Here is a 70553-nt window from a genome sequence, read left to right as displayed (position 1 = left end):
AAAAGTAAATGTCTGCATCATTTTACCAAATATGCTAAATTTAGATAAAATCTAGAATAATATAATAATGTTAATATCTTTTAGATAAAAAAAACTACAAACACTATGTTGGGAACTGAAGGATTATGTGATTGTTAGCTATGGAACTTAAAGTAATTGCTCTATATGATGATGTAACATCTTATGAATGAAAAATACATCATTTTGCAGCTGTAGAAGATTTTCAAAAGCTTGAAGAAGAACAAAAAAATGAGGCAGGTGACTTTTTGTATATTTGAACTATGTTTTTTTTTTTGTACTGTCCCTTTAATCATCTAAAGATACCCTCCCTTGGCTCGAAACCTCAAGCTGGGAACCACATGGTCAGTGTCATGGTACACGGTGTTGCAACATGATCTGTATGTAAACCGGAGCAGAAAGCTTGTGTCAGTAATGGAGAAAAATTGGAGCTGCTCTTTACAGCTTATGGGACAAATCAATGCGCGTTAGCAGATAACTGATATGACAGTAAAACAGTGCAACTCCAACATCCATAATCAATAAGTAAATTAATCATACTGGGTAAGCATGCATGCAGGTATGGAGGCACACACACAGCAACACACATTTGCACACACTTCAAACAAGCAGCTATAACCACCAAAGTGAAAAATGCTAATATGTCGTGTTACAGTAGTTCCTGTTATAGTAACAACTGGCTGTTCTGTTTCTGTCAGCAGCAGATGGTAGCTTCCTCTCGAGGACACTCTTCACTTATGAAAACTGAAAGTATGACTGCACTCGCGCTCTGTGTCTACACTTGTATTCCCCCTGAGCGTCTAATCCTCGCCATCTATCCATTCTGTCTTTTATAGCTATTGCTCCATATCTGTCTCTCCCCACTTACATAAAAACGATGAATTCCTGATAAAAGGATGAGATTAAGTGACAGAATGAGAGTGTGTGCAGGGAGTGTGTGTGTGTGTCGGTGCATGTGTGCGACAGACTTACCTGCACTTTCTGCTGTCATCCGACGTGAACTCCTGCTGCTCCATGATCCTTCCCCACTGGCTCCTTCCCCTCCAAAAAGGTCTTTTCTCTCTCTATTTCCGTTTCTTTTCCTTTTTTTTCTCCACCTGGTTTTCACCTGCCTCTCTCCCCTCGCAGCACCTGTAGGAGTACGCGTTCAGACTGAGTCTTTGTGTGAGAGGGGAATGTGTTTTCAAGTTATCAGTGACTCTTTGTGTGTATGTGTGTGTTTGGCAGCTTCGGATGTCTGCACTCTCCCACTGGAGGACTTCACAACATGACAGCAAGCATATGTGATCTCCAAAAAAAAAAAAATCTCTCTTTCTAACTCCTCACTTTCTTCACCCTTCTCTCACTTCTCTGTTTTTCTTTTTTTTTGGGAAGGGTGTCACAGAGGAAGCGTTTACAAGTGGTCATGAAGGTGAAGACAGGACATCAAAATGGAAAAGAAGAAGAGAGGGAAAGTGAGGGTGACAGAAGACGAGAGGTGCGGGAGCTCCTAGACAAGCAGGCTGCCTATGTGTGTGTGTGTGTGTGTTATTCTGTGTGTGTGTGCATATGTGCATAAACCCACTGTGTTTAGCTCTCTGTCTGTATCCTTCAGGCTCCCCACTGGTCGGATGAGGAGAGGAGCGAAAGAGGAGGAATGATAAAATACCTCTTCTCTCAGCAGAGGAGAAGCACAAACGCTGGTAACACTTCAACAACAGCAGCAGCAGCAGCAGCAGCAGCAGCAGTGACGCTTCCCCTCCGTTTTCTCCTTTCTCCCCCTCTCTGCCTCCTCTGTCTCCTTCTTTTCCCGCTCCCTGCTCGGGGGTAAGAGACACGACAGATCCATGAGAAGTTAGAAAATCTCACGCACAGATAAGGAAGGGGTCCTGTTGTCTGTGCATCTTTGGGAGCAAAAGTTTTACCCCCCCCCCCCCCCTCCAACTCCTCCTTTTGGTTCCAGTTATCAGCCCCTGTGGTGACGGTACTCCGCAGCGAGGGATCCCCTCCGGTGATGATGCGCCTCCTCGGGTCCCGTGTGATCAAAAAAGGATGAGGGGAAGAAGATAGGATTTGGGTTCTGCGCCCCCACCCCCTCTCCTCGCCCTCCTTCCCATATGGAGCAAGGTGATCCAGATGTTGGTTGATGGTGGGAGCGTCGGGAACACGGAGGGAACAGCGGGACAGATGGCAGGTCTGCGGGGTCGGGCCGGCTGTGCACTAGCAGGTCCTCATCCTGTTGCACTGATTTGTTTTTTCTTTTTTTTACCTCCTCTCCCTCAACCAGAGTTGTTGCTCTCTCTCCCTCAATGTTTCGCTGCCGTTCATCTGCCGGTGCTGTCACACCAGTAATCCTGCTTTCCATTTCCTTTTTAACTCCATCTTTTCTTTATCTCTCTCTATCTGCTCTCACTCCATCACAGGAGGGGCTGCATGTGCGTCCTGATAATAATGGTGTGAGGATTTAGCCTGCCTCCCTTCCTCTCCTCCCTCTCGCTCGTTCACTTCAGCGCAACCCCTCCTCCTCTCCCAGCCCACTTTTGCTCCCGTTTTCTCCATATTATTCACCTTCATCCTGTCACATATCCTGCCTTCTTTTCCTCACATCACCCCAACAGTATTGCTCTACTGTCTCATCAACAATCTCTGACATTTTTTTCTCCCTCCTTCCTTATACTATCAACAGGTCCAGAATGAATCTCATTAATAGTATTGTTTTTCCATTCAGGTCACCCCAGGCTTTGACCATTGGTTATCCACAGCTTGACTACATTTTTACAAAGCCAATAATTAGTTGTATTGTATTTTGTAACCTTGTTTTGAAAGGTGCTCTACAAATAAAATTATTATTGATGATAAACCAGCAGATATTACATTTACCTTGAAGTGCTGACACAAGCCAGCAGTCATTGAACACCTCATAGTGTAAAAACAAGTCTACTTCAGGGATAATACATCAGTTTTTACAGGTAAAGTTACATTTTCTCAGCGTAGTAGGTAACTACTTTCTGAAGACAGTCAAGAAATAGTTCTGCGTAATCTGATTGGACGCAAGGTATTCGGAGACTTTTCACTCCATGTATCACTCCGCCTCACAGGTGTTTTCTATTAATTAATCAACTACACAAAAACGATCACAGACGTCGTAAAGACTAAAACTAAAAAAACAAACAAAACAACAACAACAACAGAACACTTCAATTAAATTATATATGGTTGACAAAAGATGTTGCGTGACCAAATCACAGCACTACTTTTAGTAAGTTATGTCTTCCGTCGTTGCTACGAATGTCTGAGCTTCATAAAGTCCATTAAAAAATCACCGTGAGTCCTGTAACTGCGATTTAAAGAAGCAGAGCCTAAGTTGTGTAGGTAAGTGTTTATACGGAAGTGAATAAGTAAATATTTGATGTGTGTAAACCGTGTACGTAGTAGCAGCTGTTATAGCGACATCATGGTTTGCTAAGCTAGGCTAAACAAAGTTTGTGTGGCAGCTTTAGCCTCACCGAGAAATCCAGTTTTCTCCTTCTTTTCTTCCTCCATACTTCTTTCCTCTTCATAATAGTTTTTTGTGTTCATGAAGCAGATAAATTAATATTAAATAAATACAAATTTAGAGATGTCTGACCGCGTACCGTTAGCGCCGCCTAGCGAATCAGCTATCTTCACGACGTAGCCTAAACAGTCGCTTCTGGACACGGTCGAGTTGCATTATGGGAAATGAAGTCTCCCATGTTTGTAAACATTACTGTAGCTAGCTAGCCCATGCATTAGACACATAATGTAGGCCTTATATTAAACTGGGCCCAGTGCCACATGTGTAAACCTACCCTGTTACTGTGCATTCAGTAAGCTGTTCAAATAATATAAGCAGGTTCATATTTGCATGTTTTTGTTATTTTAAACATGTACAGGATAGTGAGTAGGGTGTCTTACCTTGTTGACTGATACCGGTGCTACTCAGTGTCTGTTGATTGCATGATAATCATGCATACAAGCTATTCAAATAGTGTTTTTTTATTATGAACATAATTGTGGAAATGAAAAAATATTAAGAAAAATTTCTAATCAACCAAAATTTGTCATTGCTTTGCATCCTTTTAATCAATGTATCAACAGGAATAAATACATAGATATTTAACCATCTCGATGACCAGTTAATCATTGTTATTTACCATGAGAAAAAAAATCAAATCAATATTTCACAATTTGATGCTTCTCTCTGTTTGTCTCGTTGCGAGTTTTACACACTAATGAAGTCAACCACTTGCATATGGAGCTGACAATAGTTTAGTTTAAACAGTCATGAGGCTACCAGCAGATGATCGTTTTTTACAGCCTACTCTCTAAATAAAATTTGTTTTGGTAACTTTTTCGTGAGAACTTTTCCGACATTTCATTGACAGTAATCAATAAAGAAAATGATTGGTTTGCAGCTGCAGAATCAACAAACCAACAATCACCACGTTTACTGTCAGACATATATTGACAGGGTAAACACACTAGCCTGTAAAATCAAAAACAGACAAAGCAAATGTGACAAAGAGCTTGGGCATGCTGCATCCATACTAATGTGACTTAGTGTTGCATGTTGCCCAGTTTCATTCATGCATGTTCATTGACAAGTCAGTTATAGAGCAACCTGAAATAATAGAAACAGTCCATCAATTGTAATCATTGCCTTTCAATCTGCAGAGAAAACACATAGTTTTTTAGGTAACATTAACTGCAGTTGCGTTGACATGCATAAGTGTGTGTGAGTAATGCTGAATATGTGTGAGGGAGAGAGAAGTGTCTGATTGCCTCTCACTTTTTTTCCCTTCTTTTCATGGCTTACTTGTGACAGTAATTTCACAGAGGAGAGACAAACAGCTTCTGTTTGCTCTCCTCCCCTTCTCTCACTCACTTTATCGGACAGGCGTTTCATAGTTTTAAAGAGTGCTGTCGTTTGCAGGTTACCATCACTCCTAATAAAAGCAGTTTTCCTCCTTTTTTCCTCGCCAGGCAGCTTGGTCAGGTGACAAGCCTTTTAACACAGCACTATAAATACAGATGAGTGTTAAAATAGAGTGTTTGAGATGTGAGGCGTGTGACTGAGGTGTCTATATCTGTAATGGGTTGCGTGTAGTAGATACAGTGATACCTATGATGAATGGGAACAGACAATAGCAGACAGATGTTTCAAAGGATAGTCTCTCTTTCTCTCTCTCTCTCTCTCTCTCTCTCAGCAGCTGGACAGGGTGTAAAGCAGCCAGTCGAGAACATATGTTCCTCCGGTCAGCAGCCCGATCAGATCCACAGATTAACACAGATTGATTCAGTGAGTAACAAAATTATGTTTACTGGGGGAGAGAGCTTGCTGGCTGACAGGAAAATAATTAATTCTACAATTTTGTGTGTTGTCGAGAAGGATTTATGTTGGGCTGTATGTGTCTTGTAAGATGTGGATTTGTTGAGAACCAATGCCACGTGCTGCTGATAGTATTTGTTCGCTGAGGCCGTCAACAAATCCTGCTCCTCCTAGGAACATCTGCAGCTCTACTCATCACATAGACAAGTTTATTGTATCTGTCATGTGTAATAATGAAACAATTAGTCAATTAAATGATTAGTTGATCAATTGAACGTGATTCAGCAACAATTTTTATAGGTGATTTCCAGGCAAAAAAATGCAAAAAGGCCAAATGTTAGGATTTGCTGTATCTCTCTGTTTTGTTTTGTATCAGTATAAATTGAATGCGTTTTAGACTGTTGGTTTGTCACAAGAGACAATTTGAAGAGGTCGCCTTGGGATCATGGAAGTTGTGATTGGCATTTTTCACTATTTCATGACTGTTTTCCCGAGACAAACAACAGCATGAGTCATTTCAGCGAATCCCCAAAGAGTATATATGTTTTTATTGACTTCTTCTAGCAGTTCGATGAATTATAATTCTGGTCACATGGGACTTTGACTTTGACCTAACCAAACCGTAGCTGATAGATGATCTGTTTGGACAGCAATGACATATTAGATCCTTCTTCTGATAGGGGACAACAGATCAGAAAACACTAATGTGTTGTCTGTAGTGCACAATATTTACAGATTAAACAGTAGGTTAATTAGATAAATCATCAACAGATTATTCCATGATTAAAATAATCTCTAGTTGCAGGTATTGTTCATGTGTAGAAGACCTGGCAGAGGATTCAGCACCACGGACAGCGCTTCACAGTGTGGATGCTCAAAAACACCCGAGGCAGGACAGTGTTCCTCGAGGTCTCGACATGTCTGGTGAATCGTCCTCCTATCTGACAATTCTGTTATTGTGCCGGAGGTCAAGCTATTTTTAGGGTTAGTTGTGCAACTTGTTTTTGAACGGTGTTGTATATATAGTAGAATGGACATTAAGTTAATAGAGCCAAGCCTGCAAGCCAGTTTAGGCAGTTAACACGAGCTGTGGTACCACATTAATACCCCACAACACATGCAATGCACGCTTTACCACTTTGGGGGCATCTTCAACAAGTCTTTCAAACAAAGCAAACAAAACTCTTGTTGTTGCTGTCCAAAAAATCTATGTGTCCCATATTTTTAAGGTATTTGAACACCAATTGTGACACAAGCAGAGAGGAACAGTCAACTTCACCTGTGAAAATATTATAATATAAATTAAGTAGTGTTGTCCTAAATCTATAGCCATGTGGTTTACATGCAAGTTGAAAGAAATGGAAGGTCAGACAAAGAGGAAAGGTGTAGTGGCCAAATCTATAACTCATAATAAATATAGCGGTAACACTTTACAATAAGGGTCCCTTAAATAACGTTAGTTAGTACATTATTAAGCATTAATTAACTGTTTACAGATATATTAACAATCATTATTATTTATTACTTAGGGTTAGGAAACACATTAATTAACGTAGCCTATTAGTAAGCAGTTAATTAATGTTTACTACTCAAAGTTAGTTAATAAATTAAAAGTTGAATAATGTAATTAGTTATCACTATGTATCCATTACTCAGCATTAATTAACACATTAGTTTACATATCAATGCTTAATAATGTACTAACTAACGTTAATTAAGGGACCCTAAAGATGCCATCCAGTACTCCCATTAAGACGGCCTGCTCTCCCTGCCTTTCCGCCCACCTGAAGCTGCCTTCATCAGCTCTTGTTAACATTTCTATGTTTTCCATATTCTGTGTTATAAACTGTTTTCTAGCACATCTGCCCGTCCTGGGTGAGGGATCCCTCCTCTGTCTCTCACCCTGAGGTTTCTCCAATTTTTCCCTGTTAAAAGGGGTTTTCCCGGGAGTTTTTCCTCAGTCGATGTGAGGGTCTAAGGGCAGAGGATGTTGTTATGATGCCATGTAAATCCCTTTGAGACAAACTGTAAAAATGGGCTATACAAATAAAATTGCCTTGCCTTGCTTTATAATTACATACAGATTTTGTTACTGTATCCTTATTAAGTTATTTTAATTCTATAAGGATCGTATCTGTATTTTTTTTTTTATTATTTTCTATTCAAGCTGCTGTGACACAATCATATCCTGCAAAAGGATTAATAAAGTACTATTAAAGTACAATTCTATTCTATTCTAGTTCTTGAACAGTTATATCAACCAGCTGTTCAGAATTAGGTTTCTGGTGATTTGCATGAAAACTGCGCTGCGTCCGAAATCACATTCCCAGAGTCACATTCCCAGCTGAATTATTGTCCCGGTCTGACATTGAATTGCATCATAGTGGAACAACCAGACTGTCAAATTTTGAAGGCTCAAATAGGTGGATTCCTCATGGCCCAACCTGTCCCAAGATTCATTGTGAAATAATATGGCAGCCTGAAGTATTAGGTTTCCCCCTTTACCAATACGATTCATTATAGGAGCATTTTCTGAATCTGACCACACCCAACCACGCCTGTCAGTGACGGTGGGCGTGGCTTCCTCTGATAACCGCAGGTTGTTTTAAGAGCTCGAGCAAACAGCTGATGTTGTTTTTCTCAGGAAAACCGTCCCTAAAATGTTGTGTTCTCATTTTACTCTAAGCGGCTTCTGCTTCATTGCTCTGTGCAAGTATATCTGCCGTCTGCTTAGAATTTAATCAGCCCCACCTCCACCTCAGAGTCGACCCCGTGCACTCATCGGGTTGCGGGGTGGAAGACGTCTGCTATCATCACTTCCCAATCTCTCTCTCTCTCTGTGTAGGTTTGTAGGTTTCAGGGAGCAATGAGGTCAGAGCCAAGATGCCCAGCAGCAACCGTACTGCTGCACTGTATTCTCATATTAATTATCTTTTCTGGCTAAAAGGTGAATAAACAGGCAGAAAAAACCTCAACAGATTTTGTTCAACTGCGAGGGTGGGAGCTGAAAGATGACAGTTTTTCACAATAAAATGCCAAACCCCAGTCAAGTGGTAGAAAGTGTTAAGTGGGTAATGCCGCATATATAAAGGATATAAAGGACTGAAATAAAATACCAATGATAAAAACAGAACTAAAAGATGAGGGACAAATAAACATATGGGTCGTTTAATTTTAAGTAATGTGTTTGTGACAAATGTGACAAACTGATTTTGCAAGACTTGTCCTTTTAAAATGGACAGATCACAATATACAGATAACACCCACCCACTTATGAGTAACGTTAAAGATAAAAACGTAGATAAACTCCTAATTTTAGAGATGTTATAAAGCTACGAAACTGAAGAACCATGTAGATGAATAATAAAAAAACAGCTCGAGACCCAGAATCTTTATTTGTCCTACAGTGGGGAAATTTTCTGCAGCAATTAAAGCAGCAAATTGGATCATGCAAGAAGAAAATTAAAATTGACAAAAGTGTGTTGGAAATATCAAATACCCCAGGCTGAAGTACTACCTAACTACTTGAGATTGAAGTAAAACATAAAAAAATGTAAATAGTAAGTAAAGAATATAAATAAAAACAATAATACAATATCTACTGTATGGTATTTACAGTATAGATAAGATGTGTGAAGTAGACAAATAACAGGAAAGCAGCGTAATAACTGTGATTGTTATATTTAGGCTGTATGATATCACAGATTTTGGTGTTAAAAGCGACAAACTGACCGATCAGTATTTTAACATTACTGAGCAGGGGGAAGCTCTGAGACGACCAGCACTTAGTATCTGAAAAGCAACAGGGCGAAACAGGCTCTAAGATACAAAGGGGCATCGTCCGCATAGCAATTAGAACCAATTTCATGCTTATACATGATCACGCTTACAAATGATATGCCCTAAAGGAAGAATGCAAATGTAAAACCATGTGTTGAGGAAAAACTCCAGCCCTGGGGAACAGAGGCCAGTGAGTAAAGTCAGAGCCGGAGATGAGCCAGCATTTCCAAAACTCAGACCCTCTATTACAGGAGCACGAGAAGTCAGCGTCTGTGTGACCAGCCCATTTTTCCCAGACAGTTGATTAGGATTGTAAGGTCAGCTGTGTCGAAGGCAGAGCTACGGTCTAGTAACATGAAAAAAAAAATCCAATATTCAGCTGTATCAGCAGCAAGCAGGAGATCATTTGAAACCTTAATGAGAGCTGTTTTCAGTCGTGTGGAGAGTTGTCTGCGTCAGCTTTGATAAGTAGCTTATTTTTATTCATGAAAAGAAATGACATTCTCCAAAAAAAAAGAAAAAGTTAGATATGGATAACACTTCTGGAATTAAAATGACTGGGAGTGATGATTGTGTTTTTAAACTACTACATGTTAAAAGCAGAAGGGGGGGGAAGCAAGTAATAAAGCCACTTCTTTTCATTTTAAACCGCCAGAGCAGGAAAAAATGTTGTAATATATCATCTTGTTCTCATGACCTATGTGTTGCCAAACAATATCCTACAAACACGTCCAGCCGGAGCATCTAAATAGCCATCCAGCTGCAGGTTTAGTTTGTTTGAAATTCAATGCCTGTTGCTTGCTTTGGCTCTGGTTTGAGCCACCTGCTCCTGAGAGATCGACCCAGGTTGTAGGTGCAGACTGTGTATGTTTGACTTTTCTTTGTTGTGATATATCAGCTTGTTCTTGTGGGTAATGTTTTACCAAACAACGCCCGACTTGTGCACTTCTAAAGATCTAAATAGCCATCCAAATGCAGGTTGAATTGGATTTGAAATTCAATGTTTATAGTTGTTTTGGCTCCTGGGGAAATGATCCAGGTCGTCCAGGTTGTCGGTGGATATTCATTCTAGTTTATCTAAGCTCTTTGTCTTTTGTGATGTTGATTCTCAGTGGAACCGGTCCTGCTTATAATTCCCATCAGAGGGAGTTTAACCTCACAATTAGATGTGCTGGTAAAAGGGGTGGAGACCTTTGCCAGACCTCGTTTGATTCATCCAGGTAGACTCTGATGTTACCTGCTGTCAGGAATACAACCAGACATGGAGCTGTCTGTGTGTGTATATGTCTGAGTGTTTGTGTGTTGTGTGTGTGTGTGTAGCTGTGTACACTGGTGAGGACAGATGTTTAAACAGGCAATCATCACTCAATGAGTAAACAGCTCTGGAGATTGGACCACTGTGTGAGAGAGTGTGGAGGTGAATACTAAAAGGGGCGGATGGAGAGTGAGAATTAAAAGACAATGGAAGAAGACAAGAGGAGAGGAGAGTAAATAAACTCCCATCAACTCATATTAGAAAGCATCATCAGGGCTGAATGCTGATTTTTGTTTTTGATTAGCCCACATTAGGGATATTTTTATCACCTTATTGCAACACTTTGATCACAGCTAGGGTCAGAGAAGGAAGAATTATCCTAAGAGAAGAGGGGCTGTGGGTTAAAACACCAAATCCTCAGGGCTTCACCAGCTGATCGGTTGGGTCACTGTCCCACACACCTTTGTTCCAGCACTCAGTCAGTCCACATCTTCATCTCCATCCATCCTCCTCCTCCTCCTGCTCCTCCTCCTTCTTCCTCTAAAGACACACTTTGAAAGCAAAAAATAGCTCAAGAGCAGAAAGACATGAGAAGTGTCAGATCCATAAATAAATTGGGTCTTTGTGCACCTTGTTTGAGACTGGCTGACATTTTAAAGCCTGCCAGGTATTAATACCATTTCTCATGAGACAAAGATTGTATGCGTGGGCGTGCATAAATCTGTGTGTGTGTGTGTGTGTGTTTGCACACGTGTGTGCATAATGTGTAAAATGCATGTGCATGTCAGTGCATGCTTTGGTTTTGGTGTGTGTGTTGTGTGTTTGGATGCAGAGGGAGCGACAGGGGCTGGTTGGTTGGTTTGTTATTCTTGGGAAACTTTACCCTAAGGCATAGCTGACAGAGATCTTGCAGTTTTATTCAGCCTGAAATTCACCTGACATCCCGGCGTGGTCATGACCAAATTGCTTTGTCTCTCTCTCACACACTCCAGTTTGAAACTGTCCTCGGGAAACGGGAACAACGGTTGTTTAGAAAAAAGCCATAGAATGACTTGTTTATGCTGAAGTGGCGCAGCCCTCTAGAGGTCATGGTAGTTAAGGCTTGTGTCTGTCTGGAGCAAAAGAAGAAGTGGTGTGTGCTGCATACAGTCTAAATGTCCTGGTAGATGTAAAGACGGTGTGTGTTTACAGTATATGCAGCTGGACTTAAAGGGATACTTCACCCAAAATCGATAATTCACCAATTTTCTACTCACCATCATGCCAAGGAAGGGTTTTGAGAACTTTCGGAGTTATCAAAACACTTTTGGCTGGCAACGGATTTTCATATAATGGCGGCAGATAGAGTTCACTTTTGAATCGTCCAAAACACACACTATGAAACATCCAGATACCTCCATACTGCTCGTCTGTACTGACCCAAGTGTCCTGAAACCGCCACATGAAAAAGTTGTTTGGAAAAAATTAATTTGATCTCTGTTTTTAGCCTTGTTGCTCCCAGTGGCTCTGTTGATGTTTGTGCACATGCAGCGCGAGATTTGCTGCGAGATTTTCGTTTGTCGTTATAAAGGCAAATAATGTATTTGAATAAAAAATATGTGAAAAATGAAAAAGTGGACAAAAATAACCCTATGATCTGTGTTTTCCTTCTAATTAGATTAATAAATCAATAAATTCAAATATATGAAAAGATGATCATTATTGATATTCTAAGATGTATTTGCACATGTGTTAGCGGAAAGACTTCAGACTTCAAGAAAGTCTTAAACAACTTCAATCAAGTCCAGTTACCAGTGTGAAATAACTGAAATACTGATTTTCCAGACTGAATTTATTCCCTTAAAATAATAGTATCACAATAATAATAAACTGAGTCGTCACAGGGTCGGGCCATGCTGACAGGATTACGACTGAGTTGAATTAGCAGAGTATCACAGAGTAATCAAAGACCTTTCAGGTACGGAGGAGGAGTTAAAGGAGGTCATAAGGAAGCATGTGGGTCAAACGGTATCACAGGGCAAAGAGGAGGCCGTAAACGCTGACCTAAATATCGTTGAAGTTTCAAGGTCACTTCTCTTCTTCCTCACTACTCACTTTCACTCCATGGTTGATTTTACAGGGGGTTACCAGTAATTATCTTCTCTTGTCAAACCTACGAGCTCAGCGCGACACCAGGTCACCTGTGTTTCTGATTGAGGTCCTGGGCACGCACACACACACACACACACACACACACACACACACACACACACACACACATGAATACATAAGGAAGCAGCAGCAGGCGAATGTGCAGCGTTTCATTACGCCTCTGATTTGGTCATTCATCATGTCACAGCGAGGTCACACACAGCGGCCGACACATGTTTATGTCTGCAGAGACTACCTGTGTGTGTGTGTGTGTGTGTGTGTGTGTGAGTGTGCGTGCTAGTTGTCACTGTGTGTGTGTGTGTGTGCACACTGCACAGTTTCAATGCATTGTTTTGTTGCATTTTTGATGCATTGTTTTGTTTTCCTGTTTATGCTGCTCTGGTTTCCAGTTCAAGAGGAAGTGGCTCTTAATGCACTCAAGTCAAATGAGTGAAGCATTAAAGGACCAGTCAGCAGCAGCCCCCTCCTTTATCTGCGTTACAGACAGATGTAAATATTGACCTCAAATTCATCATCGGCAACAGGTAAACAAGAACTGTTATCAGGTGTCAGTATGTCAGAGCTGTATCTGTCCGATTGTTGTTGTGTTTTCTTCCCAAACACCAGACTAAAGCTACAATTAGCCACTTAGCTTGGTGAATCTTAACGATTGTAGTCAGCTGAACCATGTTTGGACATTAGTTGTGAGTTAGTTTGCAAACTATGCTAGCACACAAATGTTTTCACTGATTTCCACTAGATAGCAAATTGTTTTTACATTAGTGTTTTTAGCCTGAGCCTAAGTTGAAGAGCGAGAATCTGATATTTATGTATCATATAAGATTTATTTTCTACTGTATAGCTACAAGCAGCCCAGCAGTTTGAGCCACAGGTAAGTGGGAAATCAAAGAGTTCAAGGCAGATAATCAACAAAATGTGCAACTGTCTTGAAACTAAAAGGAAAAAACAAACCATGATAAATATGGTTTCTGAGAAACTCATTCAGGTCTAACACCAAACACTGAGCTTGATTAAAAGATACTTCCACACAAATATATTGTAATATATGCACACCTCAGATGAATGTTAAGTACGCTGCATAAATCTGGTCCTCCTTGGTAAGCTAATGTATGATTGGACTGCGCATGGACGTCCCTGTGTGGGTGTTGTTGAGATAGCGATCGGCTGGTTCTGTTCACAGACACCAAAACCACACAGCCAGATCAAAGCTGCGCTCCAGCCTCAGTTCACTAACCTGAGTGGTCGTGTGTTTCTCCACATCAGTCAGCGAGATCTGCAGTGGCAGAGAATGAGATGCTGTTGACAACAAGTTCAATCGCTTTTCTTTTGTGCACAGAAACCCTGAAGTAACATCTGTATGATATTATGTTGTATTGTATTATATATCTAGGGAGCTGAGCCAGTTTCCCTGTGGCTCTTGTGTAATAACTTCTCCCATAAAGTGAGTAGCAATGAGGGAATTCTTAATTTTAGAAAATCTCACAAATAGTAAATATATCTTGTTTACTTTGATATTTCACAATTCAGTCAGCACCTGGATCTCTTATTCACGCTCACCAGCCTGTGTTACAATATAAACAGCACCCACATCCAGTTGTCATGGCTGTATCGCCACCTAGTGGCCGAGTAGTGTCATCACCCTGACTGACTGCATTAATTTGGTATTCATTGATCTAATAATCTGGTATCAGTGCAACCACCTGGTTAAAAGACAAATATAGACTATTTAATTTGTGTCCAAGCTCTATATCAGTGGTTCTCAAACCTTTTTACATCCAGAACCCCTAAACTGACACAAATTAGACCACGGACCCCCCCACTGGACAAAGTTTTGAAACAAACACCAAAAATACACAATTATTTGTTCTGAGACTAAATAACGGTACTTTTTTTAGTCAATGCACGGTTAAATTACCGCCAGTGGCATGAATTTTTGGAAAAATGTCAAGAAATGTCTGGAAACAAATGTAATATTTCTGGAAAAAAATGTGGTAAAATTTTGAGAAAAAGTTGGGGACCCCCTGGAACCCTCTGAAGGACCCCTGAGGGTCCCCAGACCCCACTTTGAGAACCACTGCTCTATATGATACACTAAACTAAGCGTACTGAATTCAACTGTGTAGACACTAGAAATGAAGTTTTTGTCATGTAAGAGAAAGTATTTTTGTGTTATGTGCTTGTGCATGCTGTACACAGTGTATGGTGGTCAAACAGTCTTAGTAAAATATAAGAAAACTAAAATAGATATTACATTTTTGGGGAAACACACATTGCTTCTTTTTTTAAAATAAATTTATTTGATATTTAAATGAACATGTATCATGAAGGGAGGCGAGCCTTTGTGTTAAGACAGTCATTTATTGAGGCACTTGACACAAGCCATGGAATGTACAAATCAAATACAACAAAGTTAAGGTATTTTTCACATTCTTGCATCTGTAAACATGGTAAAGATAATACATTCTGACAATTGATTCACATTGTACTGTCGTGTCAAAGCAGAGAGACACGGAAAATATCAACACCTCGCTCAGGGTTGTTGTGCACAGTACACAACAGCTACACAAAGAGTACAAAACAGCTGTGGAGCCAGATACAAAACTATTACTCCACCCACCCATTACAATAGTTCTTCAATCATGAAGAGTGCACATCTGCAGATACAGCAACATGTGGACAAGCTGCTCGTGCGCTCCCACTGGATCTGAAATGCATCCTATCGGTCATTTCACATCATGTGTGTAAGAGGTAAGTAAATTAGGGATTAGGCATCTAAGTCTATTAGCAGCACAATAACACTTCTCTACTTCAGAAAACTGGTCATTATTCAGTAAATATACAAATACATCATCTATGTTTTTAGCAGGCATGTGCACAGGCAGTCTATGTGTGTCCTTTCTGCTTTGGCTCTCTAGGATGTAAACATTTATATATATATATATTATATTTATATATACATAACTTGATGATCATCAGTTTTATTCTTTGCAAATCAGAAAATAATTTTAGTTCATCAATAGTTGGCGCTGGTCCCCAAACACGTCTGTGTATATGCCTGCTCTGTAGAAACTTTAAAGGCCAAAGAAAGAAAAACAAAACAGGTGGATAAGGCTGCTGTTCGGCTACTGTTCGTAAAGATACATGAGGTGTTGAATGTGAAAGCTACGGCTCAGTTTTTTAAGCTCTTGGTTGCTTATACACCATGTTTGTCCTAAACAGCTGGCTCAGCTGGTGCTCACATCAGTAAAGGTTGGTGACAGTAAGGCTGTAGTTTAGGAAAAAAACATGTTCTGAGTATCAAACGCTCAACTTCCTGTTGGCTGAAGTTCGTTCAGACGATTGTACTACGTTTCAGTAGTTTCCTGGGAACCTGAGGAGAAGTTTGCATTAAAACAAATACATGCAAATTACTCACTCGTAGTTGGTTCTTCTTTCCTGGCAGACAGATTTCAGGCAATATCAACCTATATAAATGCCCTGCCAAATATAAAATGTCAAATGAATGAATGAAAATTAATGGTGGTTGGTTTAGGGGAAAACTCGTCACAGCCTTTGTGTTTTTAAAATTTTAAAAAAGCACTGGCTCTACGAGAGGAGGATTAACCTGCACCAGAAAGTTCCTTCAATGGAGCTATTTGTTGAGAGGACGACTGTGATTGTCACTTGATGAGAGCTTCAGCCATCACTAACCTTGTTTACATGGGCACAAATAATCGGAATAAAATAGGAATAAATGCCGATCCGAATAAAATTGCGTCTTTTAACAAGTCGATTGAAAATTTTAATCCGAACGGGGTCATTCTTAAAGAATCTTTAGATCTTTCCGATCATGCTGGTCAATTTTTGGATCAAGATCCATGTAAACAGTTAATCTGATCAAAGTAGTCTCTGTAGGCCACACGGCTGTAAAACGTCAGTTCTGGACAAATGCAATGTGGCTCATGTAAACATCCGATCGGATTAGATCATATCACATGTAAACAATTAACCCGAAAGACTCATTTGGAACAAATTCAATCAGAAAGAGGAAACAGTGTCCATGCATGTAAACCGACCAATTGTGTTCATAAGAACAGAGGTCAACGATCCTCTGAGCAGCACCAGTCTTCTTTAGGGGCAGATTGGAGGCTACACTGAGTCGCTATCAGAAAGTGAAGAGACCGACTCAACCAGGCTGGGGCTAGCTAGCTGCTAGCAGGCTGACTTAAGTATGTGAAAGGAATAGAGAGAAGAGAAGAGTTGCTTTCCATTCATGGAGCTCTTAGGAAGATAGGAAATGGCGTTTGATTCAAAAATTGCAATTGCAAAAGGTGCTAATGCTAATGTAAGCTACGTAACGATAGCAAAAACTTTCACATAGCTCCTTTAAAAGCTATAGGTAGTGACTGTTTGATACTCAAAACATAGGTTTCCTTTAAGGAGTGTGGACAGAGGAAGTTGTTGCAGAGTCTATCATAGACCAACAGCCATCTTCTCCACAGCGTCTCAGATTGACAGGTGTGTGTCAGTCCTCATGTTGTTTGGTTTTTATGTTGGTGGCCTGGTGGTGAGAGTGTGACCACGTTTACACAGGGACAATGAACACAGAGATTTTACACCGTCATGCACTGTGTGAGATCTCTCTTCTTTTTTTTTTTTATCTCTGTCAGAACATGGGGAAAATCTGCCGCCAGCCTGTTTACACAGACACGCTGCGTCTGCTCCACACAGATTTTTAAAAAACCAGGTTTGTTTGTTTTTTATACCTGTGTTAATCCCTCCTATTAACCCGTCCCGTTCTGTGGAGTGAGGCTCTCCCAGGGGCAGATGATCTCTTTAGCTCCCACGCCTCCCCGAGAGGCAGCCCGGTGCTCCTCATCCTCATCCTCCGACTCTATGGGGTAGATACGGCACTCCGGAGGAATATCCACTTTAATCTGGAAGAAACTGTTCAAGGTTGAAGAAAAGGCTCGATGTGAGACACATTTTATACAGATTGAATCCAAATGGGCAGGTCAACGTTAGACAAAATAGTCACATTTTAAAAGTATTAGTTCATCTATTGATTCACTGCACACTTGGGGATAGGGAAATAAGGTACGATAATACATCAATTGTCTATTAAGTTGTTGTGGTCGATGTAAACTCTTTATTTACAGTTAAGTTTCCGGTCACACGCTCAATTTATACTGAATAATCAATTTTGGTTTTGTTTTGGTCTCCACCACCTCTTTGTCTCCACTGTCTGTTATGTACGATGCCACTTTGTGCTGAAAATATTTGGTTGAACAGAACCTGAGGTTAAGGGCATGGCGTGCTCACAAATCACAGTTTTTGACCTTGTGAGTTAAATGTTTCCATGAAGCCTTGAGGGAACTTCTTTTAATTTGGTACTCAAGGATGAACTGATTAGATTATGGTGGTCACAGGTCAAAAGTCAAGGGTCAAGGTTGTGGTGATTTTCATGAGCATCATCAATAACTCCTTTAAATCAATTTCCATTTACACCCAAGGACAAACTGATTAGACTTTGGCAGTCGAAGGTCTTCACTCAGCAATTATGATTTATTTTCACACAGATTGTTCATATTTTATCTGACTGGAACAACAGGGATGTGACTTGAAAGTAGTTTGAACTAAGAAGCCATATTCACTTTTTTATGTATTATGTAACGGAAATCTGTTACTGTAACCATAATTCCTGCACTTTATTTGTCTAATCGCTTGCACTTTGTCTTTTATATTCCAAAGTTTGTTTTGTTATGTATCTGTCTTTATTCACTATGATGTGTGCTGCTGCCTTTCTTGGCCCGATCACCCTTGTGAAAGAGGTCTTTATCTCAATGGGTCTTTTATCTGGTTAAATAAAAAAAATATTGGAGCCATATTGCCTGTAGTTAGACTGAGGTCACAGGACTTTACTCTAGTCTCTAATGTTCACCTAATAGGGACAGTAAAATATCAAAATGATCAAACTCATCACTTGGAAGTTCAAGTCTGTCTGATTTCCAACCTCCACCTACGAAATGAAAACATGGAGTTATTGGCGGTTTTACAGACAGGACTCACTTTCCGATCCGTCGGGGCGGGGCCTGACTGGGTTGATCGGGGCTGATCGGCTGAATGCGGCTGCTGGTCCCGGCGGCTGAGTGGCATTTAGGCGACAAGCTGGCGAACATGGTGGAGGGGGTGCAGCCCCGCTTCAGCAGGCGGCGCAGCGACAGAGCCATGCGGGATTTGGACACACTCCCACCCGCCATGGGTGCTGCTCGGGCCTCGGGGTTGTTCCCGTCTCCGTCTCCTCCTTCGCCGGCCTCCACCCGGCGCTCGGACACCGAGGTGCTGTCCAAGGCCACGCTGATGGGGGAGGGACAGGCCGGGGTGTGGGCCAGGAAAGGCAGAGAGGGCGAGGCGTTGGCAGAGGGGGGGTCGGTGAAGCCGGAGTAGACGGCGAGGTGGGGGACAGGGGTGGTGAAGCGGCACAGCTGTGAGGTCAAAGGTCAAAAGATTCAAGTTAGAGAGAATCATAAGAGGGAGTTTGTTCAAAGTGATGAGTGGAAATGTTCAGCAGAAGGTTTTACGAGCAAAATACCAAGAATTTATAATTGTTAATCAACTGAAACATCATAACAAACCCAAGAGTGAGCAAAGCATAACAACTGACTCCAAAACATCCCAAAATACTCTGATAACCGACTCAAAACACCTGTCAGTTTAAAAAAAAAGCAACTTAAATTTGTTTCTGTCCATCAATAAGCTCATTGATCTGACTATGATACAAACCTATTAAGGCAAGGAGGAACCTTAGATATAGTAACACATGTTATTGTATTTGATAGTAATACTGGAGGGAAACAAAAGTAAAAAAAAAAAAAAAAAAAGGAGAAATATGTTTTTAAAAAATGAAGTGAAAAAGGAGAAATGCATTTGAAAGCAAAACAAAATGCACGAGAGAAAGAAATAAATGAAAAAGACAGAAAGTAAGAAATGGGAGAAAGTAGAGATAGAGAGAAAAGCATGAAAACACAGAGAGAACAAAAGAAATCCACCAAAAAAAAGGAGAGAAAGTGTGAAAAACAAAGTCAGAAAGAAAGAAACCCATGAAGAAAGAAAGCAGCAAACATTAAGAATGAAAGAGAAAATGAAGAATGACAACAGGAAGTTCCACAGGAAGAGAAACAGAGATAAACTGTGTCTGGTCTCATTACCAGTAATCAGGACCATCATCATCATCATCATCATCATCATCATCATCATCATCATCAGATATGGCGGACAGCTGTGGGAACGTGACGTTCAGATGAGATGAAACAGTGAGTGAAAGACGAGTCAAGACAAAGACACATGAGAGTGAGAGTTTGTGGTTCGAGGATGTTTTATTGTGGCTGATGAGAAAACAAACACTAATAGTACAGAGTGTGTGTATGAATGAGTGGCGATGGACGGTACGACACACACCATGACAAACAACACAACACACACACACCAGTTGCTGGTCGTATGAACAGAAACACAACAGATGGAAACAGATGGTGGTCGTTTGTCCTCTCTGTAGTTTACCCTGTGTTTAAAGGCTCAGTTCACTTTATTTTGTTGCTGTTGTTAGCCCAGGTTTTGCTCTATTCAAATTCAGTAAAATGTAACTAGTGGATGAGAAAAAATCTCAGTGGTAAACAGTTCAAAACCTGGAAAATACTTGACAAACCAAAACTATGAACCACAAAGGAGAAGTGGTTACAGGTTGTTGTTTTTTTCTCGTTGTACTTGACATCTTTTTTTTTTTTTACCTAATGTGCAAGTGGCTTTGTTTTCAGGATCACATGTTCCACATTTCCATGTCACTTTCTTATATTTGCTTCTTTGTAGGACCAAAAAAAAAGATTTTTTCTTTCTCTTTCTGTAGCACCAACATGACAGTGAGGACGTTCACCTGTGTGATTCTTTGACATGAGCATGGATGGATTTTACATGTGGAGGTTTGAATGTGAAAACAACCTGCTACGGCTTAGTTTTTATCCACTTGTGGGCGATGGAAACAAACTGACAGCTATTAACCAATAACTATGTGTGTTTGCCTTTTTTTCTTTACTTATTACTGCCAAAAAAAGAAGAAAGAAACAAAAAAAGAAAGCGCTTAGAGTGAAGCAAACAGTAAGGCTGTGGGATGTAAATCCAAGACAATGAGCTAAAAGACACTAAAAAGCTCCATATAACTGGAGGGAACTACATTTGTCCGATATCTCTGTGAGTTAATGAGTACGAGCAACCCCTCTTATATTACTTATACTTATCGCAGCTTTTAAACTGAGGCTACATGGCATTAAAATATTATCATTAACAAATAAATAAAGCTTTTTTTTTAAATAAATGAATAATAATAAATCACTGTAGATCATGTGTTTATCTCTTAGGAGGAGGAGGGGGAGGAGGGGCGTCCTTGCCCTGCTTGCTAAGTTTGCTCATGACCTGTGTGATGTCAACAGGCGCACTGGCGGCCATCTTGGCTTTGAACTCCTGCTCCTGCTGCCGGAGGATGATCGGGCTCGGACTGGGCCGTCTGTTCCTCGCATTCTGCTCCAACTGGGCGTCACTGGGAGACGGGAGGGATGTGATCCATGAAGTGTGGGATGGATAGGAGTAGGAGGAGGAGAAGAGAAGAGAAGAGAAGTGAAGAGGAGGAAGGGAAAGACAAGGTGAGAGTTAAGTCTTGTAGAGTGATAAATGTGGTGGTTTTAGGAAGCAAAACATCAGCCAGAGAGATTAGAGAACTTTAGTTCCTCAGACCAGCGTCACTCTTACGTCTTTGTGGGGAATAGTTGATGTTTCCATTTCCTCATTTGACTCTGCAGCTGTTTCTGTCTCAGGCTGAAGTTGCCAAATTACTGCCACTTCTAAATCCCTTCTTAAAACACATGTCTTTCCTTTACCCTTTGTGTTATTTTATTGTTTGATCCCCATTATTGTTTCGAAATGTCACCTGAATTCTTCTTTTCTCTTATCTTACCAATAAAGCACCTTGTAATTCTATAAAACGTTTTAAAAGTTTGTGTGTGATGGCTGAAGATTTACTTTTCTTGGACTACTGTGATTTTCAGGACTCATGATGTTGTATCTAGGGACCACAATGGAAATAAGCCCTGTGGCTTTATTGTGTTATCCCGACCTTCTGTTTTAACTATAGTGCAGAAATGTATCATGTTTTATAACAAAGTGTCAAATAAAATCAATCAATCAATCAGTTATGGAGATATTGTTTTCATAAAGCTAAATCCGAGCATTGTGAGGACACCATGCCTTTGACCCCTCAAATCAAAATCAGTTTATCCTTGAGTCCAAGCGAAGATCTGTTATAGATTTGACAGATTCCCTTAATATGACATTAATGCGGCCAACGCATGTTTGTTAAGGGCCAGAGTGAACTTGACCTTTGAATTTTGACCTTTAATCACTTTTTTCAATTTCAATTTCCAATTCTGATCAGTTTGTTCTTGAGTCCAGATGAAAGCTTTTAGCAAACCTGAGAAAATTTGTTCAAGATATCACGTTCTCAAGGCCAAAACCCATGTTTTATGAGGTCACCACTTGCATGACCTTTGACCTTTGACCCCCAAAATCAAACCGATTCATCTTTGAGTCCTTGTGAATGTTTTGTGTCTTTGAGTCAAGAAAAGAGAAATAAAAGTTTCCTCTTACCTGAACTTGTGCTCCTCAGGACCGATGGCCTTTTTCATCTGGTCCTTGAAGACCGGAGATTTTATGTAGCGTCCGTATTTGTCCTGAAACACCAACACATTATGAATTATAAATGGGTGAGTTAATGAGTTAATTTAAACAATCTTATCCTGTGGTCAAACCCCACGTATGGGTGCGTTCACTGACCTTCTTCATGAGCATGTAGATGTGAGTCTGGGCTGGGTCCAGAACGTATCTGTGTGGGTGTTTCAGGCCTCTGACTGTGACTTCCATTGTCTTTCCGTCGATGTTGATCCAGCGTGGAGCGCCGCGGGCCAGGAAGGTCCTGGGATCGAGAGATTTGGAGAAACACATGGGAAACAGTTCAACACGCAGCTGAATGACGTGACTCTGAGCAGCTGCTGCAGCAGGTTTTCAATTAATGACAAAAACATCCCACAGCTAAACAGAGTCAAGTCTTTATATTAGTATTTTATTTATCATTTACTTGTCAATCAACTTTCCTATTTTCACATAATCTGCAGCTATTTTTTTTTCAGTAGTTGATGAAATATCAAAAATCCTCCGGTCAGAGAAACTGCAGGCACTGAAACAATAATCATTTAAGCCATTATCAAATCAGCCTCTGATTTATTTTCTATCACAGGCTAATGGGCAAATCAATAATATTGACCATTCTTTTCAGCTACAGTATAGAGGAGAAGACGTTACTTGTAGATCGCCTCTGCTTTCTCTTTCATGGTCGCAGCTGTGCCCCACTTCAGATCCTCACAGGCTTCCCAGAATGCCACGTTCTCACCTGAAACAGGTCAAGACGGAAAAGAAAACACAGCTAGCACGCTGCTCATCTTACAGCATCTCAATGTAAAGGCACCACAAATGAATCTCCAGAGTCGACCATCCTACTGCTGAATTCTTTCTTCAGGAAGAGTCTGAAATCTTCTAGTCCTCGAGGGTCTGCGAGCAGCTCGCCGAAGCTGAAGGTCCACCTCTCCACACGCATCTTGGTCGGTATCTCCACACTGATGACGTATACACACAAACAGCCACAGAGGAAGAAAACCATTAACGTAGAAGAGATGGCACATTATCTTAAATGAGTGTAATTCAACCTGACGCACTTGGGCATGTTCAGAGTCCAGTATGTGACGTCATCAGTGAGCCAGGGGTTGCTGGGAAGACACTTGGAGAGGAACGGGTCGTGGCCCTGGTAGGTGGTGCAGTATTTCACCAGGCTGTGAGAAGAAGAGGGGAAAATTAGGCTAAACTTAAACTTTGACGTGTAAAATGTGTTTCGTTTGTTTGTTAGAGTCATCAGAAGTGAATTTACAGCACGTCTGTGACTTTGCATTTGTGTTTTGCAGTGCAATCACCTCTCAGGGCCACCGTACTAATGTGATACACTGCAAAAACTCAAAATCTTTCCAAGAATATTTGTCTTACTTCTTTTCCAAATGTCTCAATTTTAGTAAAAACGAATCTCTTTCCACTTAAAATAGGACTCACCTAAAAATTAACTTGTTTTTAGACAGTTGTCACTTGTTTCAAACTAATTTTCAATTGAATTAAGTAGAAAAATCTGCCAGTGAAAGCAAGTTTTTTGTGCTTAATAAGAAAGAAAAACTTGATCCACTATCAGATTTTTCAACTTATTTCAAGTGAAAATATGCTTGAAAAAATTAAAAAATATATAAATAAAGTGTCTAAAAACAAGTTATTTTTTTAAGATGAGTCTTATTTTATGTATAATTAGATTTGTTTTGACTAGAAATGACATTTTGACTAGAAATAAGACAAATATTCTGAGTAAGATTTTGAGTTTTTGCAGTGTATAAGTATCCAAAAAAAAAAAAAAAAGTCAGGATTTTTTTTAAAGGTTTTGTTTACATTTTTTGCACAACATGATAATACGTTACTGAGGAGTTCTGAAAAAGTGACCTGCATAGTTTCTGCTACATAGAAGTAATATGAACTGACAGCAGATGTGTCAAATTTCTCCTGTGCGTGACTTTCACCTGTCCTCCTTTTGTTGGTGACTCAGGTAAAGATATTGTGTACAGTATTTGCTATTTTTAAACACACTCTTTGTGCTACAAACAGCGTGAACCACCTGTCCTGTCACGGATACAGTATGAGAAGAAGTGAAAACGCAATCTTACGCGCCAATGGACACAGATGACTTCACTCTGGGCCTCATGATTGACTGCTGTGTAAAGATCATCTGCAGGGAGCAGAGCAGAGATGACAGCTATAAAACTGTGAGGAAAACAGGTCAGTCCCTGTGGATCGGCGCTAACAGTTAGCGCAGCTGCTTGGTTCAGATGAAACGCAGTGAGAGAAAAATGTTGGAAAAGTCAAAAGGAAGAGAGGAGGATAAAATCTCACTTACAATTCTCTCGTAGAAGTCCGGGGTTTTTGTCTTGGGGGGGAAACAAAGTAAACATTAAATGGTGCTTTACATTTATTATGTGTCAAATGACTGACAAATACAATAATCAAAGGCACAGTGGAGTGTTAGGTGGATTTGATTCTCTAATGGATGGTAATTTACTTGTTTAGATTGCACACAAAAAAATAGTTTTGTTGTATGTTGCAGTGAATATCTATTATAGTAATATAGTTGTCTACAAATCTAATTCTATGATGTTTATCTTTCCCTTCCTGTACTGACTTTTTCTATGATTGGTGTTGCAGGGACTGTGAAATGCAAATGCAGATACGACTGTTTAAAATGCATAACAATAAACTGTATTTGTTTGTGCATATAAAATATGAGAGTCTTTCTAAAAAATAGACTTCCGAGGAGAAAAAAATCCCAGCGTTATCGCCTTGTTTACAATATCCCAAGATATAGGAATATATCCTATCATCAACCCCTTCAAGTTTAAGTTCAGGCTATGATGTAGAAGTCATTTTAAGATGTAAGAGAAACATAATGATAAGGATAAATATGCATTGATGTGTTTAAGTGTCCGTAAGGAGTTTGAAAATCTGGATACGAAAACAGAGCCACAGGAAATGCCTGCAGAAGAGGAGAGGAGAGGAGAGGAGAGGAGAGGAGAGGAGAGGAGAGGAGAGGAGAGGAGAGGAGACAAAAGAAGAGAAGAGATTAATTTCTGTAAGAGATAGTTTCATGTTTGAAACAGCAGACAGGGAGAGGACAGGGAGGATAAGACGCCTCGACTGCACACACATGGATCCATGCATCAAAGCCTCTTATGCAAAATAAGCTGATTGGACAGGAATTATCTTCATACAGGTCATACACAGACTCACCTGTTACCTCGCCTGAGTTAGGATCTGTTCGTCGCTCCAGCCCAAAGTCCATGCCGCTGACCGTCCTAGGCTACACACACACACAGCAAACAAACAAACAAACAAGATTTCACAATATGTGCTCATTATGGAGGTCATTAACTAAAGCAGACAGCAATGAGGTGTGAAAAACTGGACTCCCATGTTGAAGTGTCCAACTGTTGGTCCCTCCAGAGACCAATAGGTGCTCCAGCTGCATCAATTAACTCATATCTGGGTCAATATAAAGCTGACCTTTTTTTATTTCAGTTATACCGGAGCACATTTTTGCTTCATTAAACTACCACAATCCACTTGACACAGAGTGAACCGGGGTCATTTGGGAGCTCTGGATGTCTGGGTCGGCGGTCAGCGATCCAGCCTGAAGACATCCGAGTTAGACCGAGACTCACAAGGTGGAAAACCCCACGGCATCCCACTCCTATACCCAGTCTGAAATATTAATCACTCATCATGCCCTTTTCCTCTGACTGGACATGTAATGGTAATGAGGCATCATGGGTAGAGATAATGAGATACCCTGGGAAGTATAGACAGACACAGAGTGTAATTTATTTTCAGACCTCTCTGTCTGCTAAGCAATCCTCCGTTATCTACAGTACATGAAGCTGCATCCTGTGTGCGCAGAACAAGTCTGATAGCTATCTGAGTGTGTGCATGTGTGTGTGTGTGTGTCAGTGTATTCTCACCGGAGGCCTGTGAACCACCCAGTAGGCTCTCTCCTGGCAGTCAAAAACCACACGGTCTGGTTTCTTCCTCTCCTTTGCAGCTCTATAAACACACACACACACACACACACACACACACACACACACACACACACACACACACACACACACACACACACACACACACACACACACACACACACAGGATCGTCACAGCTGTGTGATCTTCAATTCAAGTGTCGTCTTTGAGTTCCTCACACACCTACCTGTACTGTTCCTTAGCTTGCATCACTATAAAATCCCATTTATGATTCATCCACTTGTGCAGACGGTTATACTGCTCCTGAGGACATAAAACGATTTAGCGTCACTAAACGCCGAGAACAAACAAAGACAAATTCATTTCTCCTGGGACTCTCCTCGGTCTCGCTCTCACCTGCTCGTACAGCTCCAGGATTCCTTTCTTCCGTATGTTTCTTTTCGCCAGGTAGATTGCTTTCGGTAGTGAAACAAAAAGGGAAGTGTTAGCTGAGCAGTGATGAGAGTGACCTGAGATTGAAATGTAAAACTGAACTACTACTACTACTAACCATAATCTGTATCCTCAACAGGCCACTGCTGTGCGGGCCAGAAGTACGGTGTCTGGAAAGGACCAAACCAAAAACCTTATTTTTAAATTAATTCTTTGCCTTAATTCTGAGAAGGAGAGAGGGACAGAGGATGATGTGGCACCTTTATGTTGTCTAATTCATCATATTTTCTCAATTTTGTGTCGTGGCTCTATATGTCAGTTTATGAACTTGTGTCAAACGATTATTTACTAACATAATCCTCAAGTGTGTCGCTACATACGATTTCTAACTGTTCCAGATCGAGTATAGGACCTTAATCCCAATCTCTATTCCAGATCGAGTTACTGTATATCTGACAGAAATACCCACAACAAGAGAGCGAGCAAACTGGTAAACGACACCAACCGGATGTTGCGTGGCCTACTCACCTGTTGCTCGCACTGCAAAGTTTACAAACCTCACCTAAAGTAGTTAACGTCGATATTTATTTTTCTTCTGAAGTCATGTTTAATCTCGGGAGTTTCCGCAAGATGTCGTGTCGGCTGTGTGAAACCGTCACTATGAACAGAAGCTGTGTGGTCCAGGTCTGGCTAGCATGCGTGTTTGTCAGATTATATAGTTAGAAATTGGTTGAAACTGTCCTCATGTCTGTATTTTCTTACACTTTTAAAGTCAGTAAAGATAAAAAATAAAAATAAAAACTTTGAGTGTGTATCAGTCTGTTTTGACTAGTTCACTCCAACATGAATATCAGGGATGATCATCACACAGAGATCCAAAAATCTTGTAAACCTAATAATGCCACACCGTTTGTCCACATATAAGACCACAAATACACTTTTGACATCTTATGACACATTGATACATTGTTCAACCTTAATCAACTCAAAACTGTATAGAATATATTGAAATTAGAAAAAAGAAAGCTTCAACAAAATGATATCTACATTTAATGATGTAAAATTTACTGCTGTATCTTAATAACAATTATACATCAATAAAATTGTAAAAAAAAATTATGAAAATGACCTTTATTTTGACAGTCATCTGTGAAATCAGTCAAGAAAAAAAACCTAATGAAACATTGAAAAGGATGTTTCTTGTTCTGTTTGAGTGAGACCACAGAATAACTTTAACTTTACAACTAGAATAGTTCCTTTGGGTTTCAAATGTTTGTGGTGCAAAAAAATAAAATGTGATGTGTGGTGTGATTTACCTGGAAGCGATAGAGGGATGCATCTGGTTTGATCACTAAACGTTTGTGGTCTTGTAGAGGGTAGATGTAACCTAACGCCACCAGTTTAGAGCCAAAACTCCTCGCCTCTGAACACAGAAGACAGAGAGAGAGAGAGAGAGAGAGATGAGCAGGAATATAACAGCTGCCGTTGCAATGATAATTTAGTTCAAACTGGATTATTATAAAATGATTTCAAAAAATAGACTTGTATCCTCACCTAGTGCGTCAATCTGAAATTTGTCTACTAACCACGCAATTATGTCTTCACCTGAGGGAAGCAGACAGGATGCAAATGATAAGTCAGAGGTAAAAAAAAAAGAAAGAAAATTATGCATAACCCGTTATAAAACCATCTCTAAGAGGAAATAAGTGCTGAGAGTGTGTCGTGTTGATGGGTAGATGGGTAGGTGGGTGGGTGTACGCCTGTAAATGCCAAACCCCTCCACTGCTGCTGGCTGTGTCGACGGCCTGTTAGCCGCTGCTGCTAATGTGGGGAGACAGGAGGAAGGAGGGGGAAGCACAGGAAGCAACAAGAGAAGAGGAGGAGGAGGAGGAGGAGGAGGAGGAGGAGGAGGAGGAGGAGGAGGAGGAGGAGGAGGAGGAGGAGGAGGAGGAGGAAGAAGTGGAGAGGAGGAAAGGAAATGATAAAAGAAAAAGTTCTCCCAGCTTCATTCTCCTCCATCACCACCTCCTCGCTGTCTCTCTCTCTCTCTTTCTCTGTGTTTCTGTCTCTGTTTTTTTTCCTCCCTCTTGCCCACTCTATCATCATCATCCTCCTCCTTCACCTCCTACTTTTTCCCTCTCTCTCTCTCTCTCTCTCTCTCCGACTCCGAGACCGCGGGGGTTGTCATGGAGATGAAATCTGTAGCTCTCGAGTTTGAGCCCGGAGCTGTGGTATCCTCCAGTGAGGCTATGCAGGGAAAATCACTCAACCAGCCGCTGAATAACATCAAGTGTGTGTAGCTACTACTGTATATGTGCAATTGTGCATTCGACAGTGTGTCTGTATTGTGTATGTGTATATTTGTGTGTATTGTGTGTGTGTGTGTGTGTGTGTGTGTGTGTGTGTGGGGTGCGTCCTCTTTTACCGGTGATAGCATGTGGTATTGTTGTGATAACCAGTCGCTGAGGCTGAGACTTGACTCCTGTTTTGGGGTCCTGCATCTCCAGCAGCACCTTCTCCGCCTGCAGAGGAAGATCATCAGGTTACCACAACAACAACCACAACCACAACAACAACAACAACAACAGCAACAGATTGTGGTGGTGGGATAGAGGGGGCAGAGGTCGCCATGCCAACAGGTTGCTTTGACAACAGGTTGGAAAATCAGGCTGTGATTTGAGGATTTTTTTTTTTTTCTTCAAAGCCGGTTAGATGTAATTTTCATGGCCAAGATCTCAAATGATAATGATCATTATCATCATCTTCAACACTGTTAACCTCTTTTTGATGGAAGATTTGGGGGCAAATTGCGGTAACCCTTTAATTTACAGGCCTTTAATTACGTGATAATGTCAAGAAATAGCCAAGAAATAACAACTGATTGCGTCATGATGTCTAGAAATAGCCTAGAAATATCAGTCAATTGCAAAGACTTGGTAAGGAATTGCAAGGATTCTGGTCTTTCCCAAATAATTCAAAGCATGAAAAGCATGTGTAATCTTTTGCCTTTATGAAAAACATGACATATATGAAATTGAACTGTTCTTGGCTACTTCTTGACATCATTTAATCAACGGCCTGTAAATTAAAGGGTTACCGAAATTGCATCTACTGTTATTGCCTGTCGTTGACTTTAAATTTGACCCTCTGAGATATTTAAATTCAGTGGCACATGTTTGGTGATTTCATGACTGTGACTATTCAGCTTTTTCATCCAAAAACAACAATATAATTCTGCACCTCTGCTCTGCATTTAAACACTGCGAGAGGTGAGATGTGAGGAGTGCTACATGCATGATCTCATGGCCTTTGTTTGGCTTGTGTGGGCGGTTTGCACTGAGTCACTGCCCTGTAACCAGTGTTGGGTTTTTTTTTTTTGGGGGGGGGGGGGGTTTGATTTATTTTTTCTCTAGCGATCATACCATCGGAGCCCCACAGGTACACCAGAGCTCAGGTGTGTACCAGAAACCAAGATATTGTGCAGAGCGTTAATGCGGTGTCTGTGCGTGAGGGAGAGAGAGACAGAGTATGCTGCTGACTCTCGGGCCTGTTTGAAGTGGCTTTGTGCTTTGAAGTCATCCTGGAGAGGCTATAAGCCGCAGGCTGAGCCAGACCAAAGTGGGCTTTCATGGACCAAAACATGAGGTTCTCCTGGAAATGAGTTCTGAGTGGGCATTCCCCTGGAGAGTGGGACATTGTGAGCGAGTGCTGCTGCATCTGGGATCAATAGGCTCTGGAAATATATTGCAAATGAAGCTCCAGTAGCTTTTGTTTCAATTATTTCCGGCAAATGTTTTTGCTAAAGCCAAAAGTCAAATATCCAGCTCTTCATGTGAATGGATTTTTGAAATGTGAGATGAAGTAGTGAGCTGTATATTCTGTGGCTACAGGAGCCGGCTGTCGTTTTCCAAAACACAGAGCCTGGATTAACTTCTTCCCAGCGGCTGCTTGGTGTAAATGGAAGCACTGATACTGATCCAGGCTTAATGCTTATTAAAATGAATGACCTTATCACTGTGAAAAGGTTGCAACAAAACACAGTCTAACATGTAGTGCGATGGGCAGATATAGGGAGTGCACAGGAGCAACAAAAACAAAAAAGAGAAGCGATGTGCTGCATTTTGTTGTCTTGTCATCCTGTTTGCATGAAATATTATTTTCCCACAGATTTGAATTAATCATGTAATCAAAATTCAGATGTGTATGCATAATTTAACATGGCACACTTGTTGTCTGTCTCGTAGCTTTTCTTCAAACCATTCTGTAGCACCTGTGGGGTTTTATGCTTTGTAAAAAAATAATAAAGTACATAAATCTATACACTACAAGCACTGGGAAAACAGAATACCTCTGAGGACCTGTGGAGAATACAGAGAGTTTTAGAGGCTATTGCAGTTAATAAGAGTAAATGGCAGTAGAGCCAGGGTTACAACAGGTAGCCTAACTACAGCCCAGGGCTTGCGTTGGAGAATTCATATAAGTGACCTATCTATAGGTGCAGGTATATTCTCAGAGCCCTGAGCAGAGGCTGTGATCATCAGCACTGATGTAGAAGGATAACCTACCTTCTTGAGACAAGCCATCCGTGGACGATATCTCTGTCCATGATCCCGGATAGCGTTTTTAATGGTCATAATGATGCTTTTTTCCCCCCTCTCACACAGAAACGTATATGATGCTACTGTCGAGCGTGAGCCCCTGTGTCGTGTGGGGATGCTGGAGGGGAAGTGCAATAAGCGATACTGATGGTGCATTCGCTTGCTCTCCATCCGCTGCTAGTTGGAGCTTCGGAAATTGCATATACGCTTTTATATATACACCTCTCACATAAGCGAGAGTCAGCCTAATGACACATGGCATATAAAGTGAGCAAATGCGCGATATTAATCAATTACATCGAATTGTATGTCATTAATTCATTCACAACAGGCTAATATGTAAAAGTATGGGATAATTTAATAGAAAACATTTTTATTAATCCATTATTGATAGCAATCGTCCTATCATTTTCTAATAAATATTCCGGTTGATTCGTGAAAATGTTTAGGCCTACTCATTTCAAATCGAGGCCTTTTCCGTCCGTATTTCCAGTTTTGTTGGCGTTTTTGGAATACGTTCAATGTACAAAATCCCCACGTTCCCCACAGTCCGTGAAGGTAGCATACCTAAAGCTCGAGGGGGGAACCAGCCAATCAGAGCGCTGCTTTTTTCTAACGGTCAAACTGTGTGTGACGCAGTTACGGGAGTATACCAGCAGAGGGCGACGTGTCATCAACGGAGCAGTGTCGAGCTCCGATTTAATTACACTTTTTAAAGATTATTTTGTCATTTACAAAAACATAAAGTATTTTATATAGTTACATACGACTGTTAAAATGAGTGCTTCAGTTGTAATTCAGGAATCGGGATCGCTAAATCCGTGTAAAGTTGAAAGTTAAGTGAAATGAACGCTTTAATCTTAACTTTTTCAAATAATATAGCGTCAATTAAAGTGTATTTGTGAATTAAAGTGTATTTGTGTGTGTCGAGACACTTAGTAGCTACAGAATCGCTGCGTTTGCGTGAATTAAGTGTTTATTATTATTATAATTAGCGTTAGCCGTAAGTTAGCACTATTAAGTCAGAGTTTTAACAGGATATATCAACTTTATCCTGTCTACAAAACAAAAAAGCTGTTAAAACTACCAACATGTATTGCGTTTAATGTTTTTAATTGATATGTGATTTTGCGTCTATTTATTAATTGTTTTTGCTTTATTATTTTTCATTTAATTATTCATCTACCGGTTTTTTGTTTTGTTTGTTTAGATATTTATTATAAGCTTTTGCATTGTTTACAGGGTTCCCTAGTTCATTTCTTCTTTTGCTTTGATTGTAACTGTATTGCTGTGTTTGATATAAATAAAGGAAAAAAAAAAAAAAAAAAAAAAAAAGCAGCAGCAACACTACTTCCTGAGTTTAGGGAAGGGGCTTGGTCGCGTACCCGCGCACCGCGAACGCGCATGCATCAAATTAGCATCGATGAAGTTTGTGCGAACATGGCGGATTTCCTGCCGACCAGGTCCGTGTTAAAAGTTTGTCTACCTGTCTGCCTGCTCAACAGCGGCGAGGTCGAACAGCTACGAAAGTCCAAGGAGATCGACAGATGTCTCTCCCGGGAGAAACCGTACGTGAAACGGCTTGTGAAGATCCTGCTGCTCGGCGCTGGCGAGAGCGGCAAGTCGACTTTCCTCAAACAAATGCGGATCATCCACGGCCAGGACTTCGACCAACAAGCCCGAGAGGACTTCAAAGGCACGATTTACAGCAACGTTATTAAAGGTAACATCTCTATTAACGTCGGTATCGTTTGGTATGTTTGTGGAGGTTAAAAACCGGGTGAAAGGCCCCGCTTGAAAAGGCGCTGAAAAAAAAAAAAGGATGGGAGAGTTTCCACATCTGTTTAGCAGCAGCAGCGGCAGCAGCAGCAGCAGCAACGCCTGAGCCTTCATGGGCTGGGTGAGAAAGGACATATATATATAAACAGTCTACATCTGCTGTGTCGGCACACCCAACAACCGTGTTTCTGCTTTAATCTAAAGGCAGATTTATTTGTATAGCACAATTAATACACCAGAGGTAGATGGAAATACATTTAAAATCAAAAACAGAAACAAGAAAGTACATTTAACAAGGAAAAGAAGGAAATAAGGCAGTGTAGGACAATAATAGGAAGTAGGATGATCTAAAAAAAAAACTTTAAAATGTTAAAATCTAAAACAGACAATTACATTTAACAAGGAAAAGAAGGAAATGAGGCAGTATAGGACAATAATGGCGAATAGAATGATAGAAAAGTCATTAAAATATTAAAATCTAAAACAGAAAAATACATTTAAAGGAAATAAGACGGTAAAAGATGAAAATAATATATAGGATTTAGCAAATGGTAACGTTTTCAACCATGACTTGACAGTTTGTGCAGACCTCAGGTGTGCAGGCAGGTGAGGAGCATAATAACTCATAATGAATGCTGCTTCACTTTGTTTCTGGTTCTGGGAACATAGTAAAAACCTGTAGTCCCAGATAATCCAAGGGGTCTGTATGCTTCATATGGATTATATAATAAATCTAGAACATATTTAGCGCTTCTGTAGACCAACAATAAGATTTTAAAGTTTAAATTTTACTCTTTCTAAACAGTTCACAGCCCTGAAATGCGGCCCATAACATATTTCAAATGTTCATCATAGCTGCTGCACACACAGGGCCGGCAGTTCAAATAGCCATAGGCAAGTTGTGTTGCTCAACAACTAACCCAGGGATGAGGCTAATGGAGGGTGAACCCACCCGCCAGTGTGACTGCGTTCTGTAGTTATGTGTTCCTGTTTGTCCACTCTTTGTATGTACAGGGAGTACACTAAACAACACGGACATCTCATTAAACAGTAAAATCCAAAGTAAACAAAAACCGGCCCTATGTAGCCCAGTCAGGGGTGAATCAATACCAGTCAACACATAATACTATAAACTGTCAAATAAATCATGTCAGACTTCACCAATGTATATATTTGTGCTATTGATTAGGTAAAGTGCTGCTGTAGCAGACCACTCCCTGTGCATGTTTATGAGGCCACAGTTATTAGTATAGAAACTATAAATATGGCTGCAACAGGTTGTCCAGAAAATACATTTTGGTGAATCTTGACTATTTATATGTCTATCTTAGTTTCTAGCCTCTCAAATATGTACATTTTGGATTATCTCTGTCAAAACACATGATAGACAATTGAATTTCACTGGATTCTGGACAATGGGTTGGACATAAGAAGACATATGAAGTAATAATCAGCACCTTTAACTGTATAGAAAATAACGGGCAGCATAGGCGGCGCTAGGACAGTAGGAATGGGGAAGCTATACGGGACAAAAAAAAGAGAACGTTTTTACCCATAGGCAGATATATAAATTTTGATTATATTCATCAAAATGAGATGGAGTAGAATGATTCCTTTCATTCTCTACTTGTTTTTTTTGTTTTTGTTTTTTGCTGTAGTAGCCCATAATAAATTAATCAATGTTCTTAGCATACGCCACGGGGCGTTTGTGTCATATTTCTCAACTATTTCTTCAGGGTTAAATCCTTTTACCGTAGTTATTGCTCTCGATGTACAGAAGCGACACAGTTGACAGTATCTGCTGTGCCATAGTTGTCCTCATTCAGTTGCGCACCCGCTGCATCGCTGAGAATGTGCGCTCACACAGGTGTCAGGTGACATGATTTCAATTTTGGACGGGCCACAGTAATTTTGGATGGGCCACTACTTAGGAAAAAATAACACTAACATACATAGAGTTGGAAATTATTCCTGAATGACTCGTTCGTGTCTATATTGAAAGCACACATAATTTCTGCTGAGACGAGCTTTGACAGCGCGGTGCGCCGCTCTCTCTCCCGTTAAAAGTTAATCTAGCTCACCCAGTGGACCTCTCTCTCTCTCCTCGTCTCTCTCTCTCTCTCCTGTTACTTATATGTGTTTAACCAAATGCACGAAAAGCCAAATCAAGTCAGAAATGCGTAGCCCACATCTTTTTAACTCAGACATTTATTTTCATAAAGTAATAAAATATCTCGACATTTTGCCATCGTTAACATTGAGACAAAAGGCTGCAGGAATGGAAGAAGAATTTGGCAAATCATCTTATCACGCAAAAAGTCACAACAAACAGGTTTTGCACAATGGTTTGCACAGATAAGTCTTAAAATATGTGCAACACCTTCTCATCACAATCCACGCCATCAGCGGTTATTAAAACCCAACTCATCAGGACGCGATGACCACCGCTCACATTACACAACAAACCGTTAACAATTAATCCACACTCAAACCGAAGCAACAAGTTAACTGTACTCAACAAGCTGTTATTACAAGGTTTACAACAGATATGACAGGCTGTGTGTGTGCGTGTATAAAGAAAGAGAGGGAGGGAAGAGAAAGTACGTAACCTGCTAGCTGTTAGCTACCTCAGCTCAGGCGTCGGTCCGTCAGGTAAAAGCTGCTGTTTATTCCTCAAATGAAGCTCATGCAGTTATTCAGCCTCCCCGGTACAGTTATCCATCACTGCTGTTGAATTAGCCGCTAGACTGCTGGAAGCTAAAACCGAGGGGGCGACTGTTTGTTTACAATTCACGAAAGCAACGTGAACGTACGTGCCGCTCACACTCAGTAGAGTTACGCAATGAAGCAGCGTAGCCTCAGCCTCCCTCGGCGTACAGAGGCAAAGCACCACACTCGCTGCCTCTCCTCTGAAATACAACGAAGACGGCGTGTGGTTTCTACGGCTGCCTGACACATGCTGACACATTTAAACCTACGTAATGACGCAGGTAACCAGTCAAATACGACCGGAAATTCTAAATCTAAATCTAAATTTTCCATTTTATTATTTGTGATGATTTTTATTTTATTTTCTGTGACAATCTAGGGGAAGCTAAGCTTCCCCTAGCCTATTGATAGCGCCGCCTATGACGGGCAGGGTTAATCAAAACCGAAAATAATAGTAGCAGCAGCGATTTTGATGATGATAATAACTTTATTTTTAATGCATAATAGTTTATGTACATTCAAAATATACAATACATGACTCACTATAGCCACGCCACATAAGATTCAGTCTATAATGTGGGAGGACATCCTCATTCTCATATGAGGTTGGTCTGAAGGTGAGAAGAAGCCGGAAAAGTTTAGTTAATGAGGTATAAATGTAGGATAAACCAGCCTTTCTAAACATTTAAAAACATAAAATAAAGTCTTTAAATGAACTGGAGAAATACGCCCTTGGTTATTTCATTAGAATTAAAAGTTAGAGAATAAAATATAGGCTAGTTGTATTTTGTTTATCTTGTAGCTGTGACACTTTAAAAATCACAGTTTTTACATCCACGCAGGTTCAGTCAGTGAGACACCGGTTTTCATTCTGCTCTTTTCTCTCCTCCACTTTGTCTTTTGTTTCCTATCCGTCCCCCTCGCTGCCCCTTGACACCGATTTTGTCCCACTTCCCCCCCCTCCGCAGGTGTCCGCGTGTTGGTGGACGCCAGGGAGAAGCTGCACATCCCGTGGGGCGACCCGGACAACCAGCCGCACGGGGACAGCCTGATGGCCTTCGACACCCGGTCGGCCATGATGGCCAACGGGCAGCTGGAGGCGTCCATCTTCATGCGGTACCTGCCCGCCATCACGGCGCTGTGGGAGGACTCGGGGATACAGAACGCCTTCGACCGGCGCAGGGAGTTCCAGCTGGTAGGTGGACGTACACATTATACACGTTTGATTTAGTTTCCAGCTCAGTCCGGTGTTTTTTTTTTAATGCTTAGAAAAATCAAGAGCGAGTGAGATGAAAGGCAGAGAGAGAGAGCAGCTGTGAAAATAGAAAGTGAAACTGAATTTCTTGGTAATTCATCCTCCCTTTTCCTCTTTCCCTGTATCTCACTCTGATTTTTTTTTTTTTTTTTTTTTGCGTCCTGTCGCTCCCCTTGTGTCTGCGTCGAGCACGCAGACATGTGATTGAGTCAGCTTCCTGTTTACACCTCTCCCTTCTCCTTGGTTGTCAGCATGCACATTTCAACGCGCTGACATTTACCCCAGAGTAACGCCACAGCTGTGGTCGAGAATTACAGGGACTCTGCTCCGCTCTGTGCCTTTTTATTTTGCCCGGGTATTACTTTCACAACCTGCTGCTGCGGTTTAAAAAAAAAAAAGAAAGATTCCTGATAAATCAGCCTGGTGTTTGCTTATTTAATGCGAGCTGTCGGGTCGTGTCACAGACTTTATACATTGTCCAGCTGTGGAGGAGAGACAGAGTGGGGCACACGCTGCTCCAAGTAGCTCTACGCAATGAGACAAAAACAGAAAATTAAAATTCTTCTGTCACTTGAATGAGGCTGAACTGTTCTGAATGGTGTTTTGTTAGCCCCCCACCACACACACATACACATACACACACTCTCTTGCACACACACACACACTCAGTGGTTGTGCAGACAGAGAGGGGAATAAGAGTGATCAGAGCAGGAATGTTGATCTGTAGTTAAACAGCTTTATGCTTACAAACAGAGCCCTGGCTCTCACACTCGCTGTTATTTGCACACAAACACTAAGACTGTCACACACTCATGTTACACAAGTACCAAGGACACACATTCTCTCTGCATGTTGTCTATATATTTTGGCTTTTAAACTAAACTATTGGAAAATTGTTAAAATAACTGTTTATAAAGTGTGTATATATAACAAAAAACACAGCAACTTCCCTTTACTCCACCTCTGAATATGTCATCACAGATAATCCATTTAGCACGGAAACAATTAATTTGTGTTAATTCCGTTATAAAACAACCCGGACTTAACACACCAGTCAACATAAACACCAGGAAACAAACACCATCATTAGATGTGGTGTTAAAATAGTCGATATGTTGGGTGAGAAAATGAATAACCAGCGTCGTTTAGTAAGAAAAAGATACCGAACTATCAGCTGGTTCCAGTTTATCATTACAAATCAAATGTATTTTGAGTTTGGTACGCAAGATGTTTAACGTAAATGATGTTTTATGGATATTCTGATATTTTATTGACTAACAATAATAAAAAAGGCAGTTGCATCCTTTACCTCTTTAATATTTACAACTCCAGTTACACAGACACAGGATAACACACAGATGATTGAATGACTGATGTGGCTAGGTAGACACACACACAGAGAGTTAAACAGCTGCTGCTTTGGTAATAATGTCATTTATGATTTATAAATAACAAACATTCAGCTTTTTCTTGTCTTCAGTTATTGTCAAGTCATTATTTATAAATTCCCACCAGGCTGTGAGGCCAAAACTCTGAACAATTAATGATTAAGTCGATCAACAGTTTAATACGTAGTGAAAATGATCATAAAACTGTAGTTTTGTTGTGTCTAAATGTGAATTAAATCTAAAAACACAGGCAGCCGTCACACATAAAAAACACCCCAGAGGAGTCGTTCTGTTGGGAGCCGTTAAAGTTTTCCCTGCTCTCGGTAGCGAGGATTAATTTGTTTCTCCGCCTGCAGATACATCCCATTGTGTTTTGACCATGCTCTTTAAGTATTTGCATCACAAATCACACACACACACACACCCCTCCAGGCTCGCTCGTATCCGTCATTAAAAACACATGTACACGCTGGAAGGAAGCGCACACGGATCCTCACAAAGTTCACACCAGCGTTTTCTCTCTTTCTCATTTAAGCTCAGTGTAGTAACTCATCGTACAGATAAGTCCTAAAATCACTGTAGATCTGATTACATTTACACGGCTCTGACCAGGATGACGTATTGATGTCGTTGTTGAACGTTATGTTTCAGTTTTGCTTTAACAGCACATTGATGCTTTAGAACAACCAGATCTCAGACTCTTCTGGTTTCTCTTCTGCTTTTTACTTTTCTGTTTTTTTTGTCAGTGATTTTTTTTCTTCTTTTTCTTTTTTTCTTTTTTTTTTTACGTTTTCAAAACCACCACCGGTCCCTTGGCTGATTGACTGAAGCGTCTTTACTCATGCGAGGACCAGAATTAAAATTAGCCCTGACAGAAAGGTAACTCTTCTGTCTGCAGGCTTTTCACCGCAGCGTGAGTGTCGCTCGGCTCCTCCCTTGTGTAATCTAAGCCTCGCATAGACATCCCACACACACACACACATACACACACATACACAGGTTTTTCAGGTCAGGTTAGTTTTTTTTCTTTTTTAAGGGAGATCAAAAGGTGAGTACAGGAGCCTGCAGTGGGGAAAATGGCTGGTACGTGGCGTGCGTGGCGGTAGCAGCACGGAGGAGGAATACAACCAAAACAATCACTACTACTGATAAGATTTTTGAATTCAGTTTGCACAGATCCTCGGCTTTACCGTCGGCACTGATGCAAAATAACATGCAAAACGCTCCCCTGAGAAGGCGCGGGTCACAGGAAGAGGTGACAAAGAAAGTGCCTTTTTTGCTTTTGTGCAGTCACTTTTTTTGGCTTGTGTTGAGTACAGGGCACACACACACACACTTACACACATACACACACACACACAGATAAAGGAATGCATCTCAGTCTTGGCAGCCTCGTGTCTGGGCTTGCACTAATAGCGCATGAACAGCGTCAGAATAGCCTAGAAAAAACACCCCCACACACACATATACACACACACACACTCGGAGAGAGAGAGATCTAGCCACATTTCTCTATAGATCAAAGAAACTCTGTCAAACACGTGGCTGCTGCTGCAATACCAAACACTTTGCATCCTGCTTCGACTTCTCGGGCAGAATCAGGTCTCGCATTTTTGAGAGAGAAAACAAACAGTTCACCTGTGTGTGTATGTGTATGTGTGTGTGTTTGCTCGTTCGTTGTGTAGCAGCTGAACACAGACTTTGTCCTGCAACAGCTGCATGTCTTCAAAACATTAACAAGTATACTGTAAAGAACGAATGCATATTGAATATAGTGAATGTGTATTGCATTTGCACCACGTGTGTTTTTATGAATAAATTGTGCAGAATTAACAGAAATTCCTCCTCTGTCCTGTCGCAGGGTGAGTCAGTGAAGTATTTCTTGGATAATCTGGATAAGCTTGGCGAGCCGGTAAGTTGTTTCTGCCCTGCACCGATTGTTATAACCAGACATGTTATAGTTAATATTTGCAACGTCTAGACAATTTAAAGTTGGCCGAAGAAGTTGTTGGTATACGCTGGAAGGAGCTGCTCATCACATCGCCTCAGTGTTGTATCATAACAGGATATTTAAAACTCACAGGAAGCATGAAGTTCAGTGTCCTTAAAAAAATGATTTAAAAAAAAGTGTTAAACAAAGCTTTTAAATTTGGTATAAAATGTTTTATAGCTGACTTAAGGTTGGGAATTATCAATAACAACAACATAATATAAGTCACGATGTGTTATTATCATGATTTTGTCACATATTATGATGCACTGTGATTCATAACCAAAAAGGAAAACTTTGTTAACATCTGTTCTATGTGATAAGTTAAAGTTCATTTCACTTTCAATCCTTTTTAGTCCTGCTGAACGGGATCGGTGCCCAAAAACCTCAATTTAGTATTTGCAGTTTGTTTTCATGAAAGATCAATACTCGGCTTCTGTGAGCAAGCTGATACAATATTTCCACACACAAAAAAACGCTCTAATCTGATGGCAGACTGGCAGGAAACGGTTCACCATCAAGTAAAAAAAGTGGGGCGGTTGGTTGATTTAATTTTAGTCATCAAGAGTAAAAACTGTCACACCTGCCAACCGCAGCACCCGGGAAATATCTTCACCTTTATCTTCTATCGCTAAAAAACCCTTGAAACGGTCAAACCATCTGCTGCTTATCTAGTCCAGGTCACTTTTAAACTATTAAACCATTATAACTTATAATATCTTCATTATACAGTAACATTATAATGTTCTCATTATACATATTATTCACAGAAGAATTGATTTTATTACAGCAACAGGTTTAATCTGATACTTAATGTGTGTCAACAACGACTTCCCTTTTAGAGACTTATTCGTTTGATAAGTCGTTATCATTCATCATGTGTTGAAACAGCAGCTTCCATTTCACTCCATGTATGTGCACGAATATGTACATAAAGAATCATAATCCCTCTATTATATGTTTATAAACTGCTTTTAAAGCTAAGTAGAAGTATTTAAAGTTTTTTTTTTTTTGCTCATAATAATAAAGTTATGACGGAGCACACCACGGGAGTCAAGTATTAGAAATATTGTTACTATATTTTGCGTCTTAGCCTCGACGTGAACTTCCCTGGAATCATCAGTAGAAATTTCCAGCTGCTAAGTTTAGACTCTGAGGTTTTAGTAGAGACGAATAGAAGGTCACAAAAAACTAATGATGATAAAACTCGACTGGTGCAGAGATGGAGAGGCATGATGGGAGTTTCCACTGATCTGGTTCATACAGTAAAGATAAAAAAAAACAAAAAAAAACTCCACATCAGGGATTACTTTCTTCCTTGGTCTCGTCATACTACGGCTGTGATTTCCTTGGGGTTAATAAATGCGTCATCGGGTGTAAACAGAAGGGGCTCAGATAACTAACAGTCATGTATTTATTTCACCTGAAGAAGGAGATCTAACCACAGTCACTTCTTGCAAAAGGAAGTTTCTGCTTTAATGTGTTTTCGTTTGCTGTTTCTTTCTCTCTGCGTCTACGAGCTCAGTTGCTTCCTCTTGCGAGGGGAAATTTGCACAGTAGCACGTGGTTTTTTTTTTTCAAGGTATTATTTAACCAAATGTGGAAGAGTAAGAAATCAGAGCTGTTAATAGACCATCAGATTTTTTTCCCCCCTACATGTGTATATATATGATATTTCCAATCCAACTTTATTTGTTAAACACTTTAAAGCATCCAAAGTGCTGTGCAGAATGATAAGTAAAATACATAACAGCTCACATAAGGTGTAAAATAATATTTATTTAAGCAATATATCATGACAGGCCGTGGTATATGCTCATTATACCACGGCTTAGAGTGGTATAATGAGCATATACCACGGACTGGAGTGATATATTGCTTTTATAAAACGGTTAACAATAATGACAATATGAAAGAGGGATACGCAATCAATTTCATGTAGTTTTATTCAACCAGAAATACATATTATCCAATAAAATAGCCTCACTATGAAAAAAATAGTCCCACCTCTCCAGACATTAGCTCCAAATTAGCTCTGCATGTCGTCTTTTCCTCCGCTTTTTTTCAGGTGAAAGCCACTGCTCAATCCCCTCTACCGTTGTTAACCCTCCTCGGAGGTGAAAGTTAACCTTAAACATGTAAATTCAACTACTTTAGGCCATTTTTTAACATCGTAAAAACATCAACTATCTTTTGCTACGGACTGCAACAGTCCTACAACTTCCATTCATACCAGTCATACGTGCCTGAGGCGGAGTGATAGCCTACGCTGTGATAAGGCTTTAGAATAGTAGCCGTGGTATATGCTCATTATACCACGGTTGACAACCAATCAGATCGCTGGATTTCACCTTTCCGTTTTATAATGAATGAATATTTACTCATGGTTCCTCTCCCGCTCTCCTCCAGAGTTATCTCCCCAGTCAACAGGACATCCTGCTGGCCCGTAAACCCACCAAAGGGATCCACGAGTATGACTTTGAAATCAAGAACGTTCCCTTCAAGATGGTGGACGTGGGCGGGCAGCGGTCGGAGCGAAGGCGCTGGTTCGAGTGCTTCGACTCGGTCACCTCCATCCTCTTCCTCGTCTCCTCCTCTGAATACGATCAGGTGAGAAGAGCTGTGCCTCACACACACACACACACACTTGAGATTGGCTGATAAGTGGCACATTAATCAGTTTGCGGTAGCAGATAATGTTTGGTGACTTTTTGATAAAGTGGTGAATACTGTGTCTATATGCACAAGACTGTTGTGTGGAGTTGTGGGTCTGTAGTGTTGTGATTTATCTCTCAAACAGGAATCAAACTCCCTGTCACCAGTGTTTCGTTCACTTCAGATTATTTACTGGACGTTGTTGTTGAAGGTTTTTGTTTTGATAAATAAAGACTGTAAGTGTTGATGGACAGGGAGGTCAGAGGGAATATAATAAAGCATTTCCTTCGTTTCATTAAAAGTAGGAAGGAATAAATAAAATAATGTATCAATAAATTATGAATCAATCAATGAACAGTCAAGATTTGACAATGGATTTTCCAAAAACAGTGTAAACCCAGCTGGTTAGCTCCAGTCAATCAGGAGCTACCAATCAAATCGATACGGACAGAAGAAGAAAAGCAGCTGGAAAGAGGAAATGGAAATTGTGTGTTCCCATTTTTAAAACGCCTTTTCAGATACTCTTTCCTATTTTTTTTATTCATGCATTAATAAACGTACTTATAAAGGCTCATGTTTTTGTAAATCCATTGTTAAATCTATATCTGTAAGAATTAATTGATGAATTAATCATTAATAAGTCCTATTTTAAATGTCTGCTCAGATATGAAATGAAGGAAATGCTTTGATAAAACACACCCATCCTCCAGATTTGAGAGGTTTTTATAAATAGCAGCAGTTGATTGGCCAATAATGAGATGATGTGGAGGGAAACAAGGGAAGTTTGTGGTTTGATAGAGGTCTCAGGGTTTTTTTTTTTTCCAGTAGAGCGGTAAAAACAGTAGAAATGGCTGCAGGATAACATCTCATCTCATCAACATTTATGTGGTTTAATGTCCAAGTTACACAACAGATGAACTGAAGTGACCACATGAGGAAAGAAGAACCCAACGACTTGTTGATAGTTTTGGCTCTGTCAGTTCCTAGCTTATCATACTACCAACACATACACACCAGTGATAGTATCAGAGCAGCTGATGCATCACCACCGTTACCTCCATATGGAACAATATGGCCCATTGAGCGGCGCCATCTTCTCCACGTCGGAGTATAGTCGCTTATAGTTTCTGTTGCGTTGGATGGATTCAGCTTGAACTCTGAGCTGAGGGGGTTGTGACTGACTCCTAGTCTGTTTTTTTTTTTTCTTCGTCTTCTTCTTCTTGTTGCTGTAACAAACACACTCAGACGACGGCGGCGTCTCAAAAGGATTAGCATGTCTGAAGTGTTTACACAGATACACCCGTCTTCACTTGAACAGCGCTCGCAGCCAGCCAGTGAATGTAAATGACACCGGAGGCTCCTTCAGCTTCTTTTTCCTCGTTCGTGTTCACCATATCAACAACATTACGGGCTATTTATATGTATGTCAACACACGAACTCCGAGCTAATGATATACAGAACACATGATCAGTTTCACAAATCCTACAACATCTACCATCATAGTGAGTCTGTACTTTTTGTGCAATCTGAACACAAAGAGGGAAGCTCCAACATAAAACCACTGTGACCACCAGCAACTATTGATGAATTATCGATACAATCTTTAAAGGGATAGTTCAACATTTTGGCAAATTGGCCCATTGCCATAATCCCTATAGTTTTAGGAGTAGGTTCGTTACCTACGTTCGAGGTAAATGCAGAGACTGCTTGCCGAAAAACTGAATGAATTGAATTTACCTCAAAAACAACTCTGTCTCGTAATGTTTCATTATTATCTCATAGCGTGGTGAACGTGCAGGTCACAACTTGTCCACCAGAGCGTTTTGGAGTTGTTGGATTGTGTATTTGATGAGTTTGATGAGGGAAACCCAAGAAATCCCATTAGCCTCCGTAGCGTAGCTCTGAGCAGCTCGCGGCTCTGCTCCGCCGTTCTAAAACTAGCTTGCACCGACAATCAAAGGTAACAAACCTACTGCTATGACTATAGGGATTATGGCAATGGGTCAATTTGCCAAAATGTTGAACTATCCCTTTAAAGAGTTGATACAGTATCATGTCATAAAAATATTGCAATATTTTAATGTATCAGTATTTTCACATACCTCTGGTTTAAAAGATGTTCAGTTGGTACTACTGCGCCCAAAATGTACCAAGAAAATATAATTATATTGTAATTTATTGTCTCATATTGTCCAGTGTTGGTGCCTCTGTGAAGTGTAACCTCCGTTTCCTGTTGTTAGCTGGCTGGGTTGGTCTTCTACGTGTTGTGGTTCAGAGATGCTTCAGCAGGCGTTGGTCATAACAAGTGGTTGTTTAAGTTGCTGCTGCCTTTTGATCCACTCCAACCAGTCTGACCTTTCTCCTCTGACCTCTGGCATCAACATGGCATTTTCTCACTTCATATTTTCTATTCTTTTTCCAACCTTGAGGTGGTTGTGTGTGAAAATCCTGGTAGATCAGCAGTTTCTGAAATGCATAGTCATGTTTAAAGAACTGAAATCACTTTTCTTCCCTGTTTCTGAACCTCAGCAGATCATGTCAACACATGACTAAATGCATTGGGGTCAGTGACAAATAAGGGTTGACAAGATGAGCAACTTAGAAATATCTTGAAAAATAATTTTAAAAGTATCAGATTTGTTGAAATATACATTTTGTATTAATGTTGGTTTCATGTCATTTGTAATGACATTTTCTTAAGTAAGACTGAGTGCCCAGAAAATGTCAAATGGTGTAACCACAAAAGAATGATGAGTATTAAAAGGTTGATCCGCCTACAGTGGATTTAGGTGTACTTATAAAAATATACTTTCCTCAGAAAACATTACATTGAAATAGTTTTTTTTTTTTTTTTGCTGTATTTCTGTTTAAATTTGAATGTGTTTTATCAACACTGCGTAGGACATAAATAATATAACACATTTTGTAAAATTTGTCAAAAAACAAAGTGTTGTATTGCAAAAGTGAATGACATTTATTCCACATTTGAGTCCAGATTTATTTTCTTGTCTATAATCCGATTTTAATGAAAAAATACTGGTTCCACCACTTGACATTGGGTTGCGTCATGTCATTGACCCACTGAGTATTTGTAGATAGATAGATAGATAGATAGATAGATAGATAGATAGATAGATAGATAGATAGACTTTATTGATCCCAATCTGGGAAATTACAGTGCAGCAGCAGCATTACACAGACACACATTGACGATAACAACATATAGTATAAGAATATAAAGAATAAGAATATAAATAAGAATAAGAATATAAAATTTGTGTTAACAAGCTGCGTGTTCATCTACTGTTACAACCTTGTTACCACTGAGGTCTGAGAGGAAGCACCAGGCAGAAGTAACTGACCAGTCCCTCTGTTGTCTCACCCAGGTGCTGATGGAGGACAGGCAAACTAATCGACTGTGCGAATCGCTCAACATCTTCGAGACCATCGTCAACAACCGCGTCTTCATCAACGTCTCCATCATCCTCTTCCTCAACAAGACGGACCTACTGGAGGAGAAGGTGAAGAGCGTTCCGCTCAAGGACTACTTTCCCGACTACACCGGGCCGGAGCACAGCCTGCCGGACATCCAGGCGTTCATGGTGGAGTGCTTCCGGGCCAAGAGGCGCGACGCCACCCAGAAGCCTCTGTACCACCACTTCACCACGGCCATCAACACGGAGAACATCCGGCTGGTGTTCCGGGACGTCAAGGACACCATCCTCCATGACAATCTCAAACAGCTCATGCTCCAATGACCCCTGTCAACCTGTGAAAGTAGAGAGGACCTGAATGGGGACGAGCCTCCTCCCCGCTCCTGAAGAGGACCGGGGGCGAGAGACCGGTCTCAGAAGAATCTGATCGACAGCAGCATTCTTCTCCAGCTGTTTTTATATTAGTTTTTACGCTCCTCTTTTGAAGAGTTGGCCTTCTTGTTAGTTCAGGGTTTGGTAGGGGAATGAGTTAGGAGGGGCAGAACGTCTGTGGTATAAAAAAAAATGCAAAAAAATAAATGATAAAGAAGAAGCGGGCAGGTCGGATGTTGGATGACATCTGATCTCTGCTGCTTCTCCTCTGGCCTGAGCTCGGCCTCACAGCGCAAAGACGCACGCGCTGGGGCTTTTCAACTCGCAAGGTGCCGGTGCTGGCACCAACGCCATGGAAAAAAAACCGGGGCATACACACACTTGACTTACCAAGCAACACAGAGTAAATAACCACGGTGAAGCTAGATGTTCAAAATGTACCAAGATTTATCTGTGCCAGAGTTGATTTGCCGGTCTGTGTCCAAGCACTGAATTAACCTAGTCCAAAAATCACTCCATTGTTTCAGACGCAGTCTCCAGCGCTGCTCTGTGAACATTTGTTTTTTTAAGCCCCTGTCGACAATAGAGGGTTGATGATGATCTGGAGACTGCACAATTGTCTGTTTTTTTTTATTTTTTATTTTTTCTCTCGTATGGCAGCACCGTTCCTCCCTCGTCCCGTCCCAGTTATCGGTTTTCCTTAAGTCAGCGCCACCAGGTCTTAAAGTGCCGGCACGGAGCCAGTGCAGCCGGGACAAGGACCAGAGAACGATTTCGATGCGGAAACCGGCTCCAGCACTGGCACCTTGTCTGTGGAAAACTTGCTAGAAAAGAAAAGTGTAAGACTGAACCTACGATGCCTTTCCACTTAATGTCTTATAGACAGATCACTGTTTGAATCCTGCGTTTGTGCCTGTGTCTCTCCAAGAAAATAAAGCCAGTCTCGTCTTAGCTTCCTCTAACAGATAATTAAGTTGCGACTAGTTTGTCGTTTGTAAAGGGTGTCGCACCCGCGTTCGGCACATGGAGGCAGGTGTGCCGGCAAGTGAACATGCAGTCCACTGTTTTCTCAGGGTTTGAATCAAAACCAGCGTAAATGCTGACATCACTGTTGGTGAACTAACTGAATAATCTGATCTTTATTTGGGCGGCAGAACGACGAGACTCAGCCAGGCCTCAGTACAGTTATAGCCGGGTGGTGTTTGGTACTGTATCCTCCTGGCTTTGACCCCAGATCGTCGGCCCAGAATCCCCTTTCTCCACTCTTTACCCCCCACCCTGTCCTGTCCTGTCCTGTCCTGTCTGTCTTTATTTTCATCTCTGATTAGATGCCTTGTAAAGGAACAGACCCCTCCCCACCTCCTTCTGTTGCCTGAATGATGAATGTCTGTTAATAAATGTACAGAGATTTGCTCTAGATCGTCTGAATATACTGTAACCAGTCATGTGAGAATTGTGAGTTATGACTCCAGGCATGTCTAAAAATAATTTTTTATACATGTTTTAATCTTTGTGCTATTTAGGACTTCCCTTTTTAAAATACATTGAAATTGTAGTAAAAAAAAAAGAAAAGAAAATACAGACAAAAAAAACCACTGGAGTTGAATACTTTTGTCAGCAACTGTATTTTGTAGGGGGCCAATCTTTGTTAGAGGACGACTTCCAGGGACTGTTAAAATCTCTGCTTCTCTGCCAAATCACCCCGTGCTTTCTCCGCTCTGTTCACATTGACAGACTGTAGTTTTCCTCCCCAAATATAAATCTCCTGTGAGCTTCAGTCTGCTTCCAGTCCTGGCTGTGTACATACTGTAATCTGTTGCCATGTAAATAATATTCAGGTTTATCTCCTTATATGTAAATGGTTGTAGAAATGGCATTTTTTTTCCCTATTCTGAATGTGTCTCAAATCATTGCTTTTTCCAATGAAGATGACTTTTTTCATGTAGATGTATTTTTTGTGTAACTTTTTTCATCGCCTTTATGAAAATTCATTCCTGTGTCAAGTCTCATGCCACTCTAACGCTCTCAATAAATACACTTTTCTAATGAAGTGAGACTCCTCTTTGGTCATTACACATTATCTGTTTGCTTCTTTATAATTTACACCAACAACCACTGTGCAACCAAATTTGTATTTTGATTAGATTAATGTTATTTAAAATTTCTATATGTTTCTCTCAATGATAGCCTACATCAATTGCTTTGCATTTTATTTTGAAGCTAACTAATAGACACTGTCAGAGTCAGAAATAGTTAATTAATTGCCTGTGGTTAACTATGACATAACATCACTGCATTTCACATATAGTAGCTAAACATATATGTTAAGATATATAGGCTACCCTTCATATTCAAAATATACCCTGTCAATGTTAAACAATAGCTACATAATTATTCCTCCTCCAAAACAAATTATTAGTGAATCATGACATAGCATATGATATGACAACTCCCTGATGAAGCCCATGACATGAGGCTGAAAGCTCCATAGACTTCAAACAACTGGATCTTGAGCTCAGAAACATCATTTTCATAATAAAATCCAAGTGTTTTGGTTTGATTAAAACGTCTTTTTTTCCCCGGTAACATCCCTTAAACACGCTTGAACACTCGGGCCTTTCGCCACGACATTTTTCAGAGGGAAATTTGACTAATATCGCCAATAGATTCACTGGTATTTTCGGGGATTTTACGCAAAGCCGGAAGTGGACGAGGGTGAATCATCTCAACCAGGCGGCGGCAGGCGCACGCGCCACACCCACACTGACTGATCTCAACGTGTTCAAACTGTCAGTTCACGTGCTCAAACGATGAATCTGACAGGTCCCGTTACAACCAAACTATCTACATTTTAATTTTACCCCACACAACATACGGCATTTTTTTTTTTTAAACATAACTTTACGACAAATTTGTTTCTGTTTGCGTTACACTCAGGCTCCTCGCGCGACACCCCAAGGGTCTTTTTTTAAAACGTCCTCACAGCTGCAACAACCATAACAACCGTCTTCAACCCAGTGAAAAGCTGTCTCAAGTTTAGAGTCACCGCTGCGCAACAATGTGACAGTTCATGAAACTTCACATTTTGCATAAATTATCGTCGCCGCTGTAACTTTTTCTACTCAACGGTCTCGGAGCGTGCTTCACTCTGATTGGCTGTTTTGACGCACGCGGTAAAGATGAGCTCCGGTAAGTTACATAAACGTTTGTGTCATTCACAAAAGGAAAGAACAAAAAAACACACCCAAATATCACGCGACTTAAACAAAAACCAATATAAAGGTTGTTGTTGTTTCTATTGGGACTTTAGTGGTCGACGTAGGTGTTGTACAGTAGAAACTACAGGAGAGTAGGCTACGTTATTGCTGCTTTTACGTCAGTGGGAAGGTCAGCCCACACGTGTGTCACGCTATAAATTACGCACTGCATTTATTTAGCTGCAGTCAGATAGGCCTGTTGGTATTTCACAGGTTCATGAGTTTGTAGCTATATATTTAGAATTGAAAGCAGAAGTTGACTAATAGCGCAGTTGCTACTATTTTGGTTGTTCATTGATCATTAGGCCTAACAACTATTTCCTGGTTCCAGTTTCTCATATGTGGTTTAGACCAATATGCAACTAGGCCTACTGATTGGTTTTACTTTTAGTGTATAGCCTAGTAATTCTCTGATTAATCATGAAACTATTAAATTTAAAAAAAGTAGCCTATCCTCACATCTTATTTTGTTCACCCATATACCCCCAAATATTTGGTTTGCAACTCATTTAATTTGATAGAGATACTTACTATTTATTACCTTATTTACAAATAATGACTTAAGTAGCCTAGTTGTACATTATTTATTATTGATGAATCTATTAATTCAAATAAGATATGTAGTTTTATGCTTTTCTTTTCCACACATAATATTGTTTGATCTAGTAAAGCACATTGAGTTGCCTTGGTATGCAATGCACTATATAAATAAAGATGCCTTGGCTTGGCTTGCCTTGCCTAAAGTCAAGAAAATAAAAAAGTTTAACTGATTTAACACTGCTATGTCCCCGTGTCCCCACAGAGGTGTGTCCATTCTGTGGGAAAACCTACAAAAGGTTGAAGAGTCACCTTCCACATTGTAAAGCAGCGGCGAGGTCCAGATCACCTCCAACCACTCAGACAACATCCTCTCAGCTGATTGGCTCCTCCGAACCAACGGCAACGGAGGAAACGTTGATGGCGGAAAGTTGGAAGGTGTCTACGGCGCTATCATCATCACCTGCTGTAACAACGACCAAGAAGAAGAAGAAACCGAAGCTGTCTGAACAAATTGAGATCGCCGCCACCTCCCTGAACTCCTCCTCCTCCCCGGCGCCACCTCCCGACATCTCCAAGCCGAAGAAGAAGAGTCTCCGTGCTCTGATAGAAGCTGCAAAGTCGGACCATGTTGGTAAAGGATCACTGGAAGGAGCCAGATCTGCCTCAGGAAACCGACCACCAGGTTCAGATCCCGGGGAACCCATAGACGTCGTCTCTAAAAAGAAAGCGCCAAAGACGAAGAAGAGGGCGACCCATGTTCTTTCCACAACTGGAGACGCTGACTCTGACTCTCTGGGGTCTGAAATAAGTAAAAGTAGCACAAGATCCAACAAGAGAGACGACTTCTGGGTAGAAACTGAGGATTTATCCACAAATGAGATGCTCTTAAAACCCGGAAGTAGCCACCTGGCAAAGATTACCATCCAGGACGTTAAAGCCACGTTAGGCCGAGTGAAAAGCATCACTCCGTCCAGCATAAGCAGCAGAATAAGACTTGATACTAGTCTGAGTCCAGTTCCAGCAGGACAGCAGAATCAGAATCTCATTACCAGCTTGGTAACGACTAAAACGAAGCCGAAACAAACGTCTTTGATCGCTCTGAAACACAACGGTTCCTGTCACTCCAAACCAAACCTCCCTGCAGCTCCTCCACTGTCCGGCCACCTGTTGTCTCCTCCGTGTACCGTCAGCATGAAAGACGGGCTGAGAGCGTCCGTGACAGAGCGTCCGTCAGTTTCACAGATGGCCATTCAGCTTCCAAGCCAAACTCTGCCGGCGAAGGTGGAGATGCTGATGAAGGCTGACAGGAAACCAAATGTTCCTCATGGTCAAACTGAAGGTCAGTGCAGTCAAAGACACTGGAGGTTTAGGAATTAATGTTACAAACAGTTGTCCATTGATTTTAAAAACAGAAATGTCAAAGCTTTGATGGTTCCAGCTTCTAAAATGCAGCTGTTTCTCCATTCTATCTATCTATTCTATCTTCTATCTATTATTGTGTTTTGGGTGGGAAAAGCTTGCACTTAACGAAACTGCAAAATGTATTTTTCACTGTTTCCTTATGTTTTCAAGAAGCAAACAACTTGATTTTTTTTTATTTTTAAAGGGTTTTAAATCAGTTTATCAGTTTGAAGAAGTTCAAGTTCTGTAGTTACATTTTGAAAATGCACAAAAACAAACTTTGTGTTGTGTAAATTGAGGTCCTACTATCAGCACTTGCATGGCAACAGCAACGATCGACACCCAGGCCGAGTGAAATGCAAGAGGATGTGCTTCCAGTGTGTATTTACCTGTCCATGCTCTGATTCCCTTCAGGTGCCGCGATGCCGCAGAGTCTCGGACAGGTGAGGCTGAGGGAGTTACCGGAGTGGTTGGCCCGCAAAACCCCCGGCCATCCGAGAGACGTGGTGGGAATGGTGCAAAGAGGTCAATATCAAACACACACACACACCTTACTCAAATATAAATATAATACCCAGCCTATAACACTAAATGTACATGTCGACCTCTTGTTTGTTATCTCTGGAGCTGTTTTTGAGATGTGCTCATAGATTACCTGGAAACAGCTCCTCTGGATCTGTCCAAACAAAACCCTGCCACTAAAGCTCACAAATTAACACCAATATACAAACTATATAAAGAGTGAAATCGACTTTTTGAGGTTTTGCAGAAGGTTGTTTCCTGTACGGGAGACTTGGTGATATGATCTGGCATTTAACTCTCCACAAAACTATAAAAAATAGTCTGATTTTTTGTATATTTCTTGGGTAGGTGCTTTTTATAAGCCCATATAGGGTTTTTTAACCTCTCCCGCACTTACTATTCTTGTTTCATTTCTGTTTTCTTGTAATTGTCTTTTCTTATAGTGCAAATAAATGAATACACAAATACAAAATACAAATTACTGAGTTTTCTAGGTGCTATAGGTGGATTTTATTACCTTTGGACAGAATCTATCTAAAGGTTGTTTCTAGTCTCTATGCAGCTAAGCTAATCGGCTGCTTGCTGAGTGTTTCCATAATAGACTTTTTCTTTAAGTCTTAAATCATGTTGTTGTATGAGAGGATTTACATGCATGTGTTCCCTCTCCTCTTCTGTGCCCCCTGCAGGCTGGCACTGGTATTACAGGAGATACATTGACGTGAGGAAGGGCGGTGTGGGTGGGCTGGGCATGCTGTTTGCAGGATACTGTGTGCTCAGCTACATCTGGAGTTATCCTCATATAAGTAAGTAAGTGAGTGGATCAGTTTCAGGCAGCCGTGTTTCATGGGATCAACAGATGTGGAGGTGACTCAAGTGTGTGTTTTTTTGTTTTTCCCAGAGCGCGATCGCTGGAGGAAGTACCACTGAGGTCAAGGGAAGACATGGCAGAGAAGTGTTACTGTAGTTTTTACAGCTCAGATTTTCTATGAATTAAAACGTTGAAGATGGCATAACCTGTTTTGTTGCAGACGTTAAAGCTGTTGTCTCCAGTCTGTATGTTAATCTAAACTTATTTACATTTAACTGACAAATGTGGGAGTGGTATCAGTCTCCCAAAATGTCAAAGAGTTGTAATCTTGATCCTGGTAGTTTCACTTTCATCTGATTTACGCCTGTGGGTACAGCACTGCAGGTTATGCAAATTAAGACTTCATGGTTTATTTATTTATTCATTCTGTTTGTCTGAAACTATTTTATTCTAGTTAAAGAAGGGAAAGCTCTACTAAAAATATATTCTTAATTGGGACTTTTATTTATTTATTTTATTTTATTTTGTGGTCTCTATTTAAGTGTTACAAATGTGAGACACAGCAGCTCCACACGGTGTCACTGTCGGGTCGTGTTCACTAAAAAAAAAAACCCTAAAAAGGGCTGGGCAGTCAAATGTTTGCTATGCAGAGTTTTCTCAGCTCCTTTGTGCAGAGGCATCGGTGCTGGGATCCATGAGCGGATTAGAGGGAACCAAGAGTTTTTAACCAGATAAAAATCTTTCTCTGGGAGCTCAGACGTACAAGGAACATGAAATGTGAAATATCGTATCCATGGAGAGATCCTATCTGTGGATCAGAGGGAACACAAATCTGTTTTTCTGTGGCAATGCTTCCCCTCCTGTCACATGATGTTATTATGCATGCTTAGGCTGTCAGTGCCTGTGTGTGTGAACACTCTCAGAATAGTAATGGAGGGACACTGAAGGAGGCTCTGAGCCGGACTGGACCAGTTTGTTATTGTATTCTTTGTATTGTATGAATTTATTGTTGACTCTCCTCGCTGCTGTAGTGAACACACATTAGCTACAAATGAAGAAATGACAGTATTTTTGTAACGATTTTTCCTGACGCCGCTCCTTGGCCAACACAATAAAAAATAATTTCCATTTTCTCATATTTGTTTTTTGTGTTTTTTTGTTGTTTTTTTTTACATTCTTTTTTTTTTTCTCCATACAAAATTATAAATATTTTGTGTTTCACTTTTCCATTTTGTACAAAACAGCAAACTATACAAATCAAGTGAGACAAAAAAACAAAATAAAATAAAAAACAACAGTGAAAATGGAGGCAAAAAACACAAATCTGCATTCAAAGTAGGGGAGAAAAAAGCACAGTATGTTCCTACCAGGCCCTCAGACGCTGATATGCATCCAGATAACAATGTTTTTCCAACACTGGACATGTCCCTACTTTGTGCGCTTTCTTGTTGATGTAAGTGCTAAAGAGGCACGAAATCTTGCAGCAAACCACTGCGATGGCCACTGGCACTCAAACACAAAAAAAAAACGAGAAGATAAAGAACAAGAAGAAGAAGACGGATGTGTTCTCTTTCACCCCATATAAAAGGCCTTCAGTTTTTGCTCTGTAGCCTACTGGCAAGCATATTTCACAGACATGTTTAGAGGAGAAAGGTGGCGCCGTCCAGAATCAACCCCAGGAGCATTTAACACATTTAACCTAAGCTTTGGTCCTGTGTTGGGTTTGGCTGAGATCGCCCCTTTGTTTTCTCACACCATAGTACAGATTCCTGTAGAAAAACATAAATACACAGCCAATATTTAGGATTCAATTATCAGAAATAGTTTTGGCTCTAAACACTAAAAAAAATCATAAAAGAGACAAAACCAGAACCAAATTCATGTGAGGGCCACGGCTTCAGAACAAACTCCATCTATTTTTTTGTCACCAGCACAAAGAAATAAAGACCTGAGGCTGATTCTGGACATGACTGCATTCCTCTATTAATTTTGGTTGCGCTGCAGAGAAGGAAAACAGAGGATGTGTGAGAAAAGATTAAAAGAAATAAAAAAAAAACAAGACTAGACAGTGAGAACAACATCCGTGGGGTAGGAGCGAACACTTGAGAATCAAGTCAAGAGTTTTTCAATCAAACCACAAAACTACGTAGAAAACAATAGTCATAGACCACAGTGCGTGTGCGCAGATGAACACACACACACACACACACCCTGATTGAAGTGTCAAGGTAGTAAAGCATAGATAGACAGATATGATCAATATATAATTATATGCAGAAGGCAGACAGACGTACGTACAATCGATGACCCTGAACGGTCATGTTCACAAAGCCGGGGGGGAAACAACATCATCACAACAAAACAAAAACAAAAAAAACTGTCGTCTTTTTTCATGTCAGGAAATAAAAATCTAAAAAGATAAAACTATTGTAACATAATTATATCCCTCAATCTGAGGACTTAGCTCCCCGCACACAAACACACTGAAATGATAATAAAAAAATGTTTAAAAAAAAAAAGTGGTTGAAGATGGAGATTTGTCTTTGTGTCTGTGTCGGGGCTTGCATACCTTTAAGGTACAAAAGAAAAAAAAATGCCAAAGAAAATGTGACTTAAGCAGGAAAAGACGAGCACTGCTGAGTACAGTAACACCACTGGTCTGACTGGTTTTCTAGTGTGGAGAGGAGCTTGTCCTCGTTGCAGGCAGCTGAAAGCAGGCATGTCAGTTTTTGGTTCTGGTCCAAAATGTTCACAATCTGTCTAGCCTAGCGCGCACTGTGTCGTCGTTTAGTTCCTGAAAGAAAAGCAACAGTACGTTTTAGTGCAATTCGTCTATGTGAATGTGTCTCCGCTGAAGGAAATCTCCACCTCTGAACACACTGGACTAAAGCATGAGTGTGTGTGTGTTTGTGTGAGTGTGTTTGCAATGCAGGAAGGAAACGAGTGAATAGAGCTTCTTCATGTAAACACTTCAAAATAAAAACCTAGAATTAGGCACAGTCATTGTTTCGTCCCTCCCCACCCCCTACCCCCTACCCCCCCCCCCCCCAACCCCCTCCTCATCCTGGGGTTTTTTCAGCATAGGTTATTCAGGGGCTCATCAGCTGGCACTAAAGATTAATGTGTGTGTGAAGAGAGGAGCACTCTTATATTCAAGCTACTGACGTCCCATCTCCTGTGAAATTGTCTTAAAATAAACTAAACAATTCATCTCCGTTCTGTTCGTCCGTTGCATTGCACACATTCCCGGTTCTTTATAGGTTATTATCATTAAGTGCCCGTGTTCGCATCGACTCCTACGACTCCTACGACTCCTACGACCTGCCTCGACAATAAAAAGGAACAAAAAACGAGACAAGAACTAATTAAATACATGCTACATGGCCAGAGATGGTGTCACAAAGACCATAGACCTGAAAGAAGAGTTCACCTCTCTTCACACAGGGAGGTGTGTAAGACAAACAAACAATAAAAAAAAACACATCCACACACGCCAACACATACGCACACACACAAAAGTCCAAACCATACACTGGGGATGAAGCTTCAGTCTTAACATTCAAGGATGCTGTTGACCGCCGCCTCCAGAGCAGAGTCTGTGTCCAGGTGCGGGGGGGAGGGGAGCTGAGGGGGGTACTGGGGCTGGATCGGGTGGGAGGACACGTGGTGGGACCCCTGGTAGTGCGTCTGTCCCCCCGACGCCGCTGCCGCTGCTGCTGCGAAGGCAGGCGGGGTGTTACCTGTCGGGGGGGGGAAGCTGCTGCTGCTGTTGTTGTTGTTGCCGCTGCTGCTGCTGCCGCCGCTGGGCCCGTAGACCTGCTGAGACCTCTTCAGCTCCAGGACGCTCCTGCTGCCGTCCTGCGAGTGTGGAGCGAGGGGTCCGTCGGCGCACGCGCCCGGGCCTACTGCAGCTCCGCCCCCTCCCGGATCTCCGTACCCGGGCTGGGAGGAGTCTGTCCTGTACGGCGGCTCCGTGGAGCCTCTGTCCGACTGGTTCCAACTACAGCTGGACTGGGGCGGGGAAGGGGCCTGGAAAAGTTTGGATTTCATCCCACAGCAGAAGTCCTCCAAGAAAGCGTCTGTAAAAACAACAAGAGAAGAGTTGAATCTTTCCATTTTTGGAGCCAGTACGCACTTCTTTTTACTTAACTTCACTTTTTAGCACTGATACACTGTAGCTATATATTATAATATTCTTCAAGGCCCAACTGATTATAGAGTTTTTGGGCCGAAACTGTAGGGAGTGGAAAATTCTGACAGCCCCTGTTATCCCTCAAATATTGTTTTAACAGTTGTGACAAATGTATACTGGAGGTTCAATGATTTACTGTGGAACAAATCGCACCTAATTTGAATGAGAACAATAGTAACGAACAAGAGTTTAGCTATATATATATCGTGTTTTGGGGAATCACGGTAAATTACTCCAGTTAGCTCAATCATGTTGTAACTAAGATACCTGCTGGAAAAAATATTTTTTCATGGACCGTTTATTGAGTCACTGACAGGTAACGGTTAGCCCTGCCAATTTACGATAACCATGACTTATTACAAAAACGTGCACACAGAAATAGTAATGAGTGTCCAATCACTGGTTTTATAGACTTTACAAACATCAGATTAGTCTAAACGGTGATATAGTGATGTGAAAAATTTGATATCGTCCGTCACTATTGTTCTTATGCTGGTTTTCTACCTGGAAGTATGTGTAAACAACAAGGCAATTTGTTCTATTAAAAATAAATAACTTAAAAATATTATTCAGAATGGCCTTACTGCAGTGAACTCTTGTAAAATGTCAATAAAACAAGTAGAAAAAGGTCAAAACGGTGCACTCCACATTTGTATTTAATAAACACTGACAATAAAGGCGTTTTATATTATTCTATTCTACTCTGTAGTTTTTCTCTTACCTGGATCCACTAGCACCATGCGTTTGTCTTGCGTCAGGTTGCTGCGTTCCTCTTGGTTGAAGGTCCTGTCGATCATCACCATCTCCGACGATGGATTTGAACGCTGCGGGGTCAGGAGAGAGAGAGGCGACCTTTGTTAACCCTGTGCGTGTCGAAACAGTAAATACATGTACAGTACAACAACCAGGCTCCCACCTCAGCTTCCACCATGAGCAGCCGCCTGTATTTGTTCACCATGGCCTGCGTCCTCTTCAGCACCTGAGTCGCAACCACCTCAAATTCGTCATCCACTGTGAAAAAAAACAAAAAAAACACACAAACTTCAACTTTTCATTCTGTACAACCACCTTTCTGCCTGTTGCACAGATTTGGCGTCATGAAAGGCGACTCGTACCCTCTGAGAACTCGTCCTGGCTGGGCGGAGTTCCCTGGAACACGTGGTAGGGGAGGAGTCGGTGCAGAGCGTTGCTGATCGACGCGAACTGACGTCGATCCGGGCTCTGAACTCCAGCGTGATCCTTCCCCACCTGCTGTAAAAACCTGTTGAAAACAAACTCCATCAGTGGCTGAAAGACATCACACAATACCTATCTGAATAATGTTTGCACTTAAACTCACATTCCCTCTCTTGTAATTGGCGGAAGGGCAGGCCTCTTCTGTGCACCGACCTGCACAAAGCGCACACAACAAAGTTATCGAACAACACTGATATTGTCTCTATAAGCTAAAACCAACGCGTGCACAACAAATTATTAATGTACCTGAGAGTTTAGCGTTGGATCGTGTGTCATGGTTTTCATGGCTGCCAAAGAGAACAAACAAAAGTGAAGCAGAGTGAGATACAACATGTAAAACACTGATATAAATGTGTGTGACAGCAACGACGTCTTTATTACCGTGGATGTTGCTGAGCTGCGTCTGTTTGAGAGCAGGTGAGGAATTCTGGGAAATACAAATGGAGGTCAGATTCAGTGGGATATAAGTTTTTTTTTTTAAGGTGGGAGATACGACTGGACATCGGTGATGTGTGATGCTACCTGTCTGTAGTCTTGTTCCTGCGTCACTGCACCGGCTAGCGGGGACAGAGCGGCGCAGTTCTGACTCTGAGTCACTAGGAGGCGCTGCACCGGGCTGGCCGTCACTTGGGCCTGACTGGCGATCCCCGTCGTCGTCGCCGCCGGGCCGACCAGGGTCAGCCGCCCGGGGGCGCACGACGTCTGCACGGAGCCGGAGCTCGCGCAGGAGACTCCGGTCCAGGTCTGAGCCACGCCCCCTCCGACCCCCTGGTTCAGAATCAGCTGACCCCTCTGCGCCGCCGAGAAGTTCTGCCCGGCGACGATCTGAACCGTGTTCTGACCGGCGGCGATCAGGGCGTTGGAGTTGGGGTCGGAGGGGCCGTTGTGGATGGGGAGCAGGAACTGTCCGGGCGCTTGGTGCTGCTCCACGGGCGGCTGCTGCACCACGATGGAGCCATTGGCCGTGTATTGCCCCCCGGGGGACGCAGTGTTAGCGTTGACGACGTTAGCCATGGTGGTGGGAGTGGGCTGCAGTCCGACGCTGAACACAGTCTGAGCCCCGGCCTGGAGCGGTTTGGGCTGGATCGGTCTGACCAGAGTCTGGGTCCCACCGGGGCCCCTCTGGATGATGATGTTCTGAAGGGGGATGTTTTTGAAAGGCAAGCCCACCTGGCCCACCTGCCCTTGTGTGGGAGCAAACACCTGACCCCCGGCCGTGGCCCCCGCCCCAGCTACGGGGGCCCCCGGCCTCAACACGATCTGCTGAGGAGTCCTCTCCAGGCTGCTCAGAGTCATGACGCCCCCGCCCGCCCCGAAGGAGCCCAACACCTGGATGTGCTGGGCGGAGCCGTTGGGCAGCTGGGACACCCCTTGCAGGAACTGGCCCGTGGGGAACGCCGCAGCTGTGGCCGTCGTGACCACGCCCACCCCCCCTCCGTATCCCCCAGAGACCAGCTGGGAGGGGAAGGGGACGGGAGCCTGCACTAGAGTGGGGGGGGCGGGCTGGGAGTCCAGCAAGGCCTCCTGGGCCAGCGTCTGCTCCGTGATGTCGGCCTCCAGGAGAGACTTCTGCAGGATGTCGAAGGGCTGGTCCTCTCCGCCGAGGTCCACCCCCCCCGGAGAGTTCCCACTCCCCAATTCATCCTCGATAAATGAAAGGCTGCTGGAGAGCTGGAGTCCTGCCCCGGCTGAATCGTCGCCGAACTCGCCCATTGAAGAGGAGCCATCCTTGAGGCCCGTGTTGGAGCCGGCCTAAAAGAGGCATTTAGGGTAAATGAGAGAGAAGTGGAAAAACCGTTTGCATTTCAAAGGCTGTTTTTCCCCGTCTGCCAGTGTCTTACGTGACGCTTTTTTAGGAACTCAATCCTTTAATCATAGTGTCTATCATTGTTGTCTCCTACCAAAACAATATCCAGTCATGGATTTTCCCTGGTCTGAGTTCACATAGTTGGATAATTGTTCAACAAAAATTTGATAAATAAGAAAAAGTTCTAAACATAAACTTTTAGCAGCTTCTAAACTGAAAATACTAGATTTTTTTTTTTTTTTTTTTTTTTTTACATATCTTTACATTTAACACTGACTGGACAAAATGAGAATCTGAAATGAATCTGAAAACTTGCACTAGATAAGTTATGATGGAGATTTTCCAGTTAATCAAAGAACTAATTGACAAATCAAACAACTTGTTTGGTTCCTAATCACTAGCCTAAGTGAAATCATTATAATGAGGATTAGTACAAAAATCTAACTAAATGCCTGAGAAAATGCTCTGCATCTGTAATCATACACTAAAATCTGCTTGTGTTTTGGTTGGATCAAGGTAATCACAGGTAAACTCACTGTGTCACTAGCGAAGAAGGATCCGTCAGACCCATAAGCTGCATTAGTCACATCATCCTCCCCAATCTGCAATAACAAAACAGAGTCAAACAGAGACTGGATGGGCTCTAGCTACGCAATGAAATGAAGCATTGGGAATAATTTCAAATGCATTAAGTTAGAGTCACTTACAGATTTGCTATTATTGCCATGGAGATAGTCATTTAACGCATCCACATCTCTGCAAAGGGTGAAGACAAGACTTTTAATGAGGGAGAAACAAGCCTGAAGCAGTTCTAATGTTAACAGGAGTCTTTTAATCCAACAAGAGGATACAAATAAGCTTCTAAACATGAGCTCAGAAATGACCAATAACAACAAATATCTATATATCCCTTCATATTTTGTTCACATGATAAACGCCACACTCAATGGTGTAAATACGAGTTTTATTAAGGGATTTTTACCCTAAAATATCCAGAAGACGGCGATCGTCCTCATCATCCATGACACCTGAAAGATTATGGAGGGACACAGGCACAGATTATAACAGGTGAGAAGATGGTAAAAATCTGATATGTGGTGATTTATGTAAAAAAAAATCTGCAAGGACCGATAGCCATTATAGCTTCAATCATTAAACAGTGGATTAAAACTCAGTCGATCACTTGCTTTTTTTGTTTTTATTCTGAGGTAGGTGGGTTAGCATGTGTTTTATGTTGGCAGGAATGACATAGCACTCACAGATTTCCAGCAGGAAGCATGGATACAGTCATTTAACACCCTTTGTTTCCTGTAACAGGCTGGGCTGCAGGGTGAGAAACTGCATTTAGTAAGATTACAAAATTATATGTGCAACATACAGAATGGGGGAGTGTTGTAGAGGTGAGATAGAAAGACATATGGGAGTGGGAAACAGGGGGATGCACAGGAAGAAGGGGACATGTAGGCTATGTTATTCAGTGCTATGGGAGATCAGTGTATAAGTGTGTAAGGGCAGGATGGCCTTCATCCCCTCCTACAGATACTTGTCTCTGACACACAAACTCCCACCCATTACCCTCCTCTGCTGTCCCACATTGGTTGTCTTTCGTGCCTGCACACAGTGAAAATGGCCATTTGAGTGTAAAACTCCACCCTGCTCCATTTATACCTTGAATGGTTGTTTTGAGTTCCTACATTGAAAGAGGTGTTGGCTTTATTTTTGAGTCAGCCAGCAAAAGTATGCAGCTATCTTTCTGGTCCTGCAGTTAACAGGGAAACAAAATGAGACAGTGAGAACGAATTTGATCCAGCTGAATAATGGTCTGTGAGTGTTTGGACATCTAACGTGTTGGTTGGTTTGTTTGTTTTGATGTGATAGTTGTATTTAAGCAGTGTATGTGTAGCATAGGGGGTAAAAATCATAACTCCTTTTTTTGTGGCTAAGTCAGTGTTTGAATGAAATGGTGTTTAAATTACAGGGTTGTGTTGCACTGTCATTGGGGAAATGTTGACTTTGTGTTCATGAGTCTGTGGAAAACGTTTCAACTGCAATGCTACAAAATGGCTGTTACCATGCCATAGGCTTGTCTTTACAGCCGAGCCACGTTTAGCCTCCATCTTTGACTCGAGGAGAACAAAGAACGACAAGGGCTGCTTTGCTAAATAGACAGTTTGAACCGACTGCACTGCGACTTACAAATACAAAGAAACCCAATACAAGTAGCAAATCGAAACGTTTAAAAAAAATTAAAAGAGAAAAAAGATTCGTGTTAAACCGACTACAACAATGATAGCTGGTCAGCCTGGAGAGGCTCCTTTGTCCTTCAGAAGTGGACACAGTGTAAAAAAACAACTGTGGAAGGAAGCCATGTCTAAACTGAAAAAAGGAAAATCCAAACGATGAATGTTTTATTTACGTTAACTTAATGAAAATAAAAACTGCGCAAACGAAGGTTGATTGGCTGTGAAATAGCTATATAGCTATATAAAAACAAAAGTTGTCGTTTCCTTTTACAATCCCACCACTAAAAACTTGACGTTGATATGGTAACATTAACGGTTGAACTGCTTAGTGTTCCAGAATTAGAATTTTAACGTTAACGGCGATTAGAAAAAGACTCGACGAGGACAAAAACAAAAACGAGCCCTTCCCCGCGATTTAAAAAACACTGGATTTAAGAAGCTCTCGTCGCCGATTCTTTATCAGGTCGCCAAAACGGATTAATCTGCGAACGTTTTGTGAAAAAGAAATTTAGATCTCAATGTTCGTAGTCTTCCAAATCCGCCCTAGCATGCATGCATGCTTCGATGGCAACCAAGCTAGCCCCGACTGTGTGTGTGGTCCTGGCGTGGGGTTTCGCCGTCGGTTTAGAAAGCCAGCTAATGTACACCTTGCAAGTTTTATTTCCAAAAATAGACTGAATCGACAGAATGATAATCGCATTCAAGCAGCACAAAACGCCCGTCGTCGTCCAGCCTTGCCTGTGGCTGTCGGTCGTCGCTGACGTGCTCTTTCTTTCTTTCTTTCTCTCTCTGCTGGGGAGGCTTTCATTTGTCCTCTATAATGTGGCTCATCTGCCAGCATGAAAAAAACGTCACATTTGTCTCGATATGCCGAACCGACGCGTTTTTTAATCAGAGGACCTTTTGTACGAGCCCGTGTAAGCTTCTCCGGTTTGCTTGGACGCTCCGCGACATTTTAACGATAAACACCGGCCTGTTCTGGTTAGCTAGCCCGCGAGGTCGACGACGACGCCTGTTTTGAAAACGTCGGTCAGAATCCGTCGAAAATTCGAAAGAACGAAACGGCGTCGAGCCCTAAAAAAATTTTTTTCCCGATTAGCATAACATAAAGACGAGTCGAAGAGGCAAACCCTTTACTCCTGTCTCACTCCGCTTGAAACCCAATATCTCCATTTGGCAACTTTTAATTTGCTCCCCCCCTCCTTCTCCTCCTCCTCCTTCTTCTCCCTCTCCCACTCATATATTTTTCTCACTGTCCCTGTTCTGTCTCGGATAGATTTTTCTCTCCGCTCAAACTCTCTACCCTCCCTGAAGGAAGGGAGGAAGGAGGTTGTGTGTGTTTTTTCCTTGAAATTTTTATCACAAAATTATAATACACTCAAAGGGGAAACTCACCGTCATGAAAAAGCAGTGCCTTGTCAACGGGGTTTCCTCGCCATCACCGCACGGGTTGTTGGGGTAGTGCACAGAGCAAAGCGACCCACATCACCAGTCCACAGCGGTAGCACACGACTGTCTAGATTTGAATAAGAAAAACACAAACAACGATAAAGTAATTAATAAACACGCCATTTTTATACAAATATAAGTTATAATGGCACGCTCCGTTACTTCCATAAATAACAAAAACAATGTTAAGACTTAATCATTACCAACGGTAGAGGGCGGACCTCTTGTTGTGTGCCACACCTTGATGCTCAGGTATGACCATAGTTACTGTAAATTACAGTGCTGCCTAGTTACAACTCAAAAGTTTTACACAGAGCTCAGTTTGATGTTGTGTTTAAAAGATTATGATAATGTGTGTACATGTTTTAATATATTAAATACATTGAATTCAATCACCTCGACTCTTTTCATGTCTTCACTGTTATTACATATTTGATGAAGTGAAATGATTAAAAAAATATATTTTTGCTTTGTTAATGCCATTTAATAATAAAAATCATTATAACAATAAAGGTACAGTTTTCCAAGACCCAAATAAGCCACTTTCTGTCCATCCAAAGTCTAACTTCACCTGAGGTAACCTCAAAAGTGACCTAATACAGGGAAATATGTGAATACTTACTTTTGATTAACTGGGACCATGAATTAGCTATTGGGTAATTTAGGTATGAAAACAAAATAGTCAAGTGTAGCTCTAATTTGTCTAAAGTGTGACAAAGCATCATATCATATTCATTATGTTTTGTAGCTATAAGAAAGTCCTAATTTCTAAAGGTTCTTAGGTAGGGATGTGAAATTAAAATATTCTTTCTATTTAACATTGTAGATTGGACTTAATTAACCAATTTTTATTTGCGTTTGTTCTTTAATGTTTCTCAAATTTATAATTCTCTTGTGTGTGTATTATAATACCATGCACCCTCCGGTACAGTAGGTGGCGCTGTGCATTGTAAACATTGGTTTTCAACAACCACGAAAAAGAAAACGAGCTGTCGTCATCGCTTCCGCATCCACCAGTCAGTAAAACAACCACAACAACATGGATGTTACAGTGGAAGTCGGGCAGCAGAGTGAGTTTGCAGAAGAAAGCGGCCTCGCCAAGATAACAGAGCGGATTCAGAAACGGAACCAGGCGAGAATCGAGGATGTCGAGCGGCGGAAGGAGGAGAAGGAGAGCCAGTCTGTCGCCGAGGAGAAGGATAAGTATTTCTCAGAGGCTTTCAACAGGGAGCGGGTGTGTATCGAGGAGCTGCTGGCTGCTGGCTGCTCCGGAGCGGACCGAGCCGCGCTGACCCAGATGCTGGAGGAGGCCACGGCCAAAACTGCGCAGCTCCAAAAGTTCCTCAACGACAGCGTGTTGTTTCTGACGCAGCACGAGCTGAGAAAATCCCAGGCTGCTCTGCAGAAACTCCAGACCTCCCTTACAGAAGCGAGAGAGAAAGCCCTGCCCAAGAAGAAGTTTGCCTTTCGAGCTCGCACCAAAGCTGCAGACAAAGCCCCTGCTGCACCTGCTCCACCTGATGCAGATGCTGCTGCTGCCCCACCTGGCGCAGGTGCAAGTGCAGCTGCAACATCTGGGGAGGTGGATGGAGCTGCAGCAGCCGCCGAGCAGTGCGGTTTCTCCAACATGGACAATCAGGTTCTCACCAAAACATCCGAGGAGATCCAGAAACGAGACGTGCTCTTGACCCACCTGTCCAACTGCAAGGTGCGCCTGCTCGGTTCCCCCAGCACCCTGCACCTGAAGCACATCGACAGCTGCGAGATCCTGTGTGGGCCGGTGTCTAGTTCAGTGTTTGTGGATCAGTGTAAGAACAGTACCCTGGTCTTCCCCTGTCAGCAGCTGCGGACCCACAACACCACAGACACGCAGGTGTATCTACATGTCACCAGCAGAGCCATAATAGAGGACTGCCAAGGGGTGAGCTTTGCCCCGTTCTCCTGGTCTTATCCCACTCTGGAGGAGGACTTTAGTGTGTCTGGCCTGGACCGTGACCGAAACAACTGGACCCAGGTGGATGACTTCAACTGGCTCGCTGCCGGGACACCTTCCCCCAACTGGACTGTCATCCCAGAAGCAGACAGGAAAACCAACTGGGACCCGTAGAGTTTAAAATTTTAAAGCCAAATTAACATCAATCAAACCACCGAATCAGAAGCTGTCAGCCAGAATAAGTGTTTTCAATTTGATTGAAGTAACAACAGAGATGATATGCAATTTATAACCCAAACACACACACCCAAAAGTACAGATGCAAATTAATTTAATCTCTATATTAGCATTACAAACTGACATTTCTGATCCTTAGCCCTGCCTGAACAGCATGTTCCCTGTTGGAAGGCGGTGTGTTGTTCTGCTACGTGTCTGAATATTGATGAAAAAAGTGCACTTGTTCTCAACTATAGTTAAATAAAAATATGTTTCACCAGATTAAATGACTGTTTGTTGTATATGAGCATCCCAACGCAGCGCATCCACACTCTTGCCAAAATGAAACTGAGCTTTTTTTATTCTGCACATGAAACAGTTGGCAAGATTCTTAGCACAGAGAAAACTCATCTGCAACATTAGATTTTGTTCCTTCCTAAAAGATTTTTTGTTTTCAAAATACTCAAATCAGTTTACAGCTAGTGTGATACTGAAGGATTTGAACAGATTAAAACATGATGATTACAGGTGCATACCAAATTGTTTTCATGATTAACTGCATTTTTTCAGATAGTCACATTGATTCCATAGATAGGGGATGTAATTTTATTTTTATTATTATTATTATCATTATTAAGATGTTGTGTGTTACAAAATTGAAACCATACTATAATACAGAGGAGATGCCTTATTTTAGACTATCTCTCTAGAGATATTGTTAGTTTGTTTGACTGGAACTTTGTGGTCCATTGTGAATAAAATTGGCTGCACCACAATTCAAAATAAGCAATTGAGATAGAGATCAGAAATTGGCAAGTAACAATTTTAAAAAAGCACACAGGTACAAAAAAATAAATAAATAAACACTGGAGAAACAGAATAGTGGTTTTGGCTGCAAGATGCAGTGAACGAGGCATAAGGAGGCTCAGCAGTCACTGTTTTAATTGCATTTGGAAAGAACAGAGACGGCGATAGAAGTGATGCAGTGAGCAGCATGCAGCTCTCATGTCCAGTGACAATGGAGTTTGACAGGGATAAGAACTGAAGCCATTCAGGAAGACGCCTGGCTTTGGTTTGTGCAGACACTGTTGATTATAACTGCAAGGATACAAAGTGATAATGAGTTAACTACGGAGAGAGTAAATCACTTAAATGCATTAATTAGCCTGCAAGTATTTGTTTTCTACAACTATCTTTTGTCTATATTCACCACATGTTTTGGTTTGGAGCTTTTTTGTGTAGTTATGATTGGATTATTCACATATGGGGTCGTACTAGATGTGGGCCTGAAAGCGCTTTTGTTTCTGTGAATGGATCACTGGGGCTTTGTTAACCCACTCAATTTGCTTCACTGTGTAGGCATCCGGTTTTGTGCTGAACTTGAGGACCCCTACCTGTGAATGGTTGCGCGCCATTATTAGCTCCACTTTCATGTCCACGATGCCATCACAGCTCCTGGTGTGTTCGATCAAGGCGACTGTGACCACGTGCAGCCGCAAACCAATTATGGCCCCTGGCAGCGGCTTACGATTGGGCTCATCTTGTGTAGAGGGATTTCTGTAAATTGGATCAGGCCGCTTACAGGGGCTTAGCATGACGTACTGCAACTTTGAGTTTAATCATGAGGATCCTCGGCAATCCTCCACCTCTCAGAGTGAACGGAACATCACGATTAGCCTCACCTGTGTGTGTTAAGGAAGAAAAACCGGTAAAGCGTGTAGAAAATAAAGCTTTGGTGAAAGTTGAAGTTTCTGTCACAATGGGAGAGGAGATAGTTTTGAAGAAGTAACCCTCTTGTGCTCCTCCGGGGTCCTCCTGGGTTCTTCATCTCTGCTTCGTTGCTGTGGGATGGATTACCGCCTGAGCTGATTCTTCTGCCCTGTTGGACCAGCCAGAGGAGACCCTGACTACAGAGCGACGGGGAAACTACTAGGACTGCAGGCTGGCACATCCGAGAACATTTTCCTAAACTGAGCAAACTCTGGAAATCTTGGAGCTCCCGATCATCTTCTGACTCTTCATTCTTTCTTCACAGGCAAGGACACATCTCAGAGTGAACAATGGCTTTGATGTTGGTCAAGTTTGACCTCAAAAAGCGAGTGAAGCTCGCTCAGACTGTCTGGTTCATGTACTGGTTCGCTGTAATGGCCGGCGTGCTGATATTCAGCATGGGCCTGTTCTTTAAGATCGAGTTGCGAAAGCGCTCAGAACTTATGGACAACAACGAGAGTCACCTGTTGCCCAACCTGCTCATATTCATGGGTTTAATAACTTGCGGCATCAACGCCTTTGGAGGTAAAGTCTGCTACGACTCGCTGGACCCCAACAAGTTTGCAAAGTGGAAGCCCATGTTGAAGACCTTCTTGGTGTTCTGCGTGGGCTTCAACGTCCTGCTGTTCCTGACGGCCCTGATGTGTTTTGTGATGAGGATCCCTCTGCAGTTCACCCTGGCCGAGGGGCTGAGGAACGGCATGAGGTTCTACAAGGACACGGACACACCGGGACGATGCTACATGAAGAGGACCCTGGACCTGATGCAGATGGAGTTTCGCTGCTGCGGGAACGACAACTACAGAGATTGGTTTGAGATCCAGTGGGTTAGCAACCGCTACCTTGACTTCAGCGCAAAGGAAGTAAAAGAGTAAGTGAGGAAGTTTAACATCTAAATGTTTTGTGATAACCTGCACAATGACGTGGCGATGGGTTTCTTGGGTTAAAGACGTTGTCATTGACCCCGAGCGTCAAGGTGGAGGCTGCTGAGGTGGGTGCTTCTATACAAAGTTAGATTTCAGTATAAGTGGATTTGAGGTGAAGGTAGGTCAGAGCAGGTGCATTATTCACTTTCATCTTCTAAGGATTACCACCACAGAAATGGTGACAGCAACAGGGAGCAATGGGGACGGGGCATTGGGGGCTGGGAGGGTAGAAGAGGTTACTAGGCAGTTTTATGGATAAAGTCAAGAGGAGGGGCTTTGGTGATTAGCTACAGAAAGAGATATATGGGTCAAAAGGCAAGGGTTAGGGTTAGCTGGATTAAATGTGCATTACATTGTTCCATTTCAGTCACCTTAAACTTTTGATGTCCATATCAACATATGAGCAACAGGTACTAGGTTGCTGTGTGAGGATAATTGAAAAGAAGATGATTTTGAGAGTTGGCACACAATTAGTGTTTAATCTCCGGGATTACAGCTCCGTGTCCTTCAGGAATCAGTGTCCTGTCCAATCAGCAGAGCACCTGGCAACACTCCAGAGGCAGCACTGTCCAAGAAAACAATCTCTATCTGGGATTTTAAAATCTAGCATAAACAGTGGCTGGCGAGGTGATAGGTGAAAGTTCTTGTAAAGTTACTACAGGCCTTTTTTTTCCATAACAGGCCCCTGAAGTTTTCCTTTCATCCCAACCTTTTCAAATCTCACTTGACCTTGCCTTGCTGAAATATCACACCAATCGATAATGTATTATTATTATTATTATTCACTGGTGGGCGAAAGTGTTATCCAAGGTGTTTTGGGGGTATTAATTGGCTGTTGATGTTTCTAGAAATCACTGATTCATATCTGATCCAATCAAGTCTTTGTTATCCAATCGAACTGTCTTTCCGTTGACCTACAACTGTCAATCACCTCCAGATCTGCTCTTCAGATTGAGCACAGGCTGAAATGTGCTAATTTGGGCACCATCGTCACCCTGAAAACATTTTACACTGAAAAATCTAGAAAAAAAAAAGATCAAACCCCCTAAGTATAATTTGATCTCACACTTGTCGTCCCCTATGTGTGATAGGTAGACCTGCATAATTGAGATGTTAGCAATATATCAAAAAGACTGTTGTTTTAGTTAAGTATTCTGCAAACTGTTGATGCTTGATTGTGGTCAAGTGACAGTCTTATTTAGGCTCCATAATGATAAAGGATGTAACAATATAAACCACTTCAGCAGCTCTGCTGTAACTCTGTCATTGTGAGTAGTGCTGTTTTTACTAAACCTGACCAGGTGTTGGTTCAAGGTTGTGTTTTGCTGTGGTAGAAATGTGTGGTGTTTTATTTGGACTGTATGATGTTAAGTATATCTACAAGTTTCTCTTCAGTAACTGAGCAGATGTTG

General features: G+C 41.5%; 6 protein-coding genes across 9 annotated transcripts in view; 4 read left to right on the top strand and 2 right to left on the bottom strand.

The window, feature by feature from the left end:
- Window positions 1-17296: 17296 nt before the first annotated feature.
- LOC311002454 (regulator of G-protein signaling 9-like) lies at window positions 17297-31342 on the bottom strand (the record flags this gene model as incomplete). Its single annotated transcript, XM_083993837.1, has 19 exons — window positions 31226-31342; window positions 29086-29182; window positions 28215-28265; window positions 27977-28083; window positions 26779-26830; window positions 26625-26683; window positions 26455-26531; window positions 26210-26291; window positions 25489-25551; window positions 24595-24624; window positions 24365-24426; window positions 23327-23440; window positions 23112-23227; window positions 22917-23004; window positions 22392-22530; window positions 22206-22288; window positions 20979-21102; window positions 18582-18997; window positions 17297-17459 (listed from the first exon to the last, which is right to left on the bottom strand). Exons 1-19 carry the CDS (start codon window positions 31292-31294, stop codon window positions 17297-17299), a joined length of 1992 nt encoding a protein of 663 aa, XP_083849963.1. The 5' UTR covers window positions 31295-31342.
- A 1335-nt stretch (window positions 31343-32677) lies between these two features.
- Window positions 32678-48891, top strand: LOC311002915 (guanine nucleotide-binding protein subunit alpha-13-like). 2 transcript variants are annotated; one of them, XR_014596255.1, is made up of 6 exons: window positions 32680-32981; window positions 36715-36941; window positions 40251-40301; window positions 42789-42989; window positions 46422-47781; window positions 48494-48891. XR_014596255.1 is itself a non-coding variant. In XM_083994506.1 (5 exons), the coding sequence occupies exons 1-5, from the start codon at window positions 32699-32701 to the stop codon at window positions 46791-46793; spliced, it is 1134 nt and encodes a 377-aa protein (XP_083850632.1). In that variant the 5' UTR covers window positions 32678-32698; the 3' UTR covers window positions 46794-48891. The 2 variants fall into 2 exon arrangements, 1 of the variants encoding a protein (XP_083850632.1); XM_083994506.1 differs by having other exon boundaries at window positions 32678-32981; window positions 46422-48891.
- A 2118-nt stretch (window positions 48892-51009) lies between these two features.
- Window positions 51010-54416, top strand: LOC311002922 (uncharacterized protein). The gene is made up of 4 exons (XM_083994516.1): window positions 51010-51977; window positions 52454-52564; window positions 53248-53364; window positions 53460-54416. The coding sequence occupies exons 1-4, from the start codon at window positions 51056-51058 to the stop codon at window positions 53486-53488; spliced, it is 1179 nt and encodes a 392-aa protein (XP_083850642.1). The 5' UTR covers window positions 51010-51055; the 3' UTR covers window positions 53489-54416.
- A 127-nt stretch (window positions 54417-54543) lies between these two features.
- On the bottom strand, window positions 54544-64303 carry bicral (BICRA like chromatin remodeling complex associated protein). 3 transcript variants are annotated; one of them, XM_083994512.1, is made up of 13 exons: window positions 64243-64303; window positions 61864-61927; window positions 61587-61632; window positions 61312-61360; window positions 61141-61206; window positions 59320-60549; window positions 59179-59224; window positions 59044-59084; window positions 58901-58950; window positions 58677-58822; window positions 58478-58572; window positions 58283-58385; window positions 54544-57448 (listed from the first exon to the last, which is right to left on the bottom strand). In XM_083994512.1, exons 3-13 carry the CDS (start codon window positions 61625-61627, stop codon window positions 56922-56924), a joined length of 2394 nt encoding a protein of 797 aa, XP_083850638.1. In that variant the 5' UTR covers window positions 61628-61632; window positions 61864-61927; window positions 64243-64303; the 3' UTR covers window positions 54544-56921. The 3 variants fall into 3 exon arrangements, with proteins under 3 accessions (XP_083850638.1, XP_083850639.1, XP_083850640.1); XM_083994513.1 differs by lacking the exon at window positions 64243-64303 and adding an exon at window positions 62676-63939 and having other exon boundaries at window positions 61864-62363; XM_083994514.1 differs by lacking the exon at window positions 64243-64303 and adding an exon at window positions 62676-63939.
- Window positions 64304-65312: 1009 nt separating this feature from the next.
- On the top strand, window positions 65313-66706 carry tbcc (tubulin folding cofactor C). The gene has a single exon (XM_083993878.1). It carries the CDS (start codon window positions 65336-65338, stop codon window positions 66401-66403), a length of 1068 nt encoding a protein of 355 aa, XP_083850004.1. The 5' UTR covers window positions 65313-65335; the 3' UTR covers window positions 66404-66706.
- A 1799-nt stretch (window positions 66707-68505) lies between these two features.
- prph2a (peripherin 2a (retinal degeneration, slow)) overlaps window positions 68506-70553 on the top strand; it is a gene marked incomplete at its 5' end in the record, with an annotated part of 5197 nt that continues 3149 nt past the window's right edge. The window contains one exon of the mRNA XM_083993597.1: window positions 68506-69086. Coding sequence (XP_083849723.1) covers window positions 68506-69086 — 581 coding nt within the window. The remainder of the gene's footprint in view (window positions 69087-70553) is intronic.

The sequence above is a fragment of the Trachurus trachurus genome (assembly GCF_905171665.1).
Source record: "Trachurus trachurus genome assembly, chromosome: 19".
Taxonomy (NCBI): Eukaryota; Metazoa; Chordata; class Actinopteri; order Carangiformes; family Carangidae; genus Trachurus; species Trachurus trachurus.
Note: the sequence above shows the minus strand (reverse complement) of the source record. Positions and strands in the feature narration are given on the sequence as shown.

What these genes read in the sequence shown, in the direction of transcription:
- LOC311002915 (XM_083994506.1), top strand. Translation starts at nt 32,699, where the DNA reads ATGGCGGATTTCCTGCCGACCAGGTCCGTGTTAAAAGTTTGTCTACCT. An exon ending in GGCGCAGGGAGTTCCAGCTG is followed by an intron (nt 36,942 to 40,250) that starts GTAGGTGGACGT and finishes GTCCTGTCGCAG; the next exon opens with GGTGAGTCAGTGAAGTATTT. An exon ending in TGGATAAGCTTGGCGAGCCG is followed by an intron (nt 40,302 to 42,788) that starts GTAAGTTGTTTC and finishes GCTCTCCTCCAG; the next exon opens with AGTTATCTCCCCAGTCAACA.
- LOC311002922 (XM_083994516.1), top strand. Translation starts at nt 51,056, where the DNA reads ATGGCGGAAAGTTGGAAGGTGTCTACGGCGCTATCATCATCACCTGCT. An exon ending in TCCTCATGGTCAAACTGAAG is followed by an intron (nt 51,978 to 52,453) that starts GTCAGTGCAGTC and finishes GATTCCCTTCAG; the next exon opens with GTGCCGCGATGCCGCAGAGT. An exon ending in CTGGAGTTATCCTCATATAA is followed by an intron (nt 53,365 to 53,459) that starts GTAAGTAAGTGA and finishes TGTTTTTCCCAG; the next exon opens with AGCGCGATCGCTGGAGGAAG.
- bicral (XM_083994512.1), bottom strand. Translation starts at nt 61,627, where the DNA reads ATGGATGATGAGGACGATCGCCGTCTTCTGGATATTTTAGG. An exon ending in AGGAACAAGACTACAGACAG is followed by an intron (nt 59,225 to 59,319) that starts GTAGCATCACAC and finishes TGTATTTCCCAG; the next exon opens with AATTCCTCACCTGCTCTCAA. An exon ending in GCAGCTCAGCAACATCCACG is followed by an intron (nt 59,085 to 59,178) that starts GTAATAAAGACG and finishes TCTCTTTGGCAG; the next exon opens with CCATGAAAACCATGACACAC.
- tbcc (XM_083993878.1), top strand. Translation starts at nt 65,336, where the DNA reads ATGGATGTTACAGTGGAAGTCGGGCAGCAGAGTGAGTTTGCAGAAGAA.